At 34.2% G+C, this 72,089-nt stretch overlaps 1 protein-coding gene and 1 pseudogene across 1 annotated transcript; one reads left to right on the top strand and one right to left on the bottom strand.

Moving 5' to 3' along the window:
- Window positions 1-16,943: 16,943 nt before the first annotated feature.
- On the top strand, window positions 16,944-63,210 carry LOC123927585 (annotated as a pseudogene).
- Window positions 63,211-63,499: 289 nt separating this feature from the next.
- LOC123928254 (transmembrane protein 256-like) lies at window positions 63,500-63,935 on the bottom strand. The gene has a single exon (XM_045983335.1). It carries the CDS (start codon window positions 63,914-63,916, stop codon window positions 63,575-63,577), a length of 342 nt encoding a protein of 113 aa, XP_045839291.1. The 5' UTR covers window positions 63,917-63,935; the 3' UTR covers window positions 63,500-63,574.
- Window positions 63,936-72,089: the final 8,154 nt, after the last annotated feature.

Raw genomic sequence — 72,089 nt, 5'->3', positions numbered from 1 at the left:
ATGCAAGTTCCATTTTGAAGGTGAGCAAGGAGTCCGTGCCCTGATAATCCTGTTCTCATCACATCTACCCATAAGAGAGAAATAAACTTATGCCTTTTATAAAACTTTGTAATTTGGGGAGGTTTTTTTTTTTTTTTTAAATCACAGTTTCTCTTAATCTTATCCAAACACATTTCTAATGGCATTTACACTTAAAGAATAGCTAGTGTTTATTGACTGATTATTATATTCCAGCCACAAGCATAAGCACCTTGCATAAATTGTCTATTTAATCCTCACAACAAATCTGTGAGGCTAACATTGTTAATGTTTGCATTCCCTGGCAGGGAACGGAGACTTAAGAGATGTCAAGTAGTATTTCAAAGACTATACATCTGGAACTAACAGAGGTGGATTTAATTCAATGGTATCTAGAGATCTGAAACAGTTCGTAATTATTACACAACAATATAAAGAGAAAGCTTCCAGAAGAAGCAATGCCTTATCCCCAAACAAGGTTTTTGTAGTGGTACTGTGTAAGGTACTAAGGAAGTCTGGGAAAGCTGAATTTGTGGGGTAGGATGAATTTAATGATTCTGAGGGTTCAATTTTAGAACCTTTTGCACATCAGGTAAAAACAATTCTAAGTAATATGAGAATAATGGCAGGTCACTTCAATGATTAAAATTCTTAAAGGGTAAAGAAATGAAAGTCAAATATATTTCTCAGTTTTTCAAGCTTCTACGGATGACATCATGCATGTCTGCACATCATGTGGGTAAAAGTGATAACTACTGTAAGAAACTAAAGTAAGTTTTCAAGAAATACACATTGGAATAATTTTAAAGATCCTTTAATTGCAACCATATATTAGCATCAGAGACTATAGATATATGACCAATATCTAGAGTGATATATCTATACACATATAGATATTTGATCACATCATTAGGTAGTACATTCAGGTATAGATATTTTTCTTTTCTTTTTTTTTCCCCTGTTGAGGGTTCTATTAATCACTTTAAATATTCTGTACTAAAAGTTATTACACAAATTCATTTTCAAGGAGAGGTTTTTTAAAAATTCTCCTTAATAAAAATATAGTAAAATTTTCATAGGAAAATTTTAATCTAATGCTCAAATGTTAACTTATGCATATGTCCAAGTAGACATTTTACCATAATAACTTTTATAAAACACTGAAACAAATTTCCAGACATAATTTCAGTTGTTATTCATTTTGAATACATAAACCATTGATAAGAATTATTTTTTCAGATTAGAAGATATTATCTATAAATTATCTTTCAAGTTCATATTTTATATTATATGACTTTTTTTTGTCTCTTTCATGACTTACTGACCCAACTGCTTTTAGATACCATGTGAAGAAGCTGTGCATGTTCTTGGCATGTTTCAGCATCCAAATAAATAATTTGCATTTTTTAAAGATTTTATTTATTTATTTGACAGACAGAGATCACAAGCAGGCAGAGAAGCAGGCAGAGAGAGAGGAAGAAGCAGGCTCCCTGCTGAGCAGAGAGCCCAATGCAATGTGGGGTTCCATCCCAGGACCCTGGGATCATGACCTGAGCTGAAGGCAGAGGCTTTAACCCACTGAGCCACCCAGGTGCCCCTGCATTGTTTTTTTAAAGGAATTTGTTTTTATCGCATTTCTCATGTCACAGTAGAGTTTTCTACATAGAGCTCAGTGTACTAAGTTTAGTGGTGGCTGATTGATGAATTTAAAAATAATAAAATAAAAATTAAAAAATTTAAAAAATAATACAATAAAAAGAACTTAAGTAGGATAATTATAGTATTTTACTAAAAAATAACTAATGCATGTTATAATTTAATTTTTTTTGCATCTTGAAAAGGAAATACTGACTTTAATTAAAGAAAAATATTAATCTGGTATGTACTGAGAATAATTCAAGATGCTGGGATATAATGGTGCCAAGACCAAGTCTGTCCACATGACACATTCTTGTAGGAGATAACCATAAGCAAACAAAAACATACTTGTGGCAATATTCTCTTTGAAGAAAAATCATTAAAAAAAAGAAAAGAGAGGCCTGTGGTTGTGGTGGGACAATGATATTAATGTAGGGTGGTCACAGAATGTTTTTTGAGTAGACATGTTAGCTAAGCCATGAAGGAAATATGGGAGCGTGAGTGATACGGGAATGAAGTGAGAGAAGGAGTGATGGGTCATGAAATAATATGAGGGAAGTATATCTCCAGCGAAAGATAGGACAGATCTAAAGTTCATATAGCAGAGTTGAATGTGGCATGTTTGGTCTGGAATAGCAGGGGCAGCTATGGTTGGAGCACGTAAACGTAAAGAAGATTGGGAGAGGAGGAAATGAGTGTGGCAGCTAGGGGCCAAATCATGGATCACTTGGGTCATCATAAGATGTTAGGATTTTTATTCTGAGTGTGACAAGTAAATTTTGGCTGGAATAGGGCAGAGGACTGTCATAATGACATACTTTGTCATGTGTGTGTTTGACTAGAGGTAGAGGCTTATAAATATGAAGACAAGCCAATCAGTCAGAAAGTTATTGATATAATAAAGATGAGAGATCACTGTGGCTTTAAAATGGTATGATATCCTAAGATTTCAGCTCCATTTTGTAAATGAGGATTCCCAGTTTCAATATAGACAAGTTAAAATACAGTCACATCTACCTTCACATATACCATGTGACTATCTATTTCAAAGACTTAATTAACATTCCTTGCATAAGAATTGTTTCCTTTTAATTAATTATATGTTTTCATTTGGAATAGTTAAGGAAAATCCATCCATTTAAAAATAGCATTTTATACATAAGCTCTATAGGAAAGAGTACATCCATAGATAAATAGAACTATAACAAGATATAGTGGTCATATTTATCTTTTGGAAATATGGAAAAATGCTTAGAAAGGTAAGTAAAATGTACTCATTAATAATCTACAATATTTTGTTAAACCTATGTACATATTGTACATACTGATGTTAAATTCTGTTGCTGTACTTTTAACATCAACATACGTTTAGTTTCTCTTACTCTCCAATTAACTGTACATATTGGGAAAAGACTAACCTAAACCACTTTCCATGTTTTCCTACACAAGCATGTCTCTTCCCACAATTGATTTCAAACTAATTAATGCACAAAACTTGAATTTGAATCCCGGTTATAGCATATCATTGTCATCATCATCATCATCATCACAGTAACATCTAGTAGAATTATATGGTATATGAAATAGAGTATATACAGAAAAAGGCTTAGAATATAATTTTTATTATAATAGCATTGTCAAATTAAATAATGTATAATTGACTACTATAGTAATAAGTATAATAAGGGCAATAAGGGGAAATAAATAATTTACAAGTGAGTAATATGTAAAATAATAAATAATTGATTAGTGAACAATATAAAGAAAAAAACCTTAGAGTCAGCAATTGGCTATAAACATTTTGGTCTATAGGAACTGAGGTTGCAGTGCTGTGATGATTAATTTTATCTGTCAACCTGACTGAGTCTGAGGGCACATAAACATGAGGGGTTTTGGATAGGATTCTCATTTGAATCAGTAGACTGAATAAAGCAGATTGCCCTACGCCATGTGAGTGGGCCTCAACCAATCTGTTAACGGCTTGAGGATAGGAGAAATCACTCTCTGCCTCACTAACTGAGCTGGGACATGGTCTTCTACTCTTGGTTCTCAGGCCTTGAGACTCAAGCTGGACCGATACCCCTGGGTTTCCTGGGTCTCCAGCTTACAGGTGTCAGATTATAAAACTTTTTAGTTCCCATAATTGAATGTCAATTCTTTATAGTACATCTGTTTATAGATAGATGATAAATAGATACACAAGAGAAGATTCGTATATGTATATTTATATGCATTAATTATGTTATTTATTTCACTCATATATACAAATGATCTAAAAATTTTCTGTAGGGAAAAATCTCTTAATAGAATATATAAGAATAAATATATATGTGTAGATAATTCATACACATATATAATTATAATTAATCAAATGGTGTCCAATTACTATTTGAATGTGGGTCTGTATTTTCTCAAAATATACAAATATGTACAAATATATATCTCTGGAAATTCTCCTCCAGAAGAGTTATAAAATATTCCAGTAGAAACTCTATTCAATAAACTAACAAGCAATAGACTTTTCTGGGCATCATGCCAAAAAGCTATGATAATGCTGATTTGAAACATGAAGCCCTCTTGTGGAAAGACAGCTATATGCTCATATATTTCCCAAAATCTCATACAGAGGAAAAAATACCCTAAACATATCTCTTGCTATACTCATTAAATACTGTGAAACCATTAGGGCAAATCATCATTCATGCTGCACCTCACTTTGTTTGGCTTTGTTTATAGAATCTATTTAGCAGCACTTGGAGAAACCATTTGCCAAATTTTTAATCACTTATCAAATTTCTAGTAAGTAGAGTGCTTTCAAACACTAACAATCTATAAACACAGTTATAAAATCAAACAAAATGATATAGAATCAAACTGACAACTGGATAAGCATTTCAGCTGCATTTGTTGGAATTATTCCCACCCTCCAATGCTTTCAGCTAAAAAAAAAAAAGAAAAGAAAAGAAAAAAAAGAAAACAGAGTGATCTTTGTCTTTTTTTTTTTTTTTGGAACTGCTGAGATAGAGAGGGCAGTTGAATTAAAAACCTTTTACTTTTTAGAATTAAAAAGATTTTAAAAGATGATAAAATTTTACAGAGAATTATGTTTCTAACAATGTGTTTTATTATCTAATTGCCAAAGAAATAGTAGCCTTTGAATGAACATGTGAAAATGTATACTTCAGTAATTGAGGAATCACAATTAAACACTCACTCTTAAGTAAGTGCTTAATTAGAATATCCTATATTTTAACTTATAGACCTGTTTCATAATTCTCAGCATGTAAGGGTCGGATAAGTACTTTGCAATAAAAACAAGACAAGCAAAGAGCAATCCTCTGCACTTATGCATAAACTTGGTAACAACAGAGAAATGTGTGTGTGTGGTGGGATTTTATATTCTTTTCTATTTTACATGATTATGTGCTCATCACCTATTTCTCTCATTTTCAGAAAGATCTTGAAGAATTTTACCCTATTGAGTTACACTGCATTCTAGTGTATTCAGACTCATTTAATCAGAATAAATTTGAATATGCACAGAAGTAAATGTTGTAATAGTGTTCGGAAGAGAAAATATAACTGTCTTGAAGGAGAATGCAATGGCAATTCTCTTTGTAAAAGTGAGAAGTTTACAGACATGAATGCTATTCCTAAAAATCTGTAGTCTCTTATTAAAATGGACACACATTTCAGAAAACAGCTGTTCCAACCTTGATTGCTATTACTCCTGGAATTTAATAAAAATTAAACATGTAGTCAAATACAGTAAGAGTAAGTATAAAAAACAAACATTGTATTTAACGTAGTTTCCAAAATCTCCAAGAACATGTGGAAAGTAATAAAGAACTTTACATATGTTTTTCTGAGGAATAATTTCTTTTTTTACTGATGTATAATTGACATAAAATATTCAATTAGTTTCAGTTGTACATGATAGTGATTTGATATTTTATATTATGAAATGATGCTCATGCTAAGTCTAGTTTCCATCTGTCACCATGCAAAGTTATTACAATATATATTTTTTACTGTATTTCCTATGCTGTACAAAACTTCAATGCATTTAATAAAATCTTCAAAAACTATGTATATTACTGGAACAAATTCATGCATCACATTTTAATTGAACATCTATTGTGGCCAAGTTATAGTGTGGGGAGACAGTGAAAATGGAATATGAAAAATCACAATCTGACTATATCTTTAACACCCATGTTTTATTCCTTGTTCCAGTCATGCTCTTTAATAGCCGAAAAGCCTTGCGGGTTTAGGATAGGGCCCAAAGAGCCAGTTTTCAATCAGAGCTACATCAAAATGCACTTGGGGCTAAAGAGATAGTGCAAAAATTTATTTACTCTTTTTTTTTTTTTCCAGATCAGATTTAGTTTAAATCAAGCCTGAGACCCCTTGGAATAGGCATCCAAAGGCCCTTCTCGCTTTTGTCACCTGTTTTCCCTTTTCACTATTTCAGATTCCTGAATTCCTACCCTTTCCCACATTTTTGGTGTTTAAACAGATAGGCTCAGTTTCATACTGCTGTCTCAAGCATATACCAATAAGTTTCTGAATAAATCCGAACAAAAGAAACAATTAGCTCAGATATTATTAAAACTTGTGTCTATGATACTTTTATATATTTTATTGTAAAATACATATTCAACATATAATGTGCTATCTAATGAACATATTTGAAGATCAAGCAAAATATTTATATTATATGCAATAAATAAAAGAAGTAAAATATGTTTATAAAAATCAATATGTTACTAGTGACCTAACAAATAGTTCTTGATTTGCTGTTACTGATGAATATATGTATATATATGTACATACACACACACACACACATACACACACACACACATATTTACAGATAGAGCTTACAACTTTTTAACGATAAAGCTTTTCTATTTTATATTTTTTCAACTTTTACTCAAATTTTTGTAAACATTGTGATTATAGTTGAATGCTATAAATATACTGACATGATAAATAGTGTTTCTTGATACTGTACAAACATACAGCATCTAAATAGATACATTTCCATTGATCTTAAATTTCCTTCCAGGTGCTTCAGTCCTCCTAGCTTTGGCAGCCTTAGGAGATTCAAGCGGATTAAAGGAGGAGCACATGATTTTCTGAAATGTGATGAGAATAAGGATTGGCACTGGGCAGCAGAAGAGTGTTGATATCACCATAGGGAGTGTTTCACCTGCAATCACAAAATGTGACCTGTGGCATGTTAGATATGGCTGAAATATTTTAGTTTCCAGAATGAACAGATGGGAGAATTAAAAAAAAGAAAAAAAACAAGTAGCAGAAGGGTAAAACACCTGCTCCCAATTTGGGGCAAATACGGAAATTGCAGTTCTAGAGAGATTTATACATTTTCGTTCTTTATTCTAGTGTCTTGATTAGAATTTTGTAGTAAAAACACTTGAATTGGTCCAAAGGACCTGCAAAATGTTTCCTCAACTATAGGTTTTATTATTGCTATGAAATAATTCTCCTTATTAAATCCACAGACTGTTCTTCAGTCTAGTAAATATCCTGCTGGAGCACAATCTGAACCTTTCCACCTCTGTTTGTCTATTGTTTATAACAACTGATCTACTGAAATATCAAGTCTTAGAACATTGGTAAAGAAGGGACAATCATGTGGAGATACACTCAAATGCAACCAGGATGTGATTTATCTGTAATACAATTTAGAAGCACTGTAATAAAAAAAAATATATTGGCATATTGAAAACCTAGCCAGAGTTGTTAGGTGACATTAGAAATTAGATTGAGACGATGTTAAACTAAGAATTATTAGGCTGTCTATAGCTCTGGGGATCTCAAGTAGTCATTGTTTTCAAACTGGATGGTATAATTAGCTTCTGGTTGGATGATACATAATTACATTTTGCAACCAACCCTGACACTTATTATCCTATGCCCAGAATTGACACGCCATTAGTAGCTTTGGGATTGCTAAAATCATCTTATCTATGGATTTATGTAAGCAGTATTGGCAAATAGCCTTGCATAAAAAATTCAGCCAAAATTAAATTTGTGTATTGGATGTGAGATACATGCTCAATAATATACCCTTTAGACTAAAAGAATCCATATTTGTTTTTTTCTTTTGAGGCAGGTTCATGATTTAGGTGGACTTAGAGAATTTCCTTTAAATTTATTACTGAGAGGTATTTTTAGTTAACACTACATAAACATCAAAAATAATTTATGCTACTGCCAGCAAAATTCACAAGACGAATCTTGATGAATCTAACCCAAGTTGCAAAAATTATAAGATCTAAAATACAAAATGGGGATTTTCTCTTAAAGAAGTCATCTACTAGGCCTAATAAATACACACAACTAAGAGATACTAAGTTATTTGAAAAAGTCAGAATAATGCAGTTTTGTTTTATTCTTTCAATCTGTTCTAAATTTAATAAAGTGTATAGATCTTAGACTTCCTTATTAAAATGCATTATCATTACCAGTTTTGAAAATCCTTGACTTTTCCAGACTTTTTCTAGGTATATCCAACCCACTTGTTACTACATTTGATACAATTTCTATGACTTAAAAATATAGTTTAAAAACCCTTGTAATGTATATTTGTAAAATATGCCTGTGACATCAATATTTTAGGCTTTTTTTGGTAGGAATATAAGCTTCATGAGAAATAAGCTTTGTAGATTGCCTCACAGATTAATACATTGTACAGTAAGTTTTCTCTTGGAAAAAATCTTTTATTTCTAACTTCAGTAAATAGGTACAGACATTTATAAGAAAGATGGACGATGTGACATAATTTTTGTCTTTCTACTGAAATAAAATGTTATGTATTTCTTGAGGATTAAGAAAAATAGGCTCATGGTACACAAATGTGACTACCAAAAATTATTAAATATAATTTAAATAGCTATATATTGTACATACATGCCATATATGCTAAGATATATGCCAGGATGTCATTTTAATTTGGTACAAAGCTGTATTGAAATTATTACTCCTATTCTATGGATGAGACATATTTTCTTTCTGAGAGCAATTTCTGATACTCTTTTTTGAAATAGACATCTGTAAAATCTAGAACTGAGTTTTAGCTATTGTCAGAAAAACTTGAAAGTCTTTTACAGCTACATAGTTAACGACCAGAATGCTTGATGGAAATTTATTTTACATATTATTCTCATTTTTATAAGCTATAATATTACTTCATTTTTATTTTTAAGAAATATAACGAAGGCTTAAATTCTTTTCAATTTTCATTGATGCTATCATAGGTGGGGGAGAATGCAAGATTGTCTACAGGGCCATTAGGTACATTTCTTCAACTGGTGTAGAGTTACATCAGCTGTGCAGTCTAAGAAACAAATAGAATATTTGTTGTATGAAAGACTGAAGTCACCAACAATTGTGAAAAATAACTCAAGTACATTTGACGATAAACAGCTGTATGGTTGAAAACGAAAAAAAAAAAAAAGGAGCAAAGCACTTCTAATGGCAAAGGAATTGGGATAATTGAGTCATACACAAATCCCAGGAAAGAGTTAAAATGATTAGAAGATTCCAAACTGTAGGTATCAAAACTGTGGTTTAGAAATTATAGAATAAAATAAAGCTGGGATAAAATGCTAACATAAATAGTTAAATATTAACAAAAATAATCTAATTCTGTTTAATAAGTATTTTTAACATGATCAATATATTAGGGAAGAGAGTAAGACAGATAGGCCTTCAAAGTTAATTATAGGAAATTGGCAGGTATTTGTTAAGAGTTATAAATAAAAAAAAACTACAAACATGGAAATAAATGTACGAATAAACAGAGCAAAATTGTTGAAAGTGGTATGTCAGGGATTGAGAATGTGGGACCTAGAAAGAATTGTTTAAAACACGATGCTAAGTTACTAATTTATGCTTAAATGTCCAGTCTGAATTACATTGACAAAATTAATAATTTTCAATATAGGGAAGGTTTTTTGTTTTGTTTTGTTTTCTCTAGCTTCTTCTCCCCCATAATGGCAAGATCTATCATTCAAAAGTGTATTTCAAATTTTGTTTTAAAATAGTATTTCAGACTTCCTGATTTTACTGTTTGCAAAACTAAGCCATTACTTGGTGAAAAAACATAAATAAGAAATATTTTAAAAATAATGAAGATGGACTCTTAGATATGGAATTTGAATGGCATTAAAACTATAATTATTTAAATTCCTTTCACTATCTTTTTTATATTTCTTACTGTTTTTGTTAAAAATGATTATTTTTTTTAATATTTTATTTATTTGACAGACAGAGATCACAAGTAGGCAGAGAGGCAGGCAGAGAGAGGAGGAAGCAGGCTCCCTGTGGAGCAGAGAGCCAGATGCAGGGCTCGATCCCAGGACCCTGAGATCATGACCTGAGCCAAAGGCAGCGGCTTAATCCACTGAGCCACCCAGGCGCCCCTTAAAAATGATTATTAAAAGTGGGTATGGAAAAACACAAGTTGAAAGGAATTTATTCATCATTCAGTCATTAATTTGTAAATCATTCAATATTTATCTACAATGGCCAGATATTTGAAAGTAAAAATAAAACTTGTTTTTCTTGCTTATTAAAAGTTTACCGTCTTGCTCAGATAAGAGAAATAAGACAAAAAATACTGTGTGGTGTGTAAAATTTTAAGACAGTGAAATACACTGGGTTCTCGGAGAAGGCAGGATAGGGGTATCATAATCAGTCATAAAAACTTGTCCTGTGTGACAAACTAAATAGTATTAACGTATGTATATTAATTAAATTATTTTCTGTTTCCATTTTTTTACAATCAGTTATTATTTTTTGCATCGTATATGTAAAAATGCAACTCAGATATTATGTCCTTGAACAAATAAAACATTGAAAAAATGTGAAAAAGTAAAGCAGATAGATGTGTATACATAAAATGAGAACAAAATTTCAAAATGTGTAAGAAAGTGATTGTAATGGTATTTAAACTGTAGCTATTTATATTGTAGATATTTTAGAAAATACAGTTGTTGCATGCAGGTCAAATGTTTATACCACAAACAAACCTGCAGCTCCAGAACACTATTTTTATTATTATTATTTTTTTATTTCTTTAAAGATTTTACTTTTTTTTTTTTTGTCAGAGAGAGCACAAATAGGCAGAGAGACAGGCAGAGGCAGAGTGAGAAGCAGGCTTCCCGCTGAGCAAGGAGCCTGATGTAGGACTTGATCCCAGGACCTCGGGATCACGACCCGAGGCGAAGGCAGCCACTTAACCGACTGAGCCCCCCAGGCGTCCCTCCAGAACACTATTAATTAAATCCGGTAACTTAAACTGTGTCTTCAAAAAAGACTGGCGGGGTCTTTGCAAAGAATTAGAGTCCTTATAAAGGAGAGTTAGAGTGCTTATAAGGGAAGAATAGAAGGAAAAAAATTCTGTGACCTATAATATGTCACTCGCATCTTAAGTTGCAGCTTACAAACTACACTTGGAATATTGTTTAAACCAATTCAGTAGCCTGAAGTCAGAATCCGATCTGTGCTGAGAATAGAGGGAAGATAAGCTGGCAAACTATTATAGCAATATTCTAACTGGACTTTCCAGAATAAGCCAGATTTGGCCCCAATCTGTTTGGGCCTGTTTGTTTGTTATCAAACACATTATTTGGATATGATTTTTAATTTACTCAATACTTAAAATACGGGAGATTTTCCACAAAAAAGTCCAGCTTTCAATTTTCTCAGGGAAAATGTAAAGCATGGGCCTTACTAGGCCCACGCTCTTGCATGCGCACTGTCTGAATCATTTTTTATTGGCTCCCTGATCCTGAGTCAAAGTGTCAGTTTCTGTGCTGAGTCTCAATTTATTGCCTTTCAGTTCCAAGTTCACCCTTTTTGATTGCTGGGTAAAAATGGACCTGGGGCCTTTTTTTTTTTTTTTTTTTTGCCAGCTGGCACTGAAGGTTTGTCAGTAGAGGGCACTGGAGAGACATTGAAGGAGGAAGAGGTTTGGTTTCCAGGTCCCAGTGTGTTCCCCACGCTAGCACCTGCATGTGAAAACACCTGCACCTGGCTTCTCAGCACCTGGCTGATGCAGTGTAGCTCATCCTGGCTGGGAGAACCCACTGACCAAGAAGTTCCCTTGGTACCACCTCCTCTTCAATGTCTCTCTGGCTGTTATGTCGCTGAGTGCCTGCAGTGAGACACCACCCAGCACTTGAGAAGGCAGATTTCCATGAGGTTCTCTGCCATCCAGCACGCCACCGCCTTGCCCTCTCCAACAGCACCTGCTGGAGTCCTATAGCTCTGCCCTGCACGATGGCTGCTGACATAGGATTCCGTTGCTGTTATTTAAGAATGCTGACAGCCTTCCTTCTTACTAGCCAATCCTGTGTCCCTCCAATCCCATGCTATAGTTAATAACCTCTTTTATTAAACTTCCCCTTTTCAAATTACTGTTTGTTTCTCTCCAGTGATTAGAGTTTGACTAGTATGGCTTCCATCTATCATGGGGCTTGCTCTTGTTTTCCTTGATATTAGACAAATATTTCACTATACCCATGTCTTTATCAAAAGTGAGAACATGAAATTGAGACAGGGACTTGACTTTTTCAAGAAAAATGTAAGGGTATATTTTCCTGTGGAAAGGCGGTGTATTCCCATGTGTTTAATAAGAAAAATATGTAATTGTGGCAAAAAAGACAAAAAGAAAAAAGCATGTGCCTAGGATTTCAATAGGACTCAAATCTGTAGGGAAATGTGATTTTTTTTTTTTTTTTTTTTTTTTAGCACTGTTAAGGTGGAGGCAGAGGAACGGCTCAGGGATGCCTGCACTCTGCCCTACTTCCTGCCCCCACCTCCCCATATTGATATTGTGGCTTTGTTGCCACTGATTTTGGCTCAATAAATAGAGAAGCCATATTTCCCTATTTTTTTTTTTTGATGGAAGAACTAAAAGCAAATTGTGGGTTTAAGTTTCTCCTGTTATGTGTGTAAGTCCCAAACGCCAGTATAAAATACAATTGCTTGTATCTGGCAAGATCGCCATGCATAATATTTGCTGGCACATTTTCCTGAAGGTATCCGCCAACTGAGTGGCTTGTGAGGCTCAGGGAGTCTTAGGTGAGCTATGCAGCACGTATTCCTTCTCTGTTTACATTTCTCCTCAATTGACTTTCCTTTCATATTCTTTATTAAATAGGAAACTTGCATCCTCTTTTGTGTGTGTGTTTCTTCCCCAAATCAGTTAACCCATGTGCATTATTGCAATACAATTATAAGAACCATAACAAGTTTATGAAGACAAGAAATGGTAGAAAGTATAATAAACTGAAATTAACCATAACATCTAGGGGGGTTTTAAATATTAATTAATGAAAACATAACATTATGAAATACAGTGATATATAAAGTATTAAAATTGCTTGGAGCCTAATCATTTTACTGATGATAGATTTAAAAATACGTCTTTTGAGTAAAATATAAAATAAATGTTCTGAACCAAACCAAACACTTTCAGAAAGAATCGGGCTGGAAATAATTGTGCTTAGTTTGCAAAGATACGGCTGAGAACCTATATGATGATATGTCTAAAAAATATAAATTATATGTGTCATCTTCCATTATAAATGAAAAATGGACAGAAAAGCATAAATGTCATCTAATTATATAAGAATGCTTATCACACTGAAGACATTTTGACATGGTATGTGTGAGAACTGTTTATGTGTGCCTACTCACACGGTGAGAAGCTTTTTTTTTTTTAAAGATTTTATTTATTTATTTGACAGAGATCACAAGTAGACAGAGAGGCAGGCAGAGAGAGAGAGAGAGAGACAGAGGAGGAAACAGTCTCCCGGCGAGCAGAGAGCCCGATGTGGTGCTTGATCCCAGGATCCTGGGATTATGACCTGAGCTGAATGCAAAGGCTTTAACCCACTGAGCCACCCAGGTGCAGTGAGAAGTTTTTGAGAACTTTATTGCATACCCGTCAAAATAAGGAACTACAAAACAAGGCTACCATTGTGTTGTTTTAGATTAATATTATACTTATAAAATTTTATTAACATACAATATGGCAACAATTTTCAAAGACATGGAAATAAATTCTGTTTCTTAAACCAAAAATTTAAAATGAAGCAAGTTTCAGTTGTTAATTGTATAGACACCTAGTCATTTGAACTATAGACTAGTACATATACCAGTATATTCAAAATAGTTTAAAAATTACTTTTGTTCAACTATGAGCATACTGTGTATCCAAAGATGTAATTTTGTCACTTAATTTATAAGCATTTTAATATCTTTTGTAAATACTGAACACTTAAAGTGTTATACTTAACACTTTTTGTGTCTGGCTATTCATATTTTTATTGTAAAAATCTATGCAATTTTAATTAGGTTTAGAATATCCAGGATATTATCAATTATTCATTTCTAAACATAGAGCTCATTTACATCTATTTACAAATGATATTTTTAAACAATTATATTCCTAGAAAATCGAGGTATGGGTATGGCAGAATAGTTTATATCACATCTCCTGAGAGCAACTAGAAAAAATGTAGAAAACATAAAAATCCATTATGACTGATTTTCATATAAGAAGAGTAGATTAGGACAGACACATACACAGGGCAATGACCATATGAAGACACAAAAAGAAGAGGGCCGTCTCTGTAAGTCAAGGAGAGAGACTTAGAAGAAGTCAGCACTGCTAGCATCTTATTTCCAGAATGGTGAGGAAATGACAGTCTGTTGTTTAGTCACTCAGTCTCTAGTACTTTATTATGGTATTCTAGCAAACTGATGTTGGGTCCCCAATGTTGGGTCCCCCAAAAATGGGTCCGTGATTAAAGGAGCAAGACTGATACAAAGCGAAGATCAAGCAAAGCTTTATTTTGCGCCAAGCATCAAGAATTAAACCGACCGTCAAACACACCGGTTGGGGCCGCCCCTTACAGAGAGGACAACCCTCTCTGTTTCACAGACTAACTTTTATAGAGCAAAGGCCGTGTCGTTGGGCCTGGCCATACACAGGTGGCCAATGAAATTGTAACACACAGAGAAAGCTGCACAGTTGTGCTAGGTGATCAACTGAATTACAGTTTATCCTAGTAGATATTTGAACCAGCCGCCTATCACCTTGGTTAGAATTGGTGCCCAAAGATGCCCAAAGGGTGGGGCTTACACTCCTTGGTAGCTAGGAGACATTATGCGCCCCCACTGATTGAATACCTCCACCTGGCCTGACCCACACTTGTATTTGGACTTTGTTACCTGGGACTGGTTTCCGGGACTTGTTTTTAAGTAAGTTTCCCTAGGGGGTGGGGATGGGCAGAGTCAATTTAAGTTTTACAACAAAATGGCAGTTCAACTGGGGTGGGGCCGCTCTGATGAATAGGCCCTTACACTAATACAGTGACTACAAGAAAGACCTGATGAACTAAATTCCACAGAGAACTGAGCCATCATGAGGTGAGTGGGGAGCTATAACACCCTCCTTTCCTGAGGGCAGATGTCTAATCTGTGTACAAGAAGATCTGATCAAGCAGAAAGACTCTGGGAAGATGAGAAGAAATTGGCCAGGCCCTGAATGACAGGAGAATCAGAAACACAAGAACGATCACTAGACCCAGCAGTTTCCCCCTGCCTTTCAGTTTTTCCAAGAAAATAGCATGGAAGAGGGAGTGATAAGTGAAAAGACAGGGCTTAGAGATTTGCTCAACGTCACAGAGGTTGTGTTCAGCGGCATTGTTGGGGATAGAGTATGAATGAGCATGGGTGGGATTTCTGGGGTACTGGTAGTATTCAGCAGTTTGTTTTGTCTTTCTCTGGGACGTATATTTGGGTGTGAGTTTCCTTTGGTGCATTCACTAATCTGTATACTCTTAACTTGTGCAATTTGCTGTAAGTAAGCCATGTATGTGAAAAATTTATTTAAAATATAACATGTTTTAGCAAGTTTAGCAGCCAGTATAATATGTGTCTCAGAATAAATTTACAAAACAATATACATATGTTCTTAATTTTGTATGTGTATTTCTCAGTGTGTCAACCTATTCATTGACCTATTCAGTAAGTATATATATTTCATGCCTTGGAAACACCCTAGTTATAAATACTCTAAAATATTAACATTGGTTCTTTCAGTATTGTGTAATTGTAGGAAAGCTTACTTTATTTCCAGTGATTTGGGAAATTTTCATTGAAAAAAAAGAAAATAATATTTGTAAAATATTTCATGTCTCATAACCTAAAGAGGAATGTTAAAAATTTTTAATATGAAGTTCAAATATGGGTTATTTTTACTTTTTATTGAGCTCTTTGTTTCATTTTTATTTAATTACTTGGTATTCCCCTACTCTATTTCATAATTACAGAATTGTAAGTATGTTCTCCACCTCCTGTTAGTAACTGCTCTTTCCCTACTCTCTTCACTTACTTTCTTATTTTCAACTCTCAATATATGCTACTTCATTTCTTGTTTTCCATACTTTTCCACCCTTCTTATCCCCTTCCAAATATTCAATTTGGACTAATTTGAATATTAGATTGCTTACTAGTATCTTTCTTAGTAAGAGGCTATAAATAAATTAATATGTATGAATTTATATAGACACAATTATTTATATAGTTATATAATTTTATATATAACATATTTATATTAGGCATATACATATATATTATGTAAAGTAAGGCATCTTGTAGAAATAGTAAATTCTTAAATTATCTTCAGAGGACAGAATATGTGTAAGTAAATGAAGGAAGGAAGGAAGGAAGTAAATATATCTGTTTTAGTCCAATCAGAAGAGAGAAACCACACAGTAATTTTAACAAAAAGTTTAATATGAAGAATTACTATTATAAGAGGGGATTTGCGTAATGAGAAACTGAATAGTAAGAAGGAAAATCTAAAGGCTGTAGAAATAGATACTAGGGCTGAGATACAACAGTGAAAAAAAAAAGGTCGTGTCAAGGCAGAGTTCCAAACCTTCCTGGAGAAGGCACAGTCTTAGATCACAGAATAGCAGAGAAGTCACTGTGGGGTCACACTGGCAGGAGTTGTTAGAAAGATGCCCTCCAGCCTCCTGAAATCTGCCCTCTAAGGGTGTCCTGGAGATGTCTCACCTGTGGCATTCTGGTACAACAGCACGGAAGCAAGTGCCAGGGAAAGCTGTGGCCACAGGATACTTCTGTCCGCTGTGCATCTTCAGAGTCCAGACTTTGGAAAAACTACCAATACGGCATGAACCTGGTGCTGGAGAAAGCTGAAGGAGCTCAGCATTGGGATGGCCGAGTATCTGCAAAACAGGAAACCAGACAACCTGTGCATGCTGCAGGAGTCTGCCTGTGAGCACACTGGAATCAGAAAGTGGCCCTTTCTCCTTGTGCTGTCTCTAGCATATGCTCTATAGACAAAATCTAACACCATGCCAGCTGACAAAAGAAAGATATTTAGGACCCAGATCCATTTTTGCAGGGTAGCAACAAAGGTGGAATTTAGAGCTGAGAGTAAATAATATAATCTGCTAAGAATAGAGGAAGGAAGGAAGGAAGTCACATAAAGGAGCCCCCTTTTTAGACCACTATTTTATTTTTTTTCTTTGACTTCCCTTCATAGACAAAGTATGAGCTATGCAAAGAAACCATTCTCATTGTCTATAGAATGAGCTCCTCTTAAATTGGATTAAAATTGGTTGATAAGTTTTTTGTTCAGTTGTGTGTGTGCACATGTCATATGTTTTTCTTATTTTGAGTCAAAATCAAAAAGTTTGAAAACCATGGATTTTCATGGATCAAGGTAAATCTTTTCAAGGGATCAAACAACAAACTCTTTTGCATGTGTAAATTGTATATTGTTTTTTGTTTTTTATTTTTTTTAAGATTTTATTTATTTATTTGAGAGGGAACATGAGAGGAAGGGAAGCACAAGAGAAAGGGAGAGAAAGAAAGAGACCATGAGCAGGCGGTAGAGAGGAAGGGGAAGCAGACTCCACTGAGCAGAGAACCTGATCTGGGACTTGGTCCTAGGACCACAGGATCATGACCTGAACCAAAGGCAGACACTTAGCCAAATGAGCTACCCAGGCAGCCCAGTTGTGGTCATTTTTAATACTATTTAATCATGCCCATTACATCTGGATTTACTAATCTTTACACTTTGGGGTTGTTGAATTCAGTTAACTCATAGAAAAATTTCCCTGCTCATGGTTGAACAATATTATGTCACATATGCATTAACCAAGCCAATGAAAAACAGATAGTCAAACACTTAAGAATAAAACTTTATATATAAACCAAAAATGAAATATCAAAACTTTATATTGGGACTACAAAATAAATACTTTTGGTAGATCCAAGTATTTATATACATATTCAGAAGTGGTCACTACATTATTCAGTCTACGATTTTTAAAATTTCCTTTTTTTTCCTACCTTTTTTCCTCTTTTGAAATTAAAAATAATTTTTACCACAAAATAAAGTTAGGTTTAAGATTGAAAATACTTTGAATCTGTTTGATTATACAAGATAATATAAAGTGGTCTACTCTTAACACTATATTCCAAAACTTCTTGTGAATCCTAAAAATGGAAATGTCTTTTACAGATTTATTTAGGTTTTCCAATCTATGAAGATGAACTGAGTGAAAAAAAAAAGCATGAAAATTTGATTTATAGAACATTTAAATTTGAATTTTTTTTAGGTTTTATTTATTTATTTGACAGGCAGAGATCACAAGTAGACAGAGAGGCAGGCAGATAGAGAAGGAGAAGCAGGTTCCCCACTGAGCAGAGAGCCCGAAGTGGGGCTTGATCCCTGGACCCTGGAATCATGACCTGAGCTGAAGGCAGAGGCTGTAACCCACTGAGCCACCCAGGAGCCCCTGTTTTATGGAATATTTAGAGCAAAATACTAATTGGCTATTTCTAAACCAATGCAATAGCATAAATTAGACCAACTCAATGTTGTCATTTGGGACTTTAGAGGATTTTTTCAAATTAGTAATAAACAGAGTTTGTAGTTCAGCTACTAAATTTTACACATTGTAGTAAGTGCATCTAAAGATAGTTTAAAAATGTTTAGGTAAAAACCTTAGAGAAGTTCATTTCCCATCTCCAAGAAAAGTGTATGATGACTTGTGAAATACATCCCTGAACTGGTTTCTGGTTTCATGATCAAAAGTTGCCAAGAGCCAAGTAAGTCCTAAATATTAACTAGAACTATCAAATCCATAGCAAGTTAATGGAGTTAAGACTCTATAAGCCAACTAAATCAGTCTACACATACAAGAAACACCTCATTGTCAAGGAAACTTGACCCCAATCATAATCCTCCAACTCAGCTTTAGTTAGATAGCAGGACCTGCCAGTTTTATGAAGGAAAACCGCAACTTCCTAGCCAATCATACCCTGTTTCTGCATTATCTTCCTGACATTCTGTATAACTTCCTCTTGCCCCAAATCCTTGGGGGAGAGTGCTCCACTGATTGTGAGGCACTATACTCCCCCATCCCATGGATTGTGTTCCCTTGAATAAAGGACAGCAAGGTTGTTACTAAATTGTTTTAGTTTTGTCACTTGACTGTGACTCTCTCACTTGTTGGGAAGTATAAGTAGAAAGCATCATTATGTTTTGTGAGATTATATTCCTAGTGAGATGCACAGATGAAATTATAGCCACTTCTACTTAATCTGATCTGTAGCATATAGATTGACCTCAATATTTCAGTAAGACAGAGGGCATTTGGGTATAAACTATTAATTATATACCTGTGCTCCTAATAATAGTAGTTCCTAATACTTGCTGAATTTTAATAGTTATAATTAAATCAACAATGAAAGCATATGTACTCATGTAGATATGTATATCTATATAGATATACTAAATATCTATATTGCTGCTTTCATCAATAAAATGATGAGATTATAAAGTGCCACAGAAAATATTTCAATAAAACTTCAAAATTCATGCAATTATATTATATATCAAATAATTAAATAGTATTTCTGAAAATTGTTAGAGATAGTGAGGAAAATTATGCTACAGTTGTTTTCCTCTTACATGTCTCAAGAAAACTGTAACCTTCAAAGTAGAATGCATTGGACCTTTGTATTATTAACCTGTCAATGCATATCTCTCCTGTACCTAGTTTAGTTCAGGTGTTTTTTTCCATTTCCATTTAAAATAATATTTGTTTTTAAAATATGTACTTAAAAAAACCTGAAGTATTGATGATAAAGGTTATTTTTGTAATCTAAAGCCTTTTAATGACAAGTCAAATAACGGATGTAATAAAACAATTGCTTTTTTCCTAGCCTCTTAGAGAACAAGGAAACACAAAATATCCATTTAAAATGGAAAATTCTGTTTCTAAACAAAATACATTGTCTTGGTATTTTTCTTATTTCAATTTCAATTATTATTATGTTTAATACAAAAACAAAAACAAAAAATTAAGCATAGCCCAAATGAAAGGACAGTGAGCATTTATTTAAAAAGGCCTCCATAGCAGCACGATATCTCATGTATTTATGTTATTACATTTAAAACCTGACTCTCTTATCTAATCACATTGAAGGTGTTAGAGAAGTACCGGCAAACAATGCTTGAAACATTCCCTTAATCGTTTTCCTGCAGTGGTATACAAAATGCTGTAAATAATTGGAAACAAATTGTATCTATCTGAGCAAAAGAAACAAACTACATGCCCTTAAATACAGCAGTTGAAGACTATTTTCATCAGAAACAAATAAATGTACGTGGATATCTTAGATAACAAATATGGCAAGCTCAAAGGAAATAAATAATGGATATTTTATAACCACCAAAAAGGGGAAGATTTGTATGTAAAACTTCCATTTATATTTAGCAGAGACTAAAATGTTGCATAGAATCCTGAATGGAAAATGACATAGAGAATAGTTTTCAATGTCTGCATTAATCACAAATTTAAAATGCTACTTTCTGATTTTATAATTGGTTAACTTTTTAAAATCACGATATCCTGGGGGCACCTGGGTGGCTCAGTGGGTTAAGCCTCTGCCCTCGGCTCAGGTCATGATCTCAGGGTCCTGGCATCGAGCCCCGCATAGGGCTCTCTGCTCAGTGGGGAGCCTTCTTCCTCCTCTCGCTGCCTGCGTCTCTGCCTACTTGTGATCTCTGTCTGTCAAATAAATAAAATCTTTAAAAAAAAAACACAATATCCTGTGCAGTGACATAATATGATCATTTATATTGCTAGTTGGAACTCAATATCCTTATTTCTTTTTAGAAAACAGTTTAACAAAATGTATCAGACTTATTTGTTGTTGTTAACCTTGATTCTACCATATTTTTTTAGTAAAGTAGTAACTAGAAAAAACATACAAATTCTGACTGTATAGCTTGAACACATCTGTGTGATCAATGAAAAGTAAGAAGTAAGTTAATATAACTATCCAGACATTATTCTCTCAAAGTATCCTTGGTTTAACACCATGGACACTACCATTATTTTTTCAAATCCAAGGAAGTAATAATGTTCCCACCAATAATGTCTGAGAAGTCCTGTCCTCCATATCTTTGCCAACACTTGCTATTATCAAGTGTTGTTTTGTTAAATTTTTGCAAATTTAGCCATTCCATTGGGTATCTAATTGAAAATTTTATTTTATTTATTTATTTTTAAAGACTGCATTTATTTATTTGACAGACAGAGATCACAGGCAGGGAGGTGGGGAAGCAGGCTCCCTGCCGAGCAGAGACACGATGCGGGGCTCGATCCCAGGACCATGAAATCATGACCTGGGCTGAAGGCAGAGGCTTAACCCACTGAACCACCCAGGCGTCCCTCTAATTGAAAATTTTAAATTGTATTATTTTATTGAAAACTAATGAAGCTGAATACTTATTCATTTATCTGTAAATTAGTAGGCTGTCTTTCTATATTCTAGATATAGTAATCATCTATACATGACCAGAGTTATATAATGCCTTTATATATAATTTATATATTTATACACTTTATATAATAATGTTTTTTTCCTCTACTGCTTTGCAGGTACAATTCTCATAAACTGACTATGGTATACAAATGTGGATTTCTTCCCGTGGCTTTTTAATAATTCTTCAGTGTTGACTAAGAATCCCCTTTATGGATATAGAATGTCAATGCAGTAAAATCCTCCCTTTCATGTGTGGGTTCTGATGATTATCACAAATATATAAACATGAATTCACTACCATAACCGAGATTAAGAAAAAAACAAAACAAAACACTTTTATCACACCCCAAAGATTCCCTTGTGCCCCTTCCAGCCAATCCCCACTCCCAGATCCACTGATCAGACCAAGATTCCATTCTAAACAGGTACTACAGTATCTCTGAAGAGACAGGTAGGAGGAAACAAGCCAAGTGAGAAAAGGGATTCAAAGAGGAAAATGGGAACAACTGTCAAATGGACATGATAACTCATATGAGATGAGAACTGAATCAGAACCAACATTTGGCTTTCTCAAAATGGAGGTTATTGACAAGAGCAGTTTCTGTGGAGTAGCTGAGATGACCTGACTGGAATAGTTTTAGGGGGAAACAAAGAATAAGAACAAGAATAAGGCTTAGTGAGCATAATGATACAACTCTTTCAAAGATTTCTGACACCAAAATGAACAAGAGAAAGGAGGCAACAGCTTATCTCATAGATCTCATACCTGTGACTCTTCCCCTCATTCATCCACCCTCTGTCACACTGATCTTTTGCTGTTTCTCAGTCATGCAGGTCATTCTCCCCACTGTTGCTTCTTTTGTCTCTTGGAATGCTTTCTTCCATATAGCCTCTGGCTTAACTTCCCTCAAATTTGCTCAAATATCTTCAAAGTTTGGCATTCCCTATCTATTCTTTTAAAATTTCATCTCTCTCCTTCCATGCTCAACCTGCTTAATTTTTCTTTTTCTTAGCACTCAGTACTTTCTGATATAATACACAATTTATTTATGATGTCTACTCCATCGTCTGTCTTCTCTCTAGTCAAGGTAACAGGAATCTTTGTTTTGTTCACAGATGCAATGTAAGCACCTAGAAGATTGTCACAGAGTAAGTGCTCAAAAACTATTTGTTGGGGTGCCTGGGTGGCTCAGTGGGTTAAAGCCTCTGCCTTCAGCTCAGGTTGTGATCCCAGGGTGCTTGGATCAAGCCCTGCATCGGGCTCTCTGCTCGGCAGAGAGCCTGCTTCCTCCTCTCTCTCTGCCTGCCTCTCTGCCTACTTGTGATCTCTGTCTGTCAAATAAATAAATAAAATCTTTTAAAAAAAAAAAGTATTTGTTGAATAAGTAATTGAAATCAAGATGGAAAATAATGGCTTTGAACAGACGAATAGAAATCTGGAACTTATCAGAGAATGATGAAGCATGTCTTGTTTTGGAGTTCAAAGAAGGCTGGATACATGGAGCTGTGAAATGGCTATGCTATATTTTGTCTTCTGGGGGGAGTAGCAGAAGAAAGAGTATTCCAAAAGAGCATCGCAGGGTGGGAGGGTAAATTAATTAAATCATGTTCTTCTATCTGGAATATTTTTCCAGTTAGCAGGCAAAATTTTTTTCAGGGGGTCGGGGAAACATACATTTTAAGAGGGAAGACCAGGTACAGTTTCATGAACAGGATTTGGGCAGTGACTCACTTAAATGTGCTAATTCTGCACTTACACCTATGGCACAATGTATGCTGATGTGATTAAAAGCATGGTTGACATAATACAAAATAGTATGAGTCAGCAAAAATGCTAGAGAATAACACCACCGCCTAAAAACAAGCGTGTTAAAACAAATACCAAAAAACCCCTGAAAAACACATGTCAACAAAGCAACAAATAATTGCACATTAGCATCAGGATTTTCAAAAACAGATATTTAAACTGCATATGCAAATGACATATTTTCACATGCCAATGAGTATTTAGATTTGCAATTATCCCTTTTCATGTAGAAGTGTCTTTTAAAGTATGCAAATAAGTTATTTGCATACATAATGTGGGCACTCCCTCTGAATATTGGATTTGTTGGAAGATTGCTAATGGTAGCAGAAACAGTTTTACCTTCTGAGAACTGCAAACATCAAAAATTCAATTTGTTTAGTGTATTTTCATGAAAGATGACATAAAAGCAAGAATATGTCCCTTTGGTGTAAATTTATTTATTTATTTATTCATTTTTAATGTATTGAAATATACATAACATAAAATTTACCATCTTAACCATTTTATTTTATTTATTCATTTTTAAAGTTTTTATTTATTTGAGAGAGAGTGAATGAGGGAGATAGAGAGAGCGTGAGTGGGAGCAGGGGTAGAGGAAGAGGGAGAAGCAGACTCCCTGCTTAGCAGGGAGCCCAACGCGGGTCTTTATTCCAAGACCATGGGATCATGACCTGAGCCAACCAAAAGCAGACACTTAACCCACTGAGCCACCCAGGTGCCACCATCTTAACCATTTTTTTAAAAGGTTTTCTTTATGTATTTGACATAGAAAGAGAGATCACAAGTAGGCAGAGAGGCAGGCAGAGATAGAAGGGAAAGCAGGCTCCCTGCTGAGCAGAGAGCCCGATGTGGGGCTTGATCCCAGGACCCTGAGATCATGACCTGAGCCAAAGGCAGAGGCTCAACCCACTGAGCCACCCAGGCGCCCCCATCTTAACCTTTAAGTGTACAGTTCAATGGTATGAACAATACGCTCGCATCACCGACATCCATTCCCTAACTTTTTGTCTTTTACATCTGAAACTCTATGTCTATTAAAAAATAACTTCCCAGTTTTTCCTCCTCCAACCCCTGGCAACCAACATTATACTACTGTCTTCATGATTTTGACTAAGTATAAGTGGAATTCATACAGCATTTGTCTTTTTATGACAGGCTCATTTCACTTAGCATAATGTCCTCAAGGTTCATCCATGCTGCAGTATTTTGAAGAATTTCTTTCATATTAAGGCTGAATGGGGTGCCTGGGTAATTCAGTTGGTGTCCTCAACTCTTGATATCACCTCAGGTCTTGGTCTCAGGGTTGTGAGTTCAAACCCCACATTGGGCTCCATATTGGGCACGAACCCTAACTTTAAAAAAAAAAGGCTGAATAATATTCCATTTATGTATATACTACTTTTGCTTATTTATTCATTAATCGATTGACACTTGGTTTGCATCCATGTTTTCGTGTTCATGATTAATGTTGCTGTGAATATGGATGTACAAATACCTCTTTGGAAACTTGCTTTTGGTATTTTGGGGTATATACTGAAGAGTGAACTTTCTGGGTCATATGGTAGTTCCTTTTTAGAATTTTTTGGAGAACTCCCATACTGTTTTCCACAGCAGCCATACCATCTTTTAGTCGCACCAATAGTGCTCAAGCATTCCAAATTCTTTACACCTCATTGCCAAAACTAACTTCCTTCCTTCCTTCTTCATAAGTATCCAAATGGGTGTGAAATGTTATTTCATTGTAGTTTTTTTTTTTATTATGTTATGTTAGCCACCATAAAACACCCAAATTGAAAAGACCAAAAAAGAAAAAAAAAGGAATAAGTAACATTAAAATCATGATTTAAGAAATTTTTAAATCCTTTAGTGTTTTTTCAATGATGTAAACATCATTATCTATTTAGAGGTACTACATCCACTATTAAGTTCTCATTATTGCAATCTTGGTTACTTTGTACTGCTTCTAAGGTATAAAAAGTATAGATTGATTTTTGTTCAATACCATAATGAAACATTAATTCATTAGGATATACATACATTAGGATATATGCATTTTTGGTCCATTTATTTTTCTTTGGAAAATCTCATAACAATATTGGATATATTTTATATTATATATCCAAATAAAAATATATTTTGGATATTTCAGAATAGATAGTTAACAAATTCATTTAATTTAATTCAATAACTTTATATTGTCTAAAATCAAAACCAAATTATAGTAATGATTGAATTTTCACCTGAATAAAATGTTGGAATGAGATATTTACCTACTTTTAAAGTTATGAAAATTTTCTTCTAAAAATAAATCTGAAAGAAATATTTTAATGTTAAAAATATAAAGATGTTACATCACTATGTTGTATACCTGAAACTAATGTAACATTGTATGTAAACTAGAGTCTAAATAAATAAATGTCTTTAAATAGTTTGTTATAAAATCAGTTGGATTAAATGGTAAAAAATTGTCTATTAAAAGAAATGTTTGTACAAATTAATGTTTGTATGAAGGCTTATTTAAATATAAATTTAATTTAAAACAACATGATAGTACCACACACATATTAGAATGACAAGAGTCCAAAACACATGGTCACTTTGGAAGACAGTGTGACAATGTCTTACAAAACTAAATATATTTTTACCGAAGTTCAAAGTTTACATAAGAGTTTACTCTGGGTATTTTCTGAGTTTTAACAGCTGTATAATGACAGTAGCTATGATTGATGTATCATACAGAATAGCTTCACTGCCCTAAAGATCTGTGCTCTTTTTATTCATCCGTCCCTTGAACCTAACTTTTGGCAACCACTGATCCTTTTATTGTCGTTTTATTGTCTCAAGAGTTTTGCCTTTAGAATTTTAGAAGGTCATATATTTGATATCATACAATATGTTGCCTTTCAGGTTGACTTCTTTCACTTAGTTACATGCATTTAAACTTCCTCCATGTCTTTTCAAGTCTTGATAGCTCTTTTTTTTTCTTTCTTTCTTTTTTTTTCCCATTGAATAATATGCCATTGTCTGGAAGTACGACAATTTATTTCTATATTTACCTGGTAAAGGACATTCGGGTTGCTTTGAAGTTTTGATAATTCTGAATGAAGTTGATACAAATATTTTCATGCAGCTTTTTTTCTATAGACATAATTATTCAACTCATTTGGGGAAATATTAAAAATTATGATTGTGGACCAATAAAAACAAAATTTGATTTTTAAAAAGTCTAAGAAAATTTATAAATCTCTGAAAAAACTGAATCAAGAAACAAAGGAAGAAAAATTATGTTTAAAAGAATAACAAAGGGGGGCGCCTGGGTGGCTCAGTGGGTTGAGCCGCTGCATTCGGCTCAGGTCATGATCTCAGGGTCCTGGGATCGAGTCCCACGTCGGGCTCTCTGCTCAGCAGCGAGCCTGCTTCCCTCTCTCTCTCTCTGCCTGCCTCTCTGTCTACTTGTGATCTCTCTCTGTCAAATAAATAAATAAAATCTTTAAAAAAAAAAAAAGAATAACAAAGGCATAACTTCAGATCCTCACACTTTTCAAATATAATATTAACACATTACCATGAATATTTTTATGTTAATATACATGAAAATTTAGATGAAATGAACAGGTTACATGCAGGTATAAGTTAAAAAAATGATATGAGAAAACAGAAAATTGGATATTACATCTATCTAAATTATTAATAATAAATATTAATGTTTTACAAATAAAAATTATGAATGAGTTTCTGTAAGAAATGGTACAGTCTATTCCAAACTTATGTAAACTATTCCAGAATTTTAAAATAGCACCCAAATCTCATTAAATTTTGCAGACAATTGGATCACATATTGTTATGTAAGTCCTATGGAGTCCTCACCCCAACCCGCCTTTTTAAAAGTGTTGCAACTTTTCTCTTCACTTTAAACTATTTAGATAATATCTTCAAATGGTCTCCAAATGATTCAGAAAATATTAAAGGTCCATAGTGAAAAATTTGCTCCCTGGTTCCCTCCCCTTTCCTCCTCCCCACCGCCACCTCACCCCATCTCATAGTTATCCAGTTTCATCCTATCTCACTTCCTCAGGAAAAGGTCTTATAAAGTCTTGATAACAAGAGTTGGCCAGGGCATTACCTGAAAATAATATCAGAGAATAATTTCTCTCTTGTCATAGTGAAAAAAAATATTAACAAATTATATCCAATGAAAAATAAAATGATAATACAACAAAAAACAACATGTTCATGCTGCATTTATTTTAGCAACATAAGGTTGGTGTAACTTCAACAAATTGATTTAGGTAATCTTTTTTTTTTTTTTGACAGAGAGAGAGGTCACAAGTAGGCAGAGAGGCAGGCAGAGAGAGAGGAGGAAGCAGGCTCCCTGCAGAGCAGAGAGCCCGATGCGGGGCTCGATCCCAGGACCCTGAGACCACGACCCGAGCCGAAGGCAGCGGCTTAATCCACTGAGCCACCCAGGCGCCCCTGATTTAGGTAATCTTAACATATTACCTGAAATATGAAAAATTCATTTGATTATCCCAATAGTCATAGAAAAATAATTTGATAAAATTGATTACCTGTTTATGACAAATATCTCAGAATACTAGGTATAAAATGGGATTATCTTTGGTCTAGTAAAAAATACTTTTTTTGCTTAATAATGAAATAGTATATACGTCCAAAATCAAAGCTCAGATGAGAATATTAATTACTCTTGCTTTTATTCAATATGATGCTGGTGGCCACAAAAAAATAAGTCAAGGGTGCCTGGGTGGCTCAGTGGGTCAAGCCTCTGCCTTTGGCTCAGGTCATGATCTCAGGGTCCTGGAATCCAGGCCCGCATCAGGCTCTCTGCTCAGCAGAGAGCCTGCTTCTCCCTCTCTTCTGCCTGCCTCTCTGCCTACTTGTGGTCTCTCTCTCTCTGTGTCAAATAAATAAATAAAATCTTTAAAAAAAAAAAAGTCAAAAGTAGATAGAAAATTTTAAAATCTATGGTTAAGCAATTTAAATTAGTAAGTAAATACAGCAATACCACTTGATAAACATGATATACAAAAATTATCTATGTACACACAAAACTTTAGAAAAATGAATTAAAAAAAATCTAATACCTGAGGATAAATCAAGAAAAATTATAACAGGTCTCTACTTAGAAAATTAAAATAAATACTTAACAGAAATTATAGAAAGCCAAAATAATGGAGTGTATGTCATGTTAACAGTTTGGAAAACATGATATTCTAAAAATATTAGTTATGTGTAATTGATATGTAGATTCAAGATAAAAATAAATATTCACACAGTATTGTTTTTGTTTTAGTTTTTGTTTTTTTTTTGCTTGTTTTGGTCAAAACTATACAAACTATTTCTAAAATTTAATGAAAATGAAAGGAACCAAGAATAGTCAAAAGTTTTGAAGAAAACCAAATATGGAAGATTGCACCAGCAAATAATCAGTACTCATTATCAATGTATGTAGAGAGATTAATTCAATGTGACATGGAAACAAAGAAAGACAGTCAAACCGATGGGACAGAATAGAGAGACTAAAAAAAGATTCATTAAAATATAAAAAAAAAAAAAAAAAAAGGGGGCACCTGGGTGGCTCAGTGGGTTAAAGCCTCTGCCTTTGGCTCAGGTCATGATCCCAGGGTCCTGGGATCGAGCCCCACATCGGGCTCTCTGCTCCACAGGGAGCCTGCTTCCTCCTCTCTCTCTGCCTGCCTCTCTGCCTAGTTGTGATTTCTCTCTGTCAAATAAATAAAAAAAAAAAAAAAAAAAAGATTCATGCTTGTATGAACAACTGATTTATGAAAAAGATAACCCTGCCCAACAGCAAAGAAAATGTGTTTTATAATAAATGTCTCTGTGTCAATTGGTTATACATATTTTTAAAATTAACTATTGATCATACTATAAACAAATATCAGCATAAGATTTTTGTAGCTCTAAATAATTAGATCTCAGAACAAATAAAAGAAAAATTATCTTTATGATCTTCTGGTAAAGTTTGAATGTCCTAATGAGAAAATCTATTTATTTATTTCATCATTTATTTCTCTTAGTAATATTTTGTGCTTTATTTTGCCTAAGTGTTTTATATCTTTTGTTCAAAAAATGTATTTCTGTGTATTTAAAATTTGGGGTATATATTTTCATCTTTATTTGCCAATCACTTGTTAACACAAGAAAATATAATTGATTTCTCTGTATTGATGCCATTTTTCTTATTAAATACATTTATTTCTAGAATTTTATTTCTTTTTACAAAATTTTGGATTTCTCATAATTTTCTATGTATATAACCATGCCTTCTGCAGATAAATGGCTTTATTGGCTTATTTGCAATCTTTCTCTCTCTCTGCTATTCTTTGTTGCACTGTCATTTTTCTGCAGCACAATATTAAATGGTAGTAGGTGGGCACATAATTTAATTTTATTCTCCATTGATAGTGGGGATGCAGTCAATATGTCTCCATTAAATGTAACGTTAACTTTAGTTCTTTAGTAAATGTCCTTTATCATACTTAGTAAATTCCCTTCCATTCTTAATTTGGTTAGTTGTTAACATGAATGTGTTAAATTTGGTAACATTCTTTCTTCCAAGTATATAAGGTGTACGGGGTTTATTCTTTCTGCTACTCTGAAGAATTCCATGGATTGATTTTCAGCGAATTGTTTGTATAAATACAATTTGGAAATGATGTATCAACTTGTTTATGTATTGCTGAAATATATTTGCTAATGTTTTGTTAAGGATTTCTGAATCTAAATTCTGGAGGCATAATATTCTGTAATATTTTTTCATATAAGGTTCTTGTAAGATCTTGATATTAAGATTAAACACATCTTATAAAATGATTAGAAATTATTCCTTCCTACTCTATCTCTGGGAAATTTGTATTAGATTCATATTATTTCTTCTTGAAGTTAGTTTTGTTTAAATGTTTGCTATATTTACTTACTAATATGAATTGTATTATTTGATAGAAACCTGGAGGTTTTATTTGTTTATGTGGGAAGTATTACAAATGAATTTATTTAAAAAGATATAACACAATTTACATTTTTTCTTTCCTTTTGTGTCTGATGAATTATATTTCTCAATGAATTTGTACATTTAATTTTTCAAAATGTATCTTAGTATCTTAAGAAAGAAACATGGATCACTGACTTTAAGCCATTTTTCTTTTCTAAACAAGCATTTAAAATACAAATATTTTTGGGGCGCCTGCGTGGCTCAGTAGATTAAGCTGCTGCCTTCGGCTCAGGTCATGATCTCAGGGTCCTGGGATCGAGCCCGTGCATGGCGGGGAGCCTGCTTCCCCCCTCTCTCTGCCTGCCTCTCTGCCTACTTGTGATCTCTGTCAAATAAATAAATCTTTAAAAAAAATAAAATAAAATACAAATATTTTTATAGCTAATGCTTTATATCTCATACATTTTTTATTTGTTGTGATTTAATTATCATTCAGTACAAAATGAATTTAAATTTTCTTGAGATTCCCTCTTTATTCTATTAATTATTGAAAACCATGTTCCTTAATTTCTAAAATCTTCAGGGTTTACTAGGCATCATAATATTATTAATTTCTAATTTAACTGAATATATTCATAGAACATACTCTAAGATATACTTTATTTGATACTTGTTTAAATTATCGAGGCTTATTTTATAAGCTCCAAATATGGACTAAATTGGAAAATTTTCCATGTATTCAGCAAAACGGTAATTCCTTAGTATTTCACATAGTGTTCCATAAATATCAATTAGGTCAAACACTGGCTGATACTGCTGGTTAATATATCTACTGAATTTGTGTCTACTTATTTTATCAATTAAGGAACATTGTATGTCAAAAAAACTCCAATTGTAAAAGTGGATCAGTCTTATTTTATCTTTAGATTTGTTAGATGCTACACTAGAATTTGCTATGTATATATATGTTTAGAATTGTTACATATTGAAGTCTTATCCTTTTTATCTTTATGAAATATTCCTCTTTACCTCTGTTGTACTTCTTGTCCTAAAATCAATTTTATCTGATAATAATAAAATCATAAAAGCTCTCTTATGCTTAATATTTCTATGTCCCATCATTTACCCTCTTTTTATTTTCTTTTAAAGAGGACTTTTTTTTTAAAGTTTGTTTGTTTTTGAGAAAGAAAGAGAGAGTATAAGCAGAGGAAGGGGTAGAGGGTGGGAGAGAGAGAATCCTAAGCAGGCTCCACGCTCAGTACAAAGCCCGATGCAGGGCTCAATCTCACAACCCTGAGATCATTACTTGAGCTGAAATCAAGAGTTGCATGTCTAACAGACTGATCCACCCATACACTCCCCACTTCATATTTTCAATCTAGCTATCTATATTAAAATGTGTCTGTTGTTGACAATAGACCATTTACATTTAATATAATTTTATATATTTTGTATAACCCTACTTCCTTTCTTCATTTACTTTTCTTTGTAGACTTATCTTGGTTTAATTATTATTTTATTAAGTATTTACATCATTATTTTAGTTGTTATTTTGTTAATCCTTGGAGTTTACCGAGCTTGATATTATTTTCTCTACTGTTATTTTGTACCAATTTGTATTACTGTAATATATTTCCTCAGTTTATAACAGTCTATTTAGAATAAATATTAGAGAGCTTAATATAAAATATGGCATTAAGGCAGGATAATATTTTTCCTTCCTCTGTCCTATTATTTTGTTTTTAATTTTGTGTGTGCCACGTCACAAAATAATATATATATATATATTATATATATAAATGGAGTCAATTGGGGCGCCTGGGTGGCTCAGTGGGTTAAAGCCTCTGCCTTCAGCTCGGGTCATGATCCCAGGGTCCTGGGATCGAGCCCCGCGTCGGGTTCTCTGCTCAGCAGGGATCCTGCTTCCTCCTCTCTCTCCCTCTGCCTGCCTCTCTGCCTACTTGGGATCTCTGTCTGTCAAATAAATAAATAAAATCTTAAAAATAAATAAATAAATAAATAAATAAATAAATGGAGTCAATTACTTCTTAAAGCAGTTAATATGTCATTATTTTAAATCAAATGGTAATTTGAGTCACCATTCCTTACTTGTTTGAGAATTTTTCAAAGCATGGATAAATTTTGGGTACCTGGTTAAGTGTCTGACTCTTGGTTTTGGCTCAAGTCATGATCATAGGATTCTGGGATTAAGTCCCATGTTGGGCTCTGTGCTCAGTGCAGAGACTGCTTAAGTTTTTCTCTTACTCTCCTTCGGTCCTTCCCTTCTATGTTCCCTCCCTCTCTCCAAAATAAAAAAAAAATAAAAATAAAAATAGATATATTTTAAATACTTACTAAATCACAAAAATAGCAAAGATAAACCCATGACAAGTTGACATGAGTAAGGAATTTTTATTGAAATAACTATTTTCAAAAAAAATAGTGAAAAAAGCATATTTTACATTTTTTGAGATCTCTTTAGTGTCTACTGAAGAAAGGATAGCTGGATTATTATATCTGCTTCCACATTTAGTCTGTTACAATATCACATGTAATGTAGCTTCTGAACAAGTTCACTTTACATTCATGAGACCATAGAGTGAATAAGGTGAAGTTGTGATGTATTGTCATTTCTTCTCATCCTGAAGAACTTTCTTTAACATTCCTTTTAATATAGCTCAAACTGCCCTAAATACCCTCAGATTGCATTTTACCAAAAATTCTTTCATTTTGTCTTTTATTTATTTTTTTTTAAGATTTATTTATTTTAGAGAGAGGAAAAAGTGAGAGCACAGGGAGGAGACACAGAGGGAGAGAGAGAGAAAGAATCTGAAGCAGACCCCTCACTCAATGTAGAGCCTGATGTGAGGCTTGATATCTTGATGCTGAGACCATGACCAAAACCAAGAGTCAGAGGCTTAACTGACTGTGCCACCTAGGTGCCCCTTGTCTTTACTTTTAAAAGATAATTTCAGAGTTGACATTTTTCTCAACAATTAAAATATGCCATTGCATTTTCTTATTTGCCTTTTTTTTTTTTTTTTTCTAATGGGAAATCCTTTTTGGAGTTTACTGAGCTTGATGTTTTTCACCAAATTTGAGAAATAGTCAACTAGTATTTCCTTAAATAAATTTCTAATCCATTCTTTATCCTTGTCCCACTGGGATATGAATTTCACTTATGTTCGACCATTTAATATTGGCCTATGGTCATTTAGTTTCTGTTCCTCTTTCTTTAATATATTTTCTAGATGCCCCTTAGATTGACTAATTTTAATCAATGAAAATTATTGGCCTTCAGTTATGTGTTATTCAGCTTCTAAATACATCCATATTCTTGCTTTTGAGAAACCTAAATTTAACCATGAGACATCACATTTAGTTTTATTTTAGAGTTGTTTTATTTTTGTTTCTATTATGGATTATTATATGTTTTTATTTTTAACAACGCTTTATTCATTGGGATTAATAGTTTTTTCTTCTCTCATGTAATTGGTTAATATTTTTCCTCAAGTTTTTAAATTCCTTATACACTTAAATATGGCACTGTCTGTAACCAAGTATATTTTATTGATTGTGTAGCCAAATATATCAATATTTTATTCTATGGCTTCTAGATTTTAAGCTGTAGTTAGAAAAGCTTTCTTCAAACCAAGATAATAAAATTACTGCCTGTTTCAGTTGGCTGGAGTACTAGCAGCTGAGCAACCCAGTCAAGTGTTCTATAATCCTGAGGTCTGGGAAAAAAGTGTTGCTAGTGTTACAATCTATAAAATAGCAGTGATCAAAATCAACCAATCAATCAGAGAAGTGTGGTAATAAATATTATTCAACTTAATGGAAATTTCAGAATCCAATGAATAAAAAATTAGAAGGGATGATAAGGAAAAGCAGAATACTATCCTGTGGGAAAAACCACTAATTACCTTGACTTAATTTTCTCTGAAAGTCTATTAGCCAGGAATAAATAGATCTCAAAATTATGGCCTCATCAAAGCATTATTATATCTTTGCTACTGTACCTGCTGTGTTTATAAAGCTGCAGATTGTACGGAAAGAACACCTCGACACATGTGCCACATCTAGAGGAGAGTCATTTGGCATATGTCCTGGGTAGACTTAGGAATTTTGTCTTCTGTTTGGTTCGTAACAATCTTATGACTTAACCCATATGGGTACACCACCTAATTTGAATCAATTCTTCCACTGAAAATAGCTGGAAAAACTGACGAATTTAAAAGCTTCCCTTGACAGCATCATGGAGTTAGAGGGAGAGAAGTTTTTTGTTTTTTTTGTTTTGTTTTGTTTTGGTTTGGTTTGGTTTTTAGGCCAAGATATAAGGGAAGGAGGAAACCAAAAGGAGAACTGAACCCTGCTAAAACCCAGATTTTGAGTGTTCCACCCGAAGATAAATATAAATCAGATATAACTTAGACCATGTAGGGACTGAAGAGTAGCCTCAAACCAAGCTTGGATTCAGGTGATTTAGAATTGTCACTGCCTCTAGTCACCTGTTAGAAGGAAAAGTATAGGAAGAATAAGGATATTTTCAGGAAAAAAAGAAAAAAAACAGAAACTAGGAGACTCCGTTACCAGCAGTCATGCACCAAGGAAAATACCAAAGATGTTCTTCACCCAGAAGGAAAATGAACTAGTTGTTCTATGTATTTTTTAAGGATTCTACATTCAATTGTGTTCAAATATATTAAAAGATATATTCATAGCTAGTTGTTTAAATGTTTATCTTTCAAAAGAATTTAAACATGATGAACGAAAGATGGTCTCCTGTTTGATTATCATCTTCGACCCACATTTTAGCTGCATGTTTGATATATAGCAACTGCTAATTAATTTTCTCCAGGAGAAAATTATGAATTAATTCTTTGCTTGGTAAGCACTTAAGACTTTCACTTTCATTCTTTTTAAAAAAATATATATTTTATTTATTTATTTGACGGAGAGAGACACAGAGAGGGAATACAAGCAGGGGGAGAGGCAGGCAAAGGAAGAAGCAGGCTTCCTGCTGAGCCAGGAGCCCCATGTGGGGCTCGATCCCAGGACCCCAGGATCATGACCTGAGCTGAAGGCAGATGCTTAATGACTGCGCCACCCAGGTACTACAAGATTTTCACTTTCCATAAGACTTCACCTTTATAAAAGTAAGTTCCCCAATTTTACATTGGATTTTTAATCAATAAATGTATCAATAGCCCTGCGCTTATTCAACAGGTATTAGGATCAATTATTCCATCTTCTTTAACTCTTTCTCTGCTTCACTAGCAAACTCTCCCTTTTATCCAAATGGGAAAAATTAAAGAAAATAGTATAGACCAATAAAAACAAAATATATGTGTTTTTGGAAATAGAAGAGGCAGATGGACAGGAGATTCTATGTTCTAATTTTCATATCGTCCATATCTTAAGTATACTTAAGCACTTTGTTTTGTTTGTGTTTTCTGTAATTAAGGTCAATCTTTATAAGATTGGATTAAAGAGGGGCTTCAGTACAATATCCCTTCCATCTTTTTTCCAGATGCCTGAAATTCCTTCTTTAGAGGGGCTTATATTTTTCTTGTGTATGTTTATATATTCTTTGAACACGCAAATATTTTCAAGAAAAGAACTAAGTGAGTTGTTAATACCTTATTTCTTATCATAACACTAACAAAGTAAAATTTAGAGGAATTGTGAACCAAAAAAAAAAAAAAAGACAAAACTAAATAATTCTACCGAGTTAGTGTAATTTTTCTTTAATGACTAAAGCATCATCACACAGAGTTTGATTTCTGTGACTGTGGATAATAAAGTAATCACTTCTAGTTATTTTTATAAAGATTTTATTTATTTATTTGAGACAGAGATCACAAATAGGCTGAGAGGCAGGCAGAGAGTGAGGAGGAAGCAGGCTCCCCACTGAGCAGAGAGCCCAATGTGGGGCTTGATCCCAGAACCCTGGGATCATGACCTGAGCCGAAGGCAGAGGCTTTAAGCCACTGAGCCACCCAGGTGCCCCACTTCTAGTTATTTTTTAAGAATATTTTTGGTAGAGCTAAAATAAGATATATAAGATAGATATGGATCTATCTATCTATATACACACAAACACACATATGAATGTTTTATCCATTTACTCATTATAAAAATTCTTTATAAATTTAATTTTAATGATTGTGTAATAAAGCAGGATATAAAAGTACAATAACACATTTAAGCATATGCTCCTCTGCGTTTTGGCTATTTTCATTTTTATTCATATCATTATGTTACAATACACATTTTTCATATAAATCTGGTATAAAACTTGTTTTTTATTTCCTTAGAAAAATGTCTTATAGAATGGAATTATTCTGTACAAGGGTATGACTATTCTAAATAGCTATACAGAATGGCCAGGATCTGTATATTCTTTAGCCCATTACATTACTGATGATTTTATATTTTATTTTATTAGTTTGATGATTAATAAGGTTACATATTTCTAAGCAGACATGGTGTATTTATGAGCACTTACTATATGACAGATAATATATTACATATTTTACATTTTTCATCCTAAAACTTTAATAACACTAGTAGTATAAGTTCAACTACCAGTTTTTCTAATTATAAATGTGTACTCTTTTTGTAAGATTACACTTCTTTTCCTTTCATTTTAGATTGCACTTCCATATGATCTATATACACACAGATAGTATATCAGTACTATCAACATTGGTATCAGACATATTCATATGCAGTTACATGTGAAAGCACAAATGTGTGTACAAAATTATATCACTTAAAGAAATTTGTTCATTTTTTATTGTCTTATGATTATGTCTTATTTTTTCCATGAACTTAGGTAGGCATATTATGTTTCACTACTTCAAAGTTGTATAAATATATCAATATTTCTAGTAATTCTTCAGTAAGCACTCACAGCCAACTTTTCAAGATTCAACTCAATTTAAAAATATTGCATATTTTAACTATATTTCCTCATATTTCATCCAAATGAAATTATATTTTAGTAAAATTTTTCCATAATTCTGAAACTGATGGTACCATATACCATAGTAAAAACACATGACTTTGTAACAAACCCATGTATTTTCAAATATAATATCTATTTTGATGTTCAACTTTACTAACAAACAAGTAAACTAAATGAGTACTTTAATATCAATAAATTTTAAAATGAAAAAAATTGACAAAAATTCAGACAAATATTTCAGCATTGAATAATGTAGTTTTTATAGGTACTAAAGCCCTGAATAAAAAAATGTCTGCAAACAAATATGGGACAAGTTTTCGGACTATATCATCAAAATAATGTACAATCTATGTTTATGTCATGTAATTACAGACTTTGGTTCTTGTTCCATAATTCAAAGTATATGTATAATAGCTGTATCTATCCTATTTGCCAAGCCATGTAAACATGAGGCATTCCATCCAATGATGCTTTGCCCAAAACTGTTTTTGAAGTTATGAGTTTATTTTTCTTGTACTTTCCATTTCCTTCAAGACTATATTAGTTTGAGATTTCTCTTAGTTCTTGAAGTAGTCATTTCATATACCCTATTCTTGCTTCATATGACGTTCTTCCAGCAAGGGCTCTTAATTTTAAAAGTGACAATACATCCCCTACAGTCATTTTCATAGTTCATACAGTTCATAGCACCCAAAGGTCTGCTTACTACTTTCAGACCATAATTCCAGTAGTAAAGATCATTGACGATACTCAAAACTGTTAACAGCACAACTCTACTGAAAGACTACCCTAAATATAATGAAATTTGGTAATATGCAAAATTACTTTGGATCCTATCCAAAAACTATTATCTCTAGAAGTACCACAATATCACATTATAAAGATAATTTCACTTTTAATATGGTTTTCTTTCATAAAATTGAGAATGCTATATTTCTGAGATTAGATGTATTTTTAAATTCAAAATATTTTAGAATTATAATGACAATAAATAAAGCTCAGGAGGCAAACTAAAAAACAAACAAATAAAACAGATACTGAACTTCTGGTATGGGGAAGAATGTATAGTATAGACTTGTTACACAATATTCCTTCTTTCAAATTACAACTATCAACCAAAGAAATAATGCAATCAAAGGAAAACTCTGAAAGGTAGAATGGGAAAACAAACTGGTTTGGGACCCCAGAATTGGAAGAATGACAGAGGGGCAAAGCATCTTCCATACCCAACCCAACAGATGAAGAAGATAATTCCAGCCTGTTATTTCCTGATCCCTAGTATCAACACAAGATGACTTAGGTATGCTCAGTTCTCCCTCTCATCAAATGGGCATTCCATTGATAACACAAGACAAAGGGAACTCTATAGACAGCTAAAAAGACAGGAGAAACATGCTCCTTGCCTGTGGGGCCTTGGGCTCTACACCCTAGCCCCACCAAGAGACAGTCTGGTAGTTCTAGATAGATTGGCAGCACTGGCAACAGGGATCCCATCATAACAATCAGGAGATGTCTTCATCCTTAGGCACTTGGGATTGCCCTCCTTCATCTAGTGTCATCAGATTGCCAAGTGGCACTGTCAAGAGGGACAGCAAAGAGACAAGAGTTCACAGCAAGTATGTCAGATCAGAAAGCTTTGTCATTCTGTGGACCTGAGTCCATTCCCCTATATCAAAGCATCAGGATGGTCCTCCTGGGGGAAATCTTTTTCTCTACATGGGCAGAAGATTCAGGGAGCATTAGTAGCTTTCATTGTACCAGATAAATTAAGCAGAGAATTCAGTTGTATTTGAAACAATAGCCCACAAAAATAGAACAGGAGCTGAGTGATAAATAAATCAGGATAATTGCAAAAGCAAACAATGTAGATAGAAACTGAAGTCTCCTAACATAATATAGAAGACCTGAAAACCATAACAAAATTGTATATAATCAACATATTTAGACCACTCTACCTGACAAGAGCAGAACATACTTTCTTTCAAGTAAAACATTAATTAAGATAGACTTTATCCTGAACCATAAAACAAACCTTGACAAATTTAAAGAACTGAAATTACAGAGTATGTTCTTTGCAAAAAGTTCTTAGACTTGACACTAAAATATAATCTATAGAAGGAAAATTTGGTAAATTCAACTTCATCAAAATTCAAACTATTTTCTTTGCAAAAAATCTGAAAAGAAAAGCTACAAAAAATGTTTGTGAGAAAACATTTTTAAACCATATATCTGACAATGGATTAGTATCTGAACTATATAAAGAATTGTCAAAATTCCACATTAAAAAATAAAGCAATTAGCATCAATCTGCAGCACATTTTGAGTAGTATGGGAATTTTCACAATGTTAGTTGTTTTATATATATATAGATGGTTCATGGTGCTCTAAAACAAATACACTATTAACATCAAAGATCACTGATCACAGATAACTGTAACAAATGTAATAGTTTAATAATAAAGTTTGAAATATTGGAGCACCTGGGTGGCTCAGTGGGTTAAGCCTCTGCCTTCTGCTCAGGTCATGATCTCAGGGTCCTGGGATCAATCCCTGCATCAAGCTTTCTGCTCAGCAGGGAGCCTGCTTCTTCTTCTCTTTCTGCCTGCCTCTCTGCCTACTTGGGGTCTCTGTCAAATAAATAAATAAAATCTTAAAAAAAAAAAGCCACTGACTTCTCTATGATGATTTTATACTCTGCAACTTTACTGAATCAATTTATTAGTTCAAAATTCCAATACCATTTTTCACAGAAATAGAAAAAATATTTTAAAATTTGTTTGGAATCACAAAAGAACATATTTTATATGTTCTAAAATATTTATTCATAAAATATGTCATATTTTATGAATAACCAGAACAATCTTGAGAAAGAAGAAGCTCATTACTAATCGACAGGGAAATTCAAATCAAAACCACAATGAAATATCACCTTACAACTGTTGGAATAGCTTTTTATCAAAAACACAAGAGACAAAATGTTGGCAAGGATGTGGAGAAAGGGAATTATGTACATTGGGTGGGAATGTAAACTGATGAATTCCATGCCAGCTTCTTCCACCAAGTAGAATAATCGTGATATTGTCAAGTTATTTATTTCCCTGACCTGTTGTAGAGACTTACATGAACATTATTATGAAATTATTATTTTTTTGAAATGTTTGTTTATAGGAAGGTGAATAGATAGTAATAGATTGCAAGTGAATAACAAAATGTTAATCCCTGAGTATAGAACTCTATATCATATCCTTAAGCTTCCTTCTGAATCCTCAGTTAGACTACTCTTAGCTTCCCTTAATTACTGTGTTCCCTCATATTGCTATTAGTCTAAAATCAAACCCTCTTTTTATCATTAATATCAACACCCTTTTAGGCTTCCTGGTCCAAGTTAATGATCCTCTAATTTTTTTTTTTTTTAAATTCTGCTCCAAAAGATTGAAAAGTGATTGGAATTTTTCTTTAACATCTCTTCTTCCTTTACCTTCTGTTCTAGTCAATTAGAAAAGGTTTTGGAATGGGTTTTTAATATTTTGCTCATGATATTTTTTTTTATATTTAACATGTGATGAGAAAAACAACTTTTGAGAAATTGCTGTCTACGCATTTTTCAGTTCGATAACCCTGCTCACACCAGAGTCTGGACATTTCCATAAAAACCCGAGTTTAGGAGACCTGCCATAAGTTCTTGCTGTACTTTTCCTCAGAAAAGTTGGTGATCTTCCCCCCAACCACCTTAGAAGTAGAAGTGCTTTCTAGTAGGCTATCTCCCGCTTCTTCCTTGATGTGAGAGGGATTGCCTTCCCCCCTCCCCACCGCATCTTGCTAAATTGCACCCCCTGGCTTCTGGGGTTCTGTTAGTAAAAAAACCTTGTGACTGCTTTGTGGGAAGTGGGTTTCACTTCCGCAAACTGGGAGCTCAGATACTGAGGAAGCCCCTAGGTGGATGGCTTTTGCCTCCTCATTCAGCAGGTCATAATTTGCATGTTGTTAATTCAATACACCAGCTCTGACTTCTCAACACACATGGCAATGAGTTATAGGGATATGTTACATCTTGTTTAAACTATATTAAGCTTCTGATTGGTATCCTATTTCTAGTCTCTTCCCCTTAAAATCTATCTGACATACTGACATTGCGTTAGGTTTACTAACATTGCGATTTTGTGCATGTCACAGTCTTATGGAATTACTAGGTCCTGTCAATTGAAGTAAAATTTGCATACTCTAGATTGACTTTATAAGCCTCTGTAATGTGCTTCCAAGCTCACATTTTCTCTCTTCTTATTACCATATCCTGATAATATCTGTAACTCTTCCATCTTACATCCTTGGCTAGTGTTATTCATTCCTCCTAGAATATCTTTGTTTCTCCTCCACTACTTAGAAAAAAAAAAAATCATCTTTTACTCTGGGCTCAGCTCCACCTAAACCTCTCAGTGAAGATTTTCCTGTTATTTGGTCTATAAATCTTTCATGCTTCTGAAACTCTTTAAAGAAATATAGCAAACTGTTCTATATTTGATAATGTTAAGAGTACTGTGTTTTTATCTTTGTAGAGGCATTTGCCATTTAATCATATTTTAAAGACTAATTTTTTAATAGTTACATGTTTGTTTTTTCATCTCAGATGCAGTTTGACAGAAATCAATTACTGCACTCAACCTACTATTTTTGACTATAACATTTTATATTTTCTAGGTTACTTGGTATATTTAGAAATGTTGGTTTAATTATAATTATTTTGATTACCATTATAAAGTTTTATTAGCATCTGCACCAGTCACTTATTGCTTTCCTTTAGAGTAGTCTGGTAATGCCCATTTATTTACTGAAATTTTAGAGTTTTATGTGATTCCCTCTTTTCCTTTTATAGGAACTCATGTTATTTATTTTTTTTAATATTTTATTAATTTGACAGAGAGAAATCACAACTAGGCAGAGAGGCAGGCAGAGAGAGAGGAGGAAGCAGGCTCCCCGCAGAGTAGAGAGCCCGATGCGGGGCTCGATCCCAGGACTCTGGGATCACGACCTGAGCTGAAGGCAGAGGCTTTAACCCACTGAGCCACCCAGGCGCCCCGGAACTCATGTTATTTAAGAGACAAACCTTTTCCCTCTTTGAAATGTAAAAAGTTGTTTGCTTATAAATTATACTTGCCTACCTTCTGATATTGAAAAGAGTTTAATATTTGAAAATTAATGTGTCTATTTTACCCTGAGTACATCTATTCTTTCTAAGGTTGAAAATTCTGCCCTATCTCCAGTTTTTAAATATATCCACTTTTTAAAACTTTTAAACATTTTTGCAAGGTTTACTTTTTAGTCCATCTGGAATTTATTTTAGTACATAAATAAATACAGTAAAAGAGCTGTAAGAATATAAATTGACACCTTTTTTAAAAGAAGAGCTTTCTTAATCATACCATAATCTTAATCATTCAAATCATACAACTTTTATTGAATAATAAACATGTTTTTCTTTGAGTTGTCCCAAGGAACATACATTAGATGGTTTATAATTGAGACTATATATAAGCAACCAATTTTTTACAGTGATCAATTTATTCTTGAATAAATATCTCACTATTAAACTTAAGGTAACTGTGTATGTTTTAATGGTTGCCAGGTCTAGGGACGCCTGGGTAGCTCAGTCCCTCAAGTGTCCATCTCTTGATTTTGGCAGGTCATGATCTCAGTGTTGTGACATGAATGGAACCCACTTGGGGCTCCGCACTGGGTGTGGATGGCACTCTGCACTGGGTGTGGAGCCTGCTTAAGATTCTCTTTCTATCCCTCCCCTCTCTCTCCTCCTGTTTGTGCACGCGCTCTCTCTCTCTCTCTCAAAATAAATAAATAAATAAATAAATAAATAAATAAATATTGAAATAAAATGATTGCAAGGTCTAAATTTTACTTTTCTTTCTTTTTTCCACCTTCCTGTTCTCGACTGTTTAAACTTTGCAGAGTATATTTCTCAAAATTTCCTTTTGATAACAGTGTCCCTTTTATAAAACAGCTCCTGCAGCAGGCAAGAGTGTAAAGCAGATGAAAGCTGAGCTGCTTTGGTTGCACAAGCTTGTAGCCCTGACCACGAGGAATGCATTGCATCCCATCTGCAGAATTTTGGACTCCTTAGACTCATGTTTAAATCTGCCACTCTAGAACACCTTTCATATATATATATTAATGAATTCTCCCAACAGTAAATTTTTATGTTACTTGAAATTGCATTGAATCTATAAATTAATTCGAACATAACTGATAATTACAATTTTGCCTATTACCAACTTCCTGCATCGTTGATCCCAACTAACTAGTCATTGTCTTGCCTGTGATACTACAGTATGTCTCCCTTGCCATCTGTCATTTGTTGGAAGAGGGAGGGAAATAGCATTTTTTCTTCTTCTTGTTTCTTGTGTACCTTTCTTGACTTGATACCAGCAGTGCTTAGCTCCCAGCTTGCTAGTTACACCTGAGTCTCCTGCCCCATCAGCCTCTGTCAACCAGCTTCCTTGAGGGGGTTCTAGGCTTGCAGATCCCCTCCTCTCAGTTTTGGTCCATTGATAGCAATAGATGGTTACTTGCTTGTAAGTCCTGGCCGTTGTTTCTCTACTCATCAATCTTGGTCTTCCTATAGTGACCTGATTGAGGGTTTTTGACAGCCAGTCTTGGCCTGCCAGCATCCTTCAGAGAGTTTTAGTCAGACTTTTAGGTTTGGCAGGCAACGCATAGTTCCTTATCTACCGTCTTTAGTTAGATGACATCCCAGTGGGAGATTTTCTGATTGGCAGACCCAGCCACCATTCCCTACTGTCCAGCCTCAACCCAATGGCACACTGATGAGAAGCTTCTAGCTTCCCAGTTCCTGCCCAAAGTTTCCAAGTTTCCACATCTTGAGCTATAGTAACACACCCTCTAATGATGTCTGAATTACAGTTGTAGGGAAAAGAACCCCCCCAACTCTCTTCTTTTTTCCAGTATATTTCCTTAGTCTTACATAATTTTTTTTGTTTAGTAGCTAATATTTTAGAAATTGTTAATATTTCTTTATATTAAAACCTTCTTTCTTCAAATTACTGTGTTTTTCAGCTTCTTCCTAGATGCTGACTGATAAAATCTCTTGTCCCCTTCTCTTTCTCATTTTCTTTCCTCACTTCCTTCTCCTCCTCCTTCTTTCTCTTCTTTAACTAAAAGATACATCTTTCCAATTATTCAAATACTACAAAATAAGTTTTTGTATTTTGAAAACTTCTCTTTTTTTTCTTTTATTATGTAGCATTGTTTTATTTCAGAACTCTATAGTCTATATTTTATTCCTATGGTGGATGGGGTATTTTCCACTCTATTTTTTCTTGGACTTTATTGATGCATGGGAAACTAATGCTCTGCTTTTACATTTACTTAACTTCCATTTTGTCTTTTTTTTTTTTTTTTTGAGATTTCTTTATTTACAGAGTAGGGGGAGGGCCAGAGGGAAAGAATCTTCAAGCAGGCTTCCCTCTGATTGCAGAGCTGTACTAGAGGCTGGATCCCAGGCCCCTGAGATCATGATGTGAGCTGAAACCAAGATTTGGATCCTTAACCATCTGAGTTACCCCAGTGCCCCTCCATTGTGTCTTTTAATTAAACTACTTTATGGTCTGCTTTCATTTATTTTTGAAGTTCTCTATTTTAACAATTTTAGTTTCTATAAATAATGATTGTTTTGTCTTTTTGGCCATCCTGATTTCTGAGAAAAAGGTTCTGTGTTTATAAGATAAATATTTTCCACCTCTACGTATAGGAGGAAGGAGTAGAGAAAGGACAACTATGAATGGAAGTGGGAGACTAACAACCCCTCAAAAACCCACAAACACTCCCTTCCTCCCACAGAGGACCTCATTATTCACGTAATATTTTGAAGAAACTCTTATGTTTAAAATTAAAGACTCCTTGTTCATACTTATGTTTGTACAGCTTGTTGGAAGAAGCTAGCAGGAATCTCAACTCCCATTTTCAATCAAAATACTCACCAGAAATTTACTACTATTTTAATTTATCTTCCTACAAACAAACAATTCAAGAAATAATACCACATTGTATCATTTTGGGCCTCTGAAATGGAAAGAAGAAAATTAAATTAATCTTATGACTCTTCTTAATACTAGCCTTAAGTTCATCTCCATTCGATTTCCTACTCAGGTTTTTCCAAGCTATTTTCCCAGGTGAGTTAACCAGTGTTAACAATGCAAACAATAGCTAACACTTATTATTCTGTGGCATCACAAACTTAATGCCTTTCTATGTGGTACTTTATATGCATTAACTCAATTAATACCCACAACAAAATACCCCTTTTAAATAATACTATTATTCTTTCAGTTTTGCAGACAAAGAAACTGAGGACCAAGAATATAATTTTCTAAAGTCACATAGCTAGTCAATTATAGATCTAAGATTTGAAATTTGGTAGTTTCTAAAATCTTCATTTATTGTCTCTTTGCCTGGCAGCAGAGATCACATTAAACAGTGTTGGGAATACAAACATTTCCCAAATTGTGATGTCTGCATTATATGAATTCCTAATTTATTTTTTAATCTCTACCTTATTTCTCTAAGGTATGAACTATCACTATATTTTACATATAAATATATTAGGTTTAAATACTCATGAATAATTGGCCCAAGGCCATTTAGAGCCTTTCAGAGAAAGTTGGAAAGTGAATCTGGGTTGGGTTGACACAAAAATCCATAGTCTTCATTGCAATGAAATAGAGCTTTTCTCCTTGAGATAATTGTCCAGGAAACGAAATGCCACTTTTTATCCTCAAAACCAAACCTATTTTATATTTTTATTCTATTCAGTATCAGCAGTGAGGATTACATCCAAGTGTCTAAGTGGGCATAGGAACATCTTAAACAGATACAGCTTGACCTTTCAAAACTGTACCAGGACCAATAACACATATATTATTATACCAACAAAATTTAGCACAAGAAGCAACTTCTTTTGGGGGGAGTGGGGAGTCAGGGAAAAGCTATTTGCCTACCAAGTTGTTGCATTGGAGATTAGTCATACAAAAAAAAATGGAAAATATTTTTTAAAAGTGAAAGAAAGCAAAACAGAAGAAAGATAAAAGAAAAAAGAGGGGCACCTGGGTGGGTCCGTTGGCTGAGTGTCCAACTGGATTTCAGCTCAGGTCATGAGCTCAGGGTCACAGTATCACCACTGCAGGGTTTCATGCCCAGCAGGGAGTCTGCTTAAGATGCTCTCTCTGTACCTTCCTCTGCACTCCCGCACACTCTCTTTCAAATAAATAAATCTTTAAGAAAAAAAAATCTGTTTTCATCTTTTCTAGCATCTTGAGCAATCTTATTTTGTGAGAAAAGGGAGAAACTTCTCCAATAAGAAATATAATTTGATACGTTTCAACATTTACTGGAAAATACATTATATATTTACTGTCTTCTATTTTGGAGTGGCACTTAAATATGTATCTTCATTTATAATGTAAGAATTAGCAATGTAAGTAATGAGTAATTCTCACTTCTTTATATCTATTCCACCAATCACTTCCAAACATATATATATATATATATATAAAATCACTTTCAAACACACACACACACACACACACACACACATATATATCTCCCCCAAGGAAACTGAATGTTGAATTAAGAATGGATTCTTTCTAGAGAGGATTAAAAAGAGAACTTTATGCATATTTGTGATTTTAAGTATCACCTTCATGGAATAAACATGGAGAAGCTCCAATAATAGCCTCTGAGAGGCTGCAGTCATCCAGAAGTCCAACACCCACCCTGGGGATATTCCTGATGAGCACCAGGTGTGTGGGAGGCTCTTGGGGGTCATGCTTCCCTGTCTGACCCTCTCAGGACTCTCGCCAGAGTTCCCTCTTGTCAATGCCTGCGGTGGAGGCCAGCTCACGGACTCTGCCAGCTGGGAGGGATGCACTGGTGGACTTCATTCTCTTCTTACCAGTTACTGCAGAGGTGTGACTCAGCTTTGGCCAGGAGGACTCAGCTGGGGTCTTTCTGTGGCTGACAGGGATGGTTTACCTTTATTCAGAGATCCTGTTGACCTCATATGACTCCTGTTGGATTTGTCCAGCTTCCAAGTCAGACTTTCAAAGGAACTGCTCCGTTATTCTGCTGGATTTGGGAATAAAAGCCTTATTGTTCAAGCCCCCCCCCCCAAAAAAAAAGGAAAAAAAAAAAGGAATTGGACCAGGAGTCTGATCAATTATTATTATTACCACCACTTTGGAGGAAACAAAGAGAAAAAGAACAAGGGAGCCTTTTGCTGAAAGCTCCTTTTATTTATCATCAGACATATCCTTCTGTATCACTGGAAATGCTCTTTTCCAGCACAGCTTTCTTTTGATTAATATTCATCAGGTATATCTCTTTCTTTCTTCTTCTTCTTCTTCTTTATGGCTTGCGACTATCCACATCTTCATATTTAAAGTGGGTTTCTTGAGGCAGTTTACAGTTGGGTATTGACATTTCTCGTTTTTTTTGTTCTTTTCTTTTTTTTTTTCCTTCAGATTTTATTTATTTATTTGAGAGATAGAATGAGGGGGGAGAGGTCAGAGGGAGAAACAGATCCCCTGCCGAGCAGGGAGCCTGATGTGGGACTAGATCCTGAGACTCTAGGATCATGACCCTAGCCAAAGGCAGTTGCTTAACCAACTGAGCCACCCACGTGCCCCGAGTATGGACATTTTTTAATGAAATCTGAAGCCTATCACTTTGTATTGTGATTTCAAGACCATTTACATTTTTAAAAAATATTTTATTTATTTATTTGACAGACAGAGATCACAAGTAAGCAGAGAGGCAAGCAGAGAGAGAGGAAAGGAAGCAGGCTCCCTGCTGAACAGAGAGCCCAATGTGGGGCTTGATCCCAAGACCCTGGGATCATGACCAGAGCCCAAGGCAGAGGTTTTAACCCATGGAGCCACCCAGGCAACCCAAGACTATTTACATTTAATATAGTTTCAATATGGCTACAATTAAATCTGACATCCTGCTAGTTGTTTTTTTATTAGACACATCTTTACTTTTTGTTTTTTTTTTCTCTTTCCTGTCCTTTAGATTACATATTTGTAATGATTCAATTTTATTTCAAATATTGGTTTACCAGTAATAGACATTTTTATATTCTGCATGTTTACTTCTATTTTGCAACGCACATTTTTTTTTTTTTTTTAAGATTTTCTTTATTTGAGAAAGAAAATGAGAGAGAGAGATTGAGAGCACACAGGGGGAGAAGCAGACTCCATGCCAAACAGAAAGCCTGATGTGGAGCTCGATCCCAGGACCCTGATACCAGACCTGAGCCAAAGGCAGATGCTTAACTGACTGAGCCACCCAAATACCCCTGTAATGCACATCTTTAGCAATCACAGTCCACCTTCAAATATAATACCACTTCACATGGGCTTTGAAAATCTCATACTAATATATTTCTATTTCCCATTTCTTATTCTTTAAATTCTTCTTGTCATATGTTTTATTTCATATATTGACATATATTAAAACCCAATAATACATTATTACAATTTGTACTCTTTTGAAGAAATTAAAAATAAGAAAAGTCCCTTATGTCTCATTTTTTCCAAAATTTCTAGTATTTTTCATTTATCTCAGTAAAAACTAATGTCCAACTGATATGTTTCTTTTACTTATGAACTCCTTTTACATTCCTTGTATTGCTTATCTACTGACAGTAAATTTGTCTTCTATTTGTCTGAAAAAGTCATTATTTCCCTTTTAATTTGAAAGATTTTTTTTTTTTACTTAGTAGAATATTCTAAGTTGATAATTTTTAAAAGAATTTAGAGTTGCCCCACTGTCCTCTGGCTTACATAATGTTTGTTTTCTATTGCTTCAAAATTAGCACGTATTTAGTGACTTAAAATCATATATGTTTTCTGTGATTGGAAGTCTGGGCAAAGCTGAACTGAGTCCCCTGCTTGAGTTCAACAAAGCTAAAATTAAGGTATAAGTCAGAGCTGGGTTCTCATCTGAAGGCTTAACTGGGAAAATATCTGGTTTCAACTTCTTTCATGTTGCTGGTTTCATGTCATTTCCATTCTGCTTTAAGATTTGTAGCAGGTTATTACTGAAAGCCAGCAAAGGAGGAAATCTACAGTGTGTTTGTTAGCAAAATGGAGTTGTACATAATATAAAATAATTATAGAAATGACAATCTATTAATTTTTGCCATATTCTATTAATTATAAGCAAGTTAAACATCTCAATGAAGGAAAGGAAATATATAAAGGCATGGATTCCAAAAGACAGGATTTTTTGGATGTCATATATAATTTCTGATGAGAAGTCAAATGTAATTAATATCTTTGCTTCTTTATGGATTATATTTGTTTTTTCTCTGGACAGCTTAAAGATATAAGATAGAAAGATTTGAGCAAAGACTCTTTAATTATGAATTTGAACTGAAAATCTAGTATTAACTCATATTATGCTATTATGCTTTATCTTAAAGCTAAAAAAAAAAAAAAAACACCAAAAAACCAAAGTGACAACAAAGCAAACACATATTATGTTTTGGTCCATTTGAGTGGTGAAAGAAAGGAACTAGAAAGAAGGACTGCTTCAAAGTCATGAGTATTTCCAATGTCAAAATACTGGCCTCTAAATACTGTTTCCTATTAAAATATTTATTGGAGAAATGGCTAATTTCAAGTCTGGGCAAGAGTAAAATAGGATGAGCTGGAGCCTGAAACATCTTGTTATGCCAGTCTAAAGGCTCAAACCCCCGCCCCCCATTTGGGATGAATTCCATTGGGCATTCATCATTCCATTAAGGTAAAAATATAATAAAAGCAATAGATTGAGACCAAAAAAATGTAGTGTATGATTAAATTTAGTGTGTGTGTGTGTGTATGTAATATATGTGTGTACACACACACACACACACACACACACTGCTGTAGACCAAATGTTTATATCTCCCTAAAGTTCTTATATTGAAATGTTAACCCACCAATGTGATAATAATATGTAGAATATTTGGGATAAATGACCATGAGAGACTACAAATTGAAGAGATTTTGGTCCTTATAAAAGTGACCTCAAAGAGCTCTCTTGCCCCTACTGACATGTCAGAACACAGTGAGATGGTTATCTGTAATCCATGAAGGATATCCTTACCAGACACCAATGTACCATGCCCTAATCTTGGACTTTTCAATCTCCAAACAAAAATAAATGTTTGTTATTTAAGTCACACAATCTAGAGTAATTTTCTTACAGTAACCCGAACAGACTAAGACACAGGTGTGCACGCACACACACACACACAATTTATTTTTGAAGTATATAATGAATTAACATTATTTTAAAAATTGTAAAGTTAAGAAAAAGAATTAAACATTTATTCTCGGTTTCCATAATAAGCTAAGTACCAGTATAACTCAAAATTTAATGAAGGTAATTATTCAGTTAAAGAATTTTAGGTACTAAATTAAAAAGCATAATGGGATTAAATATCACAGTTTTGCAATTCTTAAAAAAATGGTGAATCTAAGTATTGAACCTCAGAAAAAGAGAGGCATGGATATGTTACGGTCACATGAAGAAAGAACATTCCACCACCCCTGAGCCTGAATTTAATACATTAAATAAAATGAACCATTTTCAAAAATTTTATAGGACTCCATCTGTGATACTGCAGTTTGCAGATGCAAAAAGGAAATTCTACAGTAAAATCAACCCAGGTTCTTATAAAGTAAATTAACTAGAAAACAAAACAGAGAAAGATGGAGAGGGAATCTGTAGATGAAGAGAGTCACAAGATATTAGCCAATCACATGTGGGGATTTTTCTTTTTTTTTGAGTCTGGATTCAAAATAAAGACTGTAAAAATTGGGGTGCCTGAGTGGCTCAGTGGGTTAAGCATGTGCCTTTGCTCAGGTCATGATCCCAGGGTCCTATGAGCTAGTCCCCTTGGGCTCCCTGCTCAGTGGGGAGTCTGCTTCTCCTTCTCCCTCTACCCATAACCCGCGTTTGTGCTTTCTCTCTCTCACACACTCTCTTTCTCAAATAAACAAAATATTTTAAATTTATAAAATCTGAATAAAATCTTTCTTTTAAAAAATACTGTAAAATATATATTTTTAAAAATCAGAATTTTCTACACTGACGATAATAGAGGTTAAAGTTATAAAGAAATAAATGTTTTCATGGTATAATGTGGCTTTATGGTAATACTACAGAAGAAGATGTCAGGTAGATAGGTAGATAGGAGAGAAATGGTAAATGGAATATATATGGATAAAATAACGCGGTATCTGAAATTAGCTTTAAAATGATATGAGGATGGATAGAAGTATAGATGAGGCAAGATTTGCCAGGAGATGATTATTGCTGAACCTGGATGATAACTACTACATGGATGTTTATTACAAATTTTGCCGATATTACATATGTTTGAAGGTTTTATTTTAAAATGTTAAATAAAATGATAAGGATCCTTTTGTAAGAGATTTAGCACAGAATTCTCTCCAAGAAATGGTGAGAAGATAAAACTATAGCAAGAGTTTGGCATCATAAAATATTCAGTTAAGAGGTATCATCTTTCACAATTTTTTAAAGATATAGTACAGTGGCGTGTTTAAAAGGATGGGCTGGAGAGTCTGACCTACATGGTTGGTTACCTAAGATCCCCAGGCTATAGTTTTCTCACTTACAAAATGTGTATAATAGTACCTGCTTGACATAACATCTTACAAACACTGAGAACATGTTCAATATTAATTCATAATGTTAGAATAACATTTTATAATGCCTCTTACAGGCATTGATATCATCACACCTCAAAAATCAACATTATTATTAATAATATATACACAAATAGTAATATTAAAATATTAGTATTCTGTTGCAATTGTATTTAACCCTACAAAATAACTGTGTTTTATAAGAGGTTAAAAACTAGTTCAAGTTAGTGAGAGGAATTCAAACAAATATCATTACGAGATTTTAAATGAAATAATGTCTGTGTAAAACAAAAAACAAGTTGGTCTATACAATCAAAAGACATTAAATATATATTAGAGTACAGATCAATAAACCCTAGCTAGATCAATGACAAAAGAGTTGACTCTATGATGAATTCATTATGTGATCTGTGCTTTGTAAAAGAAGATGGAGTTAACACTTCATACAAAATCTTATCAAGTTTACATATTTTATTTATTTATTTATTTATTTTTTAAAGATTTTATTTATTTATTTGACAGACAGAGATCACAAGTAGGCAGAGATGCAGGCAGAGAGAGGAAGGGAAGCAGGCTCCCTGCTGAGCAGAGAGCCCAGTGGAGGTTTGATGCCAGGACCCTGGGATCATGACCTGAGCCCAAGACAGAGGTTTTAACCCACTGAGCCACCCAGGCGCCCCTATTCATTTATTTTTTTAAAGATTTTATTTATTTATTTGACAGAGAGAGAGAGTGAAAGAGGGAACACAAGCGGGGGAAATGGGAGAGGGAAAAACAGGCTTCCCATTGAGCAAGGAGCCCAGTGAGGGACCCTGAGATCCTGACCTGAGTTGAAGGCAGAGGCTCGAGGACTGAGCCACACAGCTTCCTCGAGTTTACATATTTTAAAAACATTATATTGAAAGATCTGCCTATTATGGAAATATTTAATATGCAATAAACTAATAGTACATTCCACAAAATAATTAAAAACAGAAAGAATAAGGCTCATAAAAAGTTGTTATTCAGGTACTCCTAAATGATAATCCAAAATTACTAGGAATCCTTTCTCTCTGTAAATCAGATACTGGACTGTAGTTTGCAAAATTGTTTCTGTGAATTTTAATAACCATCATCTATTTTACTGTGTTCCTATAGTTTATGAAGTCAGTATAAAATACAGACTGAATTATAACCGTCTGTTTTCTCTGGCAATATTAAATATTCCACATATGAATAGATAAAACTGTGGACATAAATTACACAGTTCTTAAGCTTGTTCATATGCAAATAAATGTAAATTTATGGAGAAAAACCCCTAAAGTTACAAAAATTAAAATCTTTCATTTGAAAACATTGTGACAAGGTTTTAGCATTCAATGTAGCTTGAATCAAGAACAATAAAATATTATGGCCTGCTCACGTTTGAAAAACAAGTTATGTTGAAGCAATCTTCAGTCAATTAGGTCTCATTCAGCTTTGAAACCATTATACAAAAAGACAACTTGTAACTAAGGCATATTAAAGAAATTTGCAATTTATCAAACGGTAATTAAATTTTATATCAGTCCAGCCTCATTTATCATTATCTTTGGAATATCACCATTTTCTTAAATGTAGACAATTGAAGGTAATTTTTTAAATTAGTACTTTGCTCAATGAAATTGATCTAATTTTGGCCTTTATTGCTTTAAAGAATGAACTGCAATGAAGGAAATCCATTAAACTACCCAATCTTTTCCAACTTTAGTTTATAAAATCGACTATACTAGAAAAGGTCTTCTTTTGTCAATTAAAAAAATTATCTGTATGATTCTAGTTTATATAAAATCATTATCTGTGTCTTTACTCAAAATACACTTAAGGAATTATTCTCTAAGTCTCAAACATTGTATTTTAGGAAGTTATATTACTAGTGTTTTTAAAGCTTCAAATGAATAAAAATTGAATATCTGAGTTACTTTACTTTCAATCACATAAACTGATGAAGGTGTAATAGAAGGTGTTTATATTAACGAATTTTAGCATTTTTTTGTAAGTTAAGAAATACATATTTGATTATCTCTTTGATTACATGTTACATTAAAATTAAAAACATTGGATACAGATTTGCATATTCAAAATTACATTAAAAAGATAATATTTTATACATCTATACTTTATGAAATTCATATCAATAGGAGCTTAAATTAAAATATGAATATCTCATATTTTTATTTCATAGTTATTTCATAGTTTCAATATTTTAAATTGACATATATTCTAAAAGAAATTGATTTATATAAATGAATAATTGTTCTCTCAAAAATATCATTCTATTTTTAAGTTTATTTTTTTGGTTTCTTAATTCAGAGATTTTATTTTGGTAATGAGGCAAAGCAAGGCAGTTTGTCTAAATTTGTCAAGGGCCAAAATACATACCTACTGCTTACAATCTCACCGGGTGGTGATTAACTGATACCAAGAAAATAACTGCGTTTTAAATTGTGAAATCTTTTTCAATGACTAACAACTTTAGAATCAAATTTTTAAATTCTAAAAATAGATTTAATGAAATAAAAGACAATGAAAGTAGTAGAAAGTAATCCATAAGTTCTTTGCTTTTTATAAAACTGTAATGGAATCATAGTCCACAAGGTTCAGAAGTGCTTTATGAAGAACTTTCAGTGAAAAAGTTAACACATTTTTTAAGAATTTTAACTAGTAACTTTATTTTGAGCTGTTTTAGGATTACAAGAATATTGAGGAGCAAGTACAGAGATTTCATATACCCTATAATCTCTCCACCAACTTCCCCTATTATTAATATTCTTGCATTGGTGTGGTAAATTTGTTACAGTTTATGAACCAATATTGCTATGTTTTTGTTAGCTAAAATTATTAGTTGAAATTAATGTTTGCTTTTTGTGTTCTACATTCTATGGATTTTGACATGTGTAATGACATATATCCACCATTATAGTATACAGAATTTCACTCTTCTAAAAATCCTCTGTGTACCACCTACTCCTTCTCTCTTACATATACATTAAAAAATAAAAATTCAAAACAATAGTTAACCAACTTTTTGGGGGGGTGGTTAAGGAACAGGAGGACTCCAGGAACTTTATCTATTTCAGTCAATCTGATAGACCACCAGTCATGACAATTGTTCAACGGAAAATAACCTTGATTTTTGGAAAATAAAACTTAAAGGAACTAAAGAGTTGGCAAGAAAGGATAGAAATTTAATGGAAAGAAAAACTCTTTCCTGAATTTCAGAAAATTCAGTAGAGCATGAACAAAAGGATTTAGCAATGAGGGTATTTGCCAACAGAAGTGAAGCACATTTTAATTTTCATAGGTTTTAGGGACAGCGTGGATGGCATACAAGGGAGAATTCCATTAAAGTTGTATAATATAAGAAAGAATAGTTACTAAAATGGAATTTATGTTTCCAAATATTCGGTGTAAAGGTGAAGTAGGAATAAGCCTGTGTTCCAGGTCTCTGGGAAAATTGCCTAATTTGGCACTCAGTGGAGTAGAAAACAAATACCCCTGAAAATGAACAACCAAAGGCTAGACTTCACGTGAATGTGCGGAATGAATTCGCACTACTCCAAGCAAAGGATTTAGTTAAAAATAGTCCACTTAAATTTTCATATCTATATTTTTTCCTGAAAAAAACATAAGGTTTTTGAATCAGAGATAGATTATTCATACCACCTCTTAAATTGGATGGGCACGCGTTAATCACTCATTGCTTAACGCGAAGGCAGTCAAATGTAGCCTGAACATAACAGGGGGTTCCTTACCTGAGAAGGGTGATGTTGTATTATGAATCTAGAAGATTTTTCTTTTCTTTTCTTTCCTTTTCTCTTCTTTTCTTTTCTCTTTTTTCTTTACTTTTCTTTTTCTTTTTTTTAAAAGATTTTATTTATTTATTTGACAGAGATCACAAGTAGGCAGAGAGGCAGGCAGAGAGAGAGAGGAGGGAGAAGGCTCCCCACTGAGCAGAGAGCCTGATGCGGAACTCGATTCCAGGACCCCAGGATCAGGACCTGAGCGGAAGGCAGAGGCTTTAACTCATTGAGCCGCCCAGGCACCCCTCTCTTCTTTTCTTTTTAAGATTTTATTTACTTATTTGAGAAAGAGAGAATGAGAGAAAGAGAGCACGAGAGAAGGAGGAGGTTCAGAGAGAGAAGCAGGTGAGCCAAGACCCATTGAGGGACTTGATCCTGGGACTCCAGGATCATGACCTGAGCCAAAAGCAGTTGCATAAGCAACGGAGCCACCCAGGCATCCCTATGAAACCTAGGAGCTTATATAGTTCCTCATCCTTCCCTCCCTAGGACAGGAGAGTCGTTATCTTTCTAATGTAAACCAATCCCTTCTGGGGAAAAAAATGAAAACTCCCAAAGTCAATTAAGTTGCCCTTTGGAATGTAAAGAAATCGTTCCAGAAAAGATGTTTCTAATTTCTCCTAAAGTTACCATTTTACTTCTAAGAGTTGTTTGCCCTTGTAATATATTTTAAACCAAGTTACCAGTAATTTTTGCTCAGAAACTCATGAGTATGAAGAAACACAAAAATATTTATGGAACATTGTTTCCCAATAATAATTGCCTAAGATGTTTTACAGACATGAAAGAAAATTCTTTCAGAATGAACCTATTTTCATCTAGTTTCCTCCAAACTAGTTTCCTCCAAACTGGAAACTACTTTCCACCTAGTTTCCCCCAAAACTTGAGGTTATATTCATAAATAACAAATTACACAAGAAGACACTGCATGTGAATCAGAGATGGTAAGCACAGGAGGGACCAGAATCATAACAAAACTTCTCAAATGGAATTCAAAACTACAAACTATAAAATACTAATATTTAACTTATTTAAACACATAAAGATGGAATAAACTTTCAAGAGAAACATATTGGTAGAAATTAAGGAGGGACATAAAAATTAACATAATGTACATTTTTGACAAGCCCATTTATATCAGTGGTTTAACCCAGTGAAAGTTTAACCCAATAAAAAATGAAACATTTCTTGTTCACGCAATATTTCAGAGTAGGATTTGCTAGTTGGTGGTAATTTAAAAAGTCAGGATGTTTTGCTTCACACAGGCATTCAGGAACCTTGGTTTACATAGCCTTTTCCATCTTAACAATCTGGTGGTCAATGTCATCCTGAGACTTGTTGTCTAGCTATCATATAGGAAAGGCAAGGGATGTATTAAGTTGGTTTATGGGCCAGGATGGATGTGATACCCACCAACTCCTGCTTACATTTAAGTGCAGGAACTCTGCTACATGACAATGTCTAACCTCAAGAATGGCTGATAAATGTAATTTAGCTTTATGCCCTGAAGGAAGAGGACATCAATTTGTGACCATTTAGTAGTTTGGCACCCTTAATAGCGATAATAATGTTCTACTCCTGCGGAAGATATATAACTCACAATTTTTATGCTCTTAACACAATAATCTCAAAATATATGATGCAAAAATAGACAAAAACATAATCAAGAATTTATGGGTCTCTAATTATAGTGGGAACACAATACTGTAAAAAACAATCACTATTCATAGATCACATTTTAACAATTCACCAAAAAATCTTAACCTAATGATTATAGGTGGAAGACTAATAAAAAACTGGGAAATATACTTTATTTAAAAGTTTAAATATAACATTCATAAACACTGGATGCATTTTAAAATCTAGCTAAATATATTTTTTTAATCATTTAAAGTTGACTGTGGAAACAAAAAGCCTTCAAAAACAAAACTCTAAAGCCTTTTCACAAATTTGCTGGCAAACTCAAATCATACACACATCCACACACAGGTACACTCACATGTGCGCACACACACAGAATATGTGCGCATGTGTTTTCTATTGTTGCTGCCATAAATTACAACAATCTTACATAAACCAACAGAAATTTGTTCTCCTAATGGCCTGGAGCCCACAGATTTAAAGGGAGTCCTACAGAGTTAAAAATCAAAGTCAACAGGGTTAGTTTCGTCTTGATGCTCCGGGGGAGAACACATTCCTTGTCTTTCCAGCTCCTACTTGCTGCTAGCAGTCCTTGGCTTGTGACCACATTATCCCAGCCTGCTCCATCATAACTCCTCCTCTTCTGCAGTGAAATATCCTCCAGCCTCCCTTTAATGAGGAAAACTTTCATTACATTTAGGACTCACCTAGGTAATCCAGGACAATCTCTTCTTCAAGATCCTTAATTTTAATTTTACCATATCTGTTAAATTGCCTTTGTCACAAGATGCAACATTCACAATTTGCAGGAATTAGGGCCTGAATATCTTTAAAGGCCTAACAATTAAGATTTGAGAAAACAGAACACCTTCCAAATTTATTTTATATAACTAATATAAGCTGGATACAGAGTCTATCCAGATAAGTATAAGAAAACAATATTTGTATTTAGAATGGAAAATTACTTAAACAAACTGGTAGCAAACCAAATCTAACCTCGTATTTTAAAAAGGGTAAGGTTTATAAGACAATTTTTTATTAAAAGTTGCAAATTTATGAATGAATTAATGAGAACACATTAATAAGTTGAAGAAAAAATGATCACAATTTAATAGAAGCAATATAAAAAGTTGAATATAGCAGCAATCATTTGCTATAAACTGCTTAACAAAGTGGAAATGAAAAGAAACATCCTTAAATTGATCACATGTACCTTCAAAGTTAAAGAGCAAATACTATATTTAGTTGTTAAAATATAAAAGCATTTTTATGTTCAAAGTACATATGAGGATCTAATATCACCACTTCTTTTTAACATTGTATTGGGGATCCTACCCAGTTCAAATAAGTAATATTTAAGGGTAGAAAAATAGAAAAAAAATTATTTACAAATTATATGAATATCTAGAAAAATTTTAGGAATTATTAAGTTTTTCAAATTTTCTGGATTTCAAGTCAGCATTCAAAACCAATCACTTTTACATACATTAGCAACAGGCAAATAAGAAGATGAAATACAAAGAGAAAAATGAAATTCATGAGGCATAGTCCTAAAGAGACATCAAAATATGAAGTATCTAGAGAAAATGCAATACAATTTCACATACTCTCCAAATTGTTAAAAACACTTAAAATAACAAAAAGATACAGAAAAATCCACATGTCTATATTACTAGAAAAATAATTGTCATTACCTGGTAAAAAGCTGTATAGAGATGAAGTAGAAATCCCACACCTAAGTATAAAATAACAACAAAACTCCTGTACATATCACTGGAAAACATATGTAAGAATTCCTAGTAGCTTTTCCAGTACTAGTAACACAAATAAATATAAAAATTAGGGTAGAAGAATGTTGTGTAATATATCCGGACTATGTTTTACATACCGTACACTACGTGTCACTTGTAATACACAAGTGAAGATGAACGTAGAACAGTTAGTGGTTAAAACATTTAAGTTCTCAGAAACATTTTGTCGAAAAAATAAAGAAAATTACAGAATATGTAGAAAATTTAATTCTTATTAGATGTTAAATACAGAAAACATTAAAAACTGTACAATATGCAATGTATAATGATACAACTAGATTTGGTAAACATTTTAAATAAGCAGGAGAATCATAAGTACAAAATTCTGCATAATGGCTTTATTTGAGAGTAGAAAAGTGTAGTTAAATCAGGGGAGGGATAAGTGAGGAACTCTAAAATTAATGAAATAAATAATAAAAGTTTTTGGTTACATTTCTATCATAAATATTCTTTTCTACTTATTAACACTTAATAATATTTTAAAAATCAGTGACTGTACCATAGAGAGGAAGAAAGAATTCTCTGGGTTTTATAACTAAGAATCAAGGCAAATTTTTATATCAAAATTCATCAAGTTTAGGATCTATGTTATTAAAAGCATCTACAGGTGTTTCTAAAATATATACACATAAACAAAATCACCTTGGATGAAAGTGATAACAGGAAACAATATTTTTGACAAAAAGTTTGAATATAAGTTTCGAATATTTTTTTAGTGAAGCAAGTGGATTATGAAAACTTGCTGAATCTTTTTTTTTAAGATTTTATTTATTTGATAGAGAGAGATATCACAAGTAGGCAGAGAGGCAGGCAGAGAGAGAGGGAAGAAGCAGGCTCCCTGCTGAACAGAGAGCCCAATGCGGGGCTCGATCCCAGGACCCTGAGATCATGACCTGAGCCGAAGGCAGAGGCTTTAACCTACTGAACCACCCAGGTGCCCCCAAATTGCTGAATCTTAAACATAGGTTTGAAATTAAATAATATAAAATTATTTTAGGCATAACTAATTAACACTCAAAATCATGTCTTATGTTTTTCATGTGGAAAACACATTTTACCATTTATTTTTCTAAAAGGAGTAGCCTGGAATTTGCAGCTAAGATCACAAGGGTTTGAAATATATATCATGTTGAAATAGTTGGTGTTTTCCAGGTGAATTTCATGTGCACTGTAATGTTATAGAAAGTTTATTGAATACGCAATTTCCAACAGTTAAGTCCTAGTTTTTCCTGCTTGGAAAAACTTAGATTAGGCCAAGAAACAAATATTTTTGATGACTACAAAAGATAATTCTGATAGGAATAAGTTGTGAAGCCCATTTTGAGAAGTTCTTGTTTTAAGACAATTCATGCTTCTCAATAAAAAGAGAGAATACATATTAGAAATTTGCTGAAAGAGTAGATCTTAAATGTTCTAACGACACACACACACACACACACAGTAACTATGACTATGTGAGCTGATGGATATGTGAACTTAGCTTATCCTGGTGATCAGTTCACAATACTTCTATATACTAAAACATCACACTGTACACTTTAAATTCACATGCTATTTGTCAAATATATGTCAGCAAAGCTGGAAAAGAAGGAGAGAGAGAGGGAGAAAATCCATCCAAAAGAGTTGGCAGTTAATGGGAATGGAGAATATTTACACACCACTTGTTAAGAATGTAAATTAGTTTTTTTCATTTTTTATCTGGTTCCTCATAACAACTATTTATCAAGAATAGGCAAGAAACTTTTTTTTTAAAGATTTATTTATTTGACAGAGAGAGATCACGAGTAAGCAGAGAGGCAGGCAGAGAGAGAGGAGGAAGCAGGCTCCCCTCTGCGCAGAGAGCCCGATGTGGGGCTCGATCCCAGGACCCTGAGATCATGACCTGAGCCGAAGGCAGAGGCTTAACCCACTGAGCTACCCAGATGCCCCAAAACTTTATTTTAATTTAAGGTTGCCAACCTTAAAATGAAAATTAATTTTGTAACTATAATCTACATCACATAACTCAGATTCATTTCTAGAATTTTCAGTAGAAAAATAACCTAAGAACTATTCAGATCCTACCAGCTGCAGTGCTATGATCTTTATGGTCTTTTATTTATTTTTTATAAGATTTTTATTGATTTATTTGAGAGACAGAGAAAGCAAGAGAAAGAGCATGGGAGTGGGGAGGTGTCAGAGAGAGAGGGAGAAGCAGATTCCCCACTGAGCAAGAAGCCCTACTCCAGGCTGGATCCCAGGATTCTAAGCTTAAGGCAGATGCTTAACTAACTGAGCCACCCAGGTGCCCCTCTTTATGGTCTTTTAAATGAAATGTACTTTTCTGAGAAATCTGTAAATTTAAACTCTGGATTTAGCACAGATTATGAATAGAATTAAAGATGTTAGTGTTCAGAGCACTAAACCTTAAAATAATCTTTTTCATGGAAAACATAATGTAGAAAATTAAAACATTTAGAGAGGGAAAAGCAGGCTCCCTGCTGAGCAGAGTCCAGGATCTCAGGACTCTGGGACCATGACCTGAGCTGAAGGCAGATGCTTAACCTACTCAGCCACCCAGGGGCCCAGAAAATTAAAACATTTTTACTAAGCTCTAAAACTTCTAAAAAATGCATGTAACTATATTTGCATAGAAAACTCGATTTTTATGTTTAAACTGTGTTTTGAATTAATGTTATGTTTTCAGCCTAACACTTTGTTTTTTTCTGTATTAGTTTCTGATTGGGAAAAATGAGAAGTATCTAACTTTGGGTGAAGGAGCCTTAGTGTTCATGCTGAGTTAGGGGAATCACAATGAAATGAAAATAAGACACTTAAGTTGACATAATGCCAACAATGAGTAGTTTGTAGCCTCATCCTTGAGACCCTGCCACCGTGTTTCAGGCACATCTGGTCCAGGGTTCCATCCTGAAAAAGCTGCTAGAAGCCCTTAAGGATCTCAACAATGAGGATTGCTGGGACATAAGTTCCAGCAGCATAAACCTGTAGAGCATGGACCCCTCCCACTTTACCCTGTTGCAGCTCACCCTGAGCTCTGAAGGTTTCCTTCTACATGAACCACTAGTACCACAACTTGGCTGTGGGTTGGATTTTTTTTTTTTTTTTGAGATTTTATTTATTTGACAGAGAGAGACACAGTGAGAGAGGAAACACAAGCAGGGGGAGTGGGAAGGGGAGAAGCAGGCTTGCAGCTGAGCAGGGAGCCCCATGCGGGGCTTGATTCCAGGACCCTCAGATCATGACCAGAGCCGAAGGCAGACACTTAACTACTGAGTCACTCAGGCACCCCTGTGGGTTGGAATCTCATCATCATGTCCAAAATACAATGCAGTCAGTGAAGACATCATCATACTAAGGGCTGAAGATAATATGGACATCATGGCGATAGTATTTGAAGCAATAAATCAAGAAAAGTTTTCAGACTATGAAATTAAGGTAGTGGATTTAGATGTTGAACAACCTGGAATTTCAGAACAATAGTATAGCTGTGTAGTAAAGATGCCTTCCAATGAATTTGCATGTATATGCTGACATCTCAGTCATATTGGAGATGCTGTGGTATTTTCCTGTGCAAAAGACAGAGTGAAATTTTACACCAGTGAAGAACTAGGAAATAGAAATATTAAGTTGTCATGAACAAGTAATGTAGGTAAAAAGGAGAAACCTGTTGCCATTGAGATGAATGAGCCAGTTCCACTAACTTTTGCACTGAGATACCTGAAATTTACAAAAGCTGATCTCCTCTCTCCTGCCAGTAACAATGTGTCTGCAGATGTACCCCTTGTTGTAGTGTATAAAATTGCTGATATGAGACATTTAAAGTACTACTTGGCTCCCAAGATGGAGGATAAAGAAGGATCTTAGGCATTCTTAAAATCCAAGAAAAAAAATTAAGCTTTTTGAGAACTGCTTCTGAGACGCTAACATGTTCTTAATTCTTTTCTGTCACCAAATTCATACCTCTGAGTACATATATAGACAGTTTCTATAAATAACCTATTTTTTCCCTCCATTCTTTATTACTTGAAGAATAAAGTCCAAAGTCAAGTCTGGTTTTGTTAACCTAGAAATACTTCTGCCTTACCTAGATACACTCATGATTTTCATAGAAAAAGTGTTTTGTAAATACTGTTTTTTTTTGTTTTTTTTTTTTTTTGCCTTTCTCTTTTAATCCCCTCCCTGCTCTAACTCTCGTAAAGAAGGACCCAGAAAGCAAACACACGGAAGCTCAAAGAGCCAAGGCAAGCCAGCCCAAGATAAGCAGGCTCCCCCCCACAGGGGCCAAAGTCTGGATGCTGGGGTCTCCACTCAGAGCCTGGTAGTAAAAGCTGGTGCAGAATAAGGCTGTTCCCGAGGCCAGCAGTAACCCCGCCCAGAGGGGTTTTCTGCAGTGGGGCACCCCTAACAGGGCCAGGCTGTGTATGAAGTGGTGTTTGTTGGCCTTGTCAAACAGCTCCTTCCCGTAGGCATCCGGAAACTGGGCGCCATGCGCCCCGTATGAGGCCAAGCCCAAGGCCCCGGCTCCGGACAAGGCGCCGAAGCGGCGGAAAGCAACACCCGGCCCGGCCATGGCAGTGGACGGTCACGCGCCGGACGAACATACTGTTTTAACAAACTTTTTTTCAATTTAAATTAAAGTTAATCGAATCTCAATCATCACAAGACATTGCCTTGATTTGGACCATGACTGTTGCAAGTACCCTAGGGAATTCAGTTCAAGCTACTATATCATATTTTTTTCTATCTAGAGTAGCCTGATATAATACATGAGATATATGGCACTAAGAATTATTTCCAGGGGGCGCCTGGGTGGCTCAGTGGGTTAAAGCCTCTGCCTTCGGCTCAGGTCATGATCCCAGGGTTCTGGGATCGAGCCCCAAATTGGGCTCTCTGCTCGGCAGGGAGCCTGCTTCCTCCTCTCTCTCTGCCTGCCTCTCTGCCTACTTGTGATCTCTCTGTGTCAAATAAATAAATAAAATCTTAAAAAAAAAATAAAAAACTATTTCTAATACAGTAGGTGACAAGATATTTTGGGGGATTCATATGCCAAACTTATTTTGATATTCTAACTTGAGTTCCAAAAATGGATAGGGAAGGGCTACCTAGGGGGCTCACTTGGTTAAATGCCTAACTCTTGATCCTCTCAAGTCATGATCTTGGGGTGGGTCCTGAGATCATGGACTCTGTGCTGGGTATGGAGCCTACTTAAGATTCTCTCTCTCTCTCTCTCTACCTCTCCCCCTCCCCTCCACCCCACACTCGTCTTTCTCTCTCTCTCGGAAAAAGAAATGAACAGGAGAGTAGACCAAATCTTATATGTTTCATTATTTTGTCAATTTGTTAGCAAAAACTAACACTTTTTTCAGAAGCTTTATGTACCCAGAGCTGTGTGGGTTTTAGAAGACTAGCATTGCTATAAGCCAATGTTCAAAAAATTATGGACCAGGGATTAGTTTCATATTCTAAAGAGGATGGAAGCCATTTAATATTGTGGCAAATGGTCTTAGAAGACTTAATAACTCCCAAGAGTGTCACAGAACTAAAACATAGCACAAATTTTGGCTTAAAATGACCAGCACAATATCATGCTGTAAGTCACTCTTATATATATTTCTGAGGGGACATTATAAGAAAGGTATTGGGAGGCAATAGCAAGCAATGATTAAAATGTAGATTCTTGAATTGTAGTTCTTGAGTATGAATCATGGCTCAACCACTTATTTGCTTTATGATATTGGGCAAGTTAATTATGTCATTGAGCCTTACATTCCTTATCTATAAAATGTAGTTAGTGAAAGTCCCCAAATCACGGGATTATTAATATTTTAATGAGATAAGTTATGGAAACTCTTCTTCTTCTTTTTTTTTTTTTTTTATTGTTTTGGGTTTTTTTTTTTGCTTTATTTTTTAAATATATTTTTAAATTTTGTTTTTTAAATTTTTTACAAGTATAGCTAGCACACGATGTTATATTAGTTTCAAGTATACAATATAGTTATTCAACATTCCTATACATTATCCTATGCTCACCACAGTGTAGCTACTATATGTCACCACACAACACTATTACAATATATCATTGACTGTATTCCCTCTGTTGGGAGCACAGAAAATCTTAGTGCAATCTGAAGGTACATGGTGAGCTCTTTCATACATACATGTTTGTTTTATTATCAAGTATCTGTAGACTTGATTCTTTTTTCATTTTATTTTATTTTTTTTCAGTGTTCCAGCATTCATTGTTTATGCACCACACCCAGTGCTCCATGCAATACATGCCCTCCATAATACCCACCACCAGACTCACCCAACCCCCTACTCCTCTCCTCTCCAAAACCCTCAGTTTGTTTCTCAGAGTCCACAGTCTCTCATGGTTTGTCTCCCCCTCCAATTTCCTCCAACTCACTTATCCTCTCCATCTCCCAATGTCCTCCATGTTATTCCTTATGCTCCACAAGTAAGTGAAACCTATGATAATTGACTCTCTCTGCTTGACTTATTTCACTCAGCATAATCTCTTCCAGTCCTGTCCACGTTGCTACAAAAGTTGGGTATTCATCCTTTCTGATGGAGGCATCATACTCCATTGTATGTATGGTCCATATCTTCTTTCTCCATTCACCTGTTGAAGGACATCTTGGTTCTTTCCACAGTTTGGAGACCATGGTCATTGCTGCTATGAACATTGGTGCACAGATGGCCCTTCTTTGCACTACATCTGTATCTTTGGGGTAAATACCCAGTAGAGCAATTGCAGGGTCATAGGGAAGCTCTATTTTTAATTTCTTAAGGAGTCTCCACACTGTTTTCCAAAATGGCTGCACCAACTTGCATTTCTACCAACAGTGTAAGAGGGTTCCCCTTTCTCCACATCCTTTCCAACACTTGTTTACTCTCTTGTTAATTTTGGCCATTCTAACTAGTGTAAGGTGGTATCTCAATGTGGTTTTGATTTGAATCTCCCTGATGGCTAATGATGATGGACATTTTTTCATGTGTCTATCAGCTATTTGTATGTCTTCTTTGGAGAAGTATCTGTTCATGTCTTCTGCCCATTTTTTGACATGATTATCTGCTTTGTATGTGTTGAGTTTGAGAAATTCATTATAGATCTTGGATATGAGCCCTTTGTCTTTGGTGTTGTTTGAGAATATCTTCTCCCATTCCGTGCATTGCCTCTTTGTTTTGTTGACTATTTCCTTTCTGTGTAGAAGCTTTTGATCTTGATTAAGTCCCAAAAGTTCATTTTTGCTTTGGTTTCCTTTGTCTTTGGAGACATGTCTTGAAAGAAGTTGCTGTGGCTGATATCTAAGAGGTTATTGCCTATGTTCTTCTCTAGGATTTTGATAGATTCCTGCCTCACGTTGAGGTCTTTTTATTCATTTTGAGTTCATCTTTGTGTATGGTGTAAGAGAATGGTCAAGTTTCATTCTTCTACACATAGCTGTCCAATTTTCCCAAAACCATTTATTGAACAGACTGTCTTTTTTCCACTGTATATTTTTTCCTGCTTTGTCGAATAGACAAAGAGGGTCCCCATAGAGTTTAGGGTCCATATCTGGGCTCTCTACTCTGTTCCATTGGTCTATGTGTCTGTTTTTGTGCCAATACCATACTGTTTTGGTGATCACAGCTTTGTATTAAAGCTTGAAATTAGGCAATGTGATGCCCTTAGTTTTATTTTTCTTTTTCAACATTTCCTTAACAATTTGGGGTCTCTTTGGTTCCATGCAAATTTTAGGATTGTTTGTTCCAGCTCTTTGAAAAATGTTGGTGGAATTTTGATCAGGATGGCATTCAAAGTATAGATTGCACTAGGCAGTATAGACATTTTAACAATGTTTATTCTTCTGATCCAAGAGCATGGAGTGCTCTTACATCTTTTTGTGTCTTCTTAAGTTTCTTTCATGAGTGTTCTGTAGTTCCTTGAGTACAGGTCCTTCACTTCTTTGGTAGGTTTATTCCCAGGTATCTTATGGTTCTTGGTGCTATAGTAAATGGAACTGATTCTCTAATTTCCTTTTCTATATTTTCATTGTTAGTGTGTAAGAAAGCAACTGAACAACCAAGAAAGCAACAATTTCTGTGCATTGACTTTTACCATGAATATCTGATGACATTTCTCATATTTTCCATTTTAAAATAAATATAAATTATAATTTAATTAAATATTTGTGTTACTAAAGTATGAAATCATTAAATTTGGTATTGCCTCAAATAACATCATATCTTATCAATGTGCCACATAATAACATGCACAGATTCATTCACTTTCTCTTATATAGTAGCGTTTCACTATTTAAATCAAATTTTTGTTCTACTAACTAGAGCAGGGAGGAATCAAGAGCATAGGGTGAAGAAAAACTGCCTCTGATCGAATATAATAAATAATAGATAACAAAAACTATTGCCTTAATAGTCATGCCCTAAATATTCACAATATTTTAGTTAGAAAAGTAGAGCTCAGGCTCAACATATATGATAGAGAGATGATTGATAGATAGTAAAATAGATAATAGACAGATAAAGCTACGTAAAAACAGAGGACACATTTAATTTACATTTTTCTTTCCAGTACCCAGTATAAATCACTTGAAATATATCAAGTGTAAGCAAGTACCTAATAAACACTTCCTGACAAATAATGGTGAACTAGAAAGTAAAATCAGAGGAAATACCAAAAAACAACAATCTGAAAGTAATCAATGCTTGGACAAATAGTGATATATGTTAATATACCCTGAAGACACCAAAGTATTATATATAAATTTATATTGAAAATAATTGCAGTTATCAAGAAATAGTTAAGTGAGAATCAATGAACTTTGTATTAGGAAACAGTTGCTATAATCGTAGTATCTTTGAGAAAAGTTTACTTGAGAAAATTATGTTTAAAAGAATCATAAGTTATATGAAGGCTTGAGTTTGCAGAACTTTAATTGACATTTAAACTTATGTATAGAAATAATAAAACTTCTTTAATATCTACATAGTACTAAAGTATTATGACAACTACTGGAGGATAGATTACCATAATGTCTTCAGTCTTTCAAGAGACAATAGTTCTCTCATATGTCAACATATCCATTTCTTTCAGGGTAGAAGTGTGTATTTCCAAGTAGATAATAAATGACCATCTTTGAAATAAACATTAAGAAAGTGATTTATAGACAGTACAGACAAAATATTGATATCCAGGATCTATAAAGAACTCCTCAAACTCAACACACACAAAATAGATAATCATATCAAAAAATGGGCAGAAATGAACAGACACTTCTCCAATGAAGACATACAGATGGCTATCAGACACATGAAAAAAAGTTCATCATCACTAGCCATCAGGGAGATTCAAATCAAAACCACATCAAGATGTCACCTTACACCAGTTAGAATGGCCAAAATTAACAAGAGAGTAAACAAGTGTTGGAGAGGATGTGGAGAAAGGGGAACCCTCTTACACTGTTGGTAGAAATGCAAGTTGGTGCAGCCGCTTTGGAGAACAGTGTGGAGAGTCCTCAAGAAATTAAAAATAGAGCTTCCCTATGACCCTGCAATTGCACTACTGGGTATTTATCCCAAAGATACAGATGTAGTGAAAAGAAGAGCTATCTGTACCCCAATGTTCATTGCAGCAATGACCATGGTCGCCAAACTGTGGAAAGAACCAAGATGCCCTTCAATGGATGAATGGATAAGGAAGATGTGGTCCATATACACAATGGAGTATTATGCCTCCATCAGAAAAGATGAGTACCCAACTTTTGTAGCAACATGGACGGGACTGGAAGAGATTATGCTGAGTGAAATAAGTCAAGCAGAGAAAGTCAAGTATCATACGGTCTCACTTATTTGTGGAGCATAACAAAGAACATGGAAGACATGGGGAGATGGAGAGGAGAAGGGAGTTGAGGGAAACTGGAAAGGGAGATGAACCATGAGAGACTATGGACTCTGAAAAACAATCAGAGGGTTTTGAAGGGGCGGGGGGTGGGATGTTGAGGAACCAGGTGGTGGGTAATAGGGAGGGCACGTACTGCATGGAGCACTGGGTGTGGTGCAAAAACAATGAATACTGTTACACCAAAAATAAATTTAAAAAAAAGGAAAATGATTTACACTGAAATATCCTTAATTCTTTTATTTTTATATTTATCTTCCAGTAATATAGATTTCGTGTCTAATTTTCTGAAGAAGTTAGGTTTCTCTTTAAAATCATAAATATAATTTGTCTTCAATATCAGTCTCTGATACACTAATACAACATTTTAGATAGACATTTCTAGGATGTTAAAATCAGCTTTGCCATGAGCTTGATGAAGATAAAAAGAAAAATGGCGGTACTTCTGTTTTCAACTCCAACATAAAAAGAGCTTGAATATCATGACTTCCATCTTTTCACAAGAAAATTTCTGACAAATTGAAAATCAGTGAGTTTTCTTGGATCCATTAGAGAGTGACAATAGAGCAGTAGTGTATGTCTCATTTCAAACTATGGGGGAAGTTAGACTCAAAATCTCTTACCAGGAGCCATAATCTGGCAGGAATTATTAAATAATGATTTTGACAAATTGCTGGAGACTGAGCGTAGACTAGCATGAGGATACAAATTTCTTGAAGGCATCAGTTTTAGGGGCCTAGACACCTACTGAGGTTTTATACAAAGATCTTCAGAGGTTCTCACAGTTAGGTTCCAAACATGTCTTCTCTTGTTCTGACTATTACAAAATATCCCTAGTGCCTTTACATAACAAAGTCCTTAACTCGATGGAAAATGACTCTGCCTGAGTGCACTTCTGAAACCTAATTCCATTTGGAGAAATGAAACTACTTCCTATTCCAGTCACCTAATTCTTCTTTTCCAAGTTCAGGGGAAGAACATGGTCTGCATGGAACAGGACTTCAATCAAGGTAATAGATTTGGAAACTATAGCCAGGTAGCAAGGATAAACCTATGTACCTGGAGTAAGGATAGAAACAGAACCCCAAGAAACAGGCCCATAAAGATTGATATTTGATCATAGGATTATAGGATTCTTTCCCTTCTTAACATCTTACCATCACACCAAAAGGGCTCCAGAATAATATAGAGATTTAAAGTGAAAGACCTCTTGGAAACAGACTCCATTTTAGGAAGAGAATGAGGAAAGAACCAAAGTTAAAAGGGGACACCCCCTAAAAAAGTATACTAAGTGAAATTTGAAGCTTCTGGTCTCTATAACTACCACATACTGTATTTGTTTAGATATGATTCATATCCAAATGAATTTTCAGGTCTCTGTCCTTCATTGTCTATCATTTTGTGACTTTCTACTTTGAACTACCTGTCTGTCAGTCCAAATTCAGAAGAAACTTCAGAGTCTTTTCAGCTGTATTATCAGGAATGTCATAGGTCCGATCACTGAGCCAGTCGGTGGTGTGATAGGCAAATTAATGGCCTCCAAATAATGTCCATATCCTACAATCTGGAACCTATAAATAAATATGTCTTGTTACATGTCAAGGGAGAATTAAGTGTGCAGGTGTAATTAGGATTGCTGATAGGAAGACTGTTCTGTATTATCTGGGTGGGCACAATGAAATTACAAGAGTCCTTACAAGTGGAAGAGAAGGTGGAAGAGGGACAATTAGATAGATGGAAGTGTGAGGAGGACTCAGCCCAATTTTGCTAGGTTTGAAGATGGAGGAATGAAGCTATGAGCCAAGAAATGTGGGCAATCTCTAGAAGCTGAGGATGAAAAGGAGAACAGTTCTTCCCTAGAGCCCCTGGAAAAGAGCACTTCTCCATTTTAGTCTAGTGACTCATTTTTATATTTCTGACCTCAAAAAATATAAGATAATGGATTTGTATTGTTTCACCTACTAAGTTTTTGGTAACTGTTACAACAATGGAATATTTTTCTTATAAAGGTGGTATAGGTGGTATAAATAGGCCTAGGACTTGTTGGAAAGACTGTGTTTTGCTTCATAATTCCCATCCTATTTCTCTAGGTCTGGAACTTCTATTAGCAATTGTAGACATTAGGGCTATGGTTAAGATATCACTGTCACCCATTATCTCACTAAACTTTTAACAACAGTGCCAATGAGCCATGTATCACTATTTACATACTATGATGAAGAAATTAAAGCTCAAAAGTTCTTGCAAAAATTCCAGCATTTAGCAAAGGTCAGTCCCAGATTTTAACTCTTTAATCTTCTGATTTCAAATCCATCTTTCTCCATTGCATCCAGTTTCCTACTCTACAAGATAAAGTTTCAGCTTGTGCAAAAAAAGGGTGGGGGGGGGATGAATGACATTTCCACTCTGTTGCATTACTTTCTCCTTATTCTTTCTTCTCATAACAGCCATTAACTTGTATGTATCACTAATATGAAATACTGTAAAATGCTGTTATTACGTGATGGCATTCAAGTTTGATAAACTTATTACATATTTTCCTTTTTTTCTTAATTTCATAGACACTCAAATTTTTGAATAGATCGATAGCTATATTTCAGAGATGCCTCCAACATCTTTGCTCCTTTTTCAGCCTCAGAATTTTCAGTCAGCTTCAGAATTCACTACAGACTTCGGATCTCCTTTGTTTCAGGGACCTTCTATGATTCCTAGGAAGGCCATATAGCCAGATAGGAAAACATGCAAGACAAAATACTGTTGCCTTGAGGTAAGAGGTCACAGTTGTTTTTCATTACCGCTGCTTTTCTACATTACTTATTTTCAAAATTCTGGAGACTTCTTG

This window comes from Meles meles, chromosome 17 (genome assembly GCF_922984935.1).
Source record: "Meles meles chromosome 17, mMelMel3.1 paternal haplotype, whole genome shotgun sequence".
Taxonomy (NCBI): Eukaryota; Metazoa; Chordata; class Mammalia; order Carnivora; family Mustelidae; genus Meles; species Meles meles.
This window is presented reverse-complemented; position numbering and strand designations above follow the sequence as displayed.

Bases quoted from the DNA above. Each gene is read 5' to 3' on its own strand.
- LOC123928254 (XM_045983335.1), bottom strand. From the start codon at position 63,916: ATGGCCGGGCCGGGTGTTGCTTTCCGCCGCTTCGGCGCCTTGTCCGGA.